The sequence below is a fragment of the Eschscholzia californica genome, unplaced genomic scaffold (assembly GCF_041429995.1).
Source record: "Eschscholzia californica isolate CP2 unplaced genomic scaffold, dmEscCali1.0.p SCAF_1, whole genome shotgun sequence".
NCBI lineage: Eukaryota > Viridiplantae > Streptophyta > Magnoliopsida > Ranunculales > Papaveraceae > Eschscholzia > Eschscholzia californica.
In genome coordinates, this window is record NW_028238198.1 from 57,262,891 (window position 1) to 57,334,979 (window position 72,089).

Here is a 72,089-nt window from a genome sequence, read left to right on the forward strand (position 1 = left end):
ATATAGCATAATTGATGGTTCCGATTGTATACTATTTGCCGTATTTCATCCTAGCAGATTCCGATAGGAGTCTAACTGAAATAGGCATTGGGCATTGCTTAGTGATCACCATTTATGTTTGCATGCTTCTGTACGTGCACTAATTATGTGTAATGTGTCGGAGTGTTTTGGTGTATTTGTGTTATTAGATGAGTTCATAATAATCATCTTTAGGTGTCTTGTGTATTTATTTGATTGTTTGAGTTGTATATAAATTAAATTATTATTTGAGTGTGCTTCCTACTTATATCAATTGGTATTTTTCTTGGGTGGTTGTGTTTTTGGTCTGCATATACTGTCGAGGTAATATTTTGCTCTTTCATTTGTAGTCATGTTTGATTCAATTTTGTTTACTGAACTGAATCATTTGTTTTCTAGCTATTATTTTGAGCAAGACATCCTCAATAGATATAAGTACGAATTAAATCATTTCGTTTAATGAACTGAATCGTTTCGTTTCCTAAACTGAAATATTTGTGTTATTAAATGAGCTTGCAAGATAATCCTTTTCTGTCTTTCGTGTTTATGTGATTGGTTGAGTTGTTTATAAATTGAGTTACTATTTTGGTGTGTTCTATTTTTATATAGGTTGATGAAATCCAAGGTTTTTGGTGTGTTTCGTTTCTATTGTCTAGGTTATGTTTGCCTTTTCGTTTTTGTAGTGCTCTACTGTTTGATTACTGAATTGAATCAATATTTTTTTAGCTATTGTTTTGAACAAGACAAATGGTCTTTTGTATGAATGACATTTGTGTGTTTAGGTGTGTTTCAGTGAATTCAAATCAAAACTTTTGGTGCTTGTACTGGGTAATATGTATCGAGTTAGTATTTCAGACTATATAGATATATTTATAGCGGTGATTGTATTAATAGTAGTATTAGTATTTTATACTGCTTTGTGTGTGATATTAATATTTTATACTGCTTTGTGTGTGATATTAGTATTTTTGGAGTTTTTTATTGTGCCGAGTGTTTAGTCCTTCGATTGTAGACTTGAGTTCTATGTATGAAGTTAGTCTGTTTTGTATTTTAGATATAGTCTTTTGTGGGTGAATTGATTTTAATATTAATTAACAGGGTAACTGTATGAAATAGTATTTTGTTTATATTATACAATTAGACATTCTGTATTTTTGTAATCGGTTGAGTAGTTTATCCAAGATTAGTATTAGGATGTGTTGAAATTGCTACGTTTGTCTGAGTGTTATAAACACGATATTGAGTGAGCTCCATTGTTTGAGTTTGTGTCTTGTCAATATCTTCCTCTCATGAGGCACTTTACATTCGAAAGTTCGGCGAACTTTACTTACGTAACTCTCATGTAGTTTTGAGAGGAATAAAAATTATTTACCATGTAATCTTGTGGTTGTTATCACTTATGAATGGAATTATAGTTTAATAAAAAAAATAAATTGAATTCAAAAGTTTGAGTTTAGAGGTTGAAATCCCTACCTAGAGCAAACTTGATATGTTTGTATTGGTTTGATTGACCGACCATGATGAACGACCGAGATGATGTGGTGTAAGACACCGGTTTAGTTAAAGCCACGCGTTAATGGACGTTTGGATGATAATATTCCAAGATCGTATACAAAATGTGGGCTTTTAGCGTGCATTAGAATTCTAGGTTGTTAAGCTTTGTCCGAACTATGGTTATTTAGTTGATTTCTTCGCCCAAACGTCAGTTTAGCTCATGGTTTAGGTTGGGAAAGCTAGACACACTTCCACGTTCCCATGCCATTCGGCAAGACAACTTTTTAAGGTGTGGACTCGACTTTCGCACCACCTTTACTTTAAGGTCTAAACCTAAGCTTTAACCAGGGGTGGCCCCAGGAGACTCGTATCGACCTCCTAGTTTTAGGATTGGGTGGAAAAATTCTTTTGGATTCGTCTTCATGATGATTTGGATTCAAGTTGAACCATTTGTTTCTTGTAGTTCTACTACTTCTCGACTTGGTTTAGCTAACCATTATTTGGCTTAACAGAAGTCTCCTCTCATTAATCGAAAAAAAAGTAAAAAGGTTGAAGAACTTGTCATCTCGTTCATGTTCAAATGAGTAAGCAATTCTTTAAAGTAATACTCTACAAGTTTTTAAAATGCCTATGAGTTACGGATGTAAGTCGTTCCAGACTATGTCGTTTTTTGTATTTTGATTGTCTTTTCCAGGATGCATTTTTAGCCGATATCGTGAGTTTCAGAAAAATGGAGACAGTTCGAAAACTATTTGATTTTCGCGGCAGTCTTGCTTGTGTCGCCGTCGACAATGTAACTTTCTTTCCTTTCTTCCATTATTATGAAGAAAAAAGATCTGGCTAATCAGTTTAATTTTTCCTCGTAGCCTTTGTCGTGTCCAGGAAAAGTATATAAAGAAGATTTGGCTAATTATTCTAATTAGATCATCTCCAATGCAAGAGCCAATAAAAACTCTAGAAACCCAATGCATTAAAGAGCATCTCCAATGAAAAACTCAAAAAAATCTCTATTCATCCTATGTGTCAAGTTTCAATTGAGATTCTCACTCTTTGGCGGCTAAAATAGAGATCCAATTTGTTTGTGTCTGCAATGGAAAACTCTAAACTTATCTTGTTTACCATGTGACATAGTTATTTTTGTAAATAAATAATTAGTTATTTAGAAAATATAGAAGACTTGATTTCTATTAGTTGAAAATCAAATATTGATGAGTTGGACGATGAGAGATATCTCTTCTCCACCTTCGACACATCATCTTAGAGATCCAAACAGAGTGTTGCATTGGAGAGAGCTTTTAAGAAAAAAAATCTAAAAATCACATGCAGCACTCGAAATTTCTAAGATTGAGTGTTGCATTGGAGATGCTCTAAGTTGAAAAATGGATCTCTAAACGGTCCTTTCCTGTTTGGCTATTTAGAGATACTCTATTAGAAAACTTTCTCCAATGCAAAACACTCAAGAGAAACTCTACAAACCTATATTTTGGTATCAAATTAATTGACTTGCTTATGTGGCACTTAGAGATCCTAAAGATGACACTCCAAATTTAGAGTGTCCTCTTAAAGATCTCTAAAATAAATCTTGACACATCATTTTAGAGATTCATATTGAGTTTTGCATTAGAGATGAATTATAAGGAGAAACTCTACAAAAAATCTTATGTGACACTTTAAGATTTAGAGTTTGAGTGTAGCATTTTAGATTCTCTTAGTTTAATTCTCTTCGTTTCACTTGAGAGTTTCAATACATATTTTGAAAAACTACAAGAACTTTAGTTATAATTTGTTATTCCTCTGGTTATGATTTGAGTTCACTTTATATGTGTCTTGTCTTGATTAAGACAGAGTCTAGGCCGAAGTAGGGCACTTCCTTTCTCTAGGTTATAGAGAGATAAACGATAAGTGAATACCGACTTTATCAGTAATTCCTTCTTTCGGATTAACCGAGATAAACGATAATGAAGTCGAGGCGAGAATAAAGTCTCTTTCCTTAAGACATTTTACACTCCCGTAACAGTACCAATCGTTAGGGTGTATGCCTTCGGAATAAAACGACTATTGATGCACCCGAAAAGGTTGCACACCCAAGCGGAGGTATCAAGTAGTAATCCGGCAAAGCCGGGATCGATACAAGAATAGGAAGGTAGTTTGGATATTGAAGGGTCTTATTCGTCGGTTTAAGTGTTACTAGCTAACTTGGACTAAGACGAAAAGGGAACAAAGGTAAATGAGGAGTTTTATAATCGAATAACTAACAAAAGAAGAAAACAAGTAAAACAAACTAAATCATCAATGTAAACAGGCGAGAGAGATTCGAAAGAGGAGTTGAAGGAACAAAAGTAGGGAGGCAACAAATAAGTAAGAGAAGTGTCGAGGTCCGGGAATCCATTGTGGTGAACCTACAACTATTTACGGTCCAATCGAATGCATTGATACAAAACTAGTCTCGATTCCTGCAGTGGATGTTCATAAGCACTACGTATGTCCGGAGACAATACTTAGTCAAACAAACTTCCTAAACGATTGAAACCGAATCATCGAAAATGTCGTCTAGCCGCCTAACTATGTGAAGTGCATGACAAGACACATGAAATTTGGATCTAGACTACGATCGATATCGATCACTTTGCCCAATCGATTAACTATGCGAAGTACTTGATAAGACACATGAAAAACGATTGAAACAAGTAATTAAAATAAGAAAACAACAATTTATTGTCAAAACATTAATCATCACATAGATAATCACAAATTCATTACATTTCATCTCATTAACGACACACTTGATTTAGCTAACATGGTGAATAAGTAATAAATGAAAAGATGATGATGAGAAATCCCCCTTTTTCGATGTGGTTCGAGGCTAGGTTTGTCGGAAAATTTGAGTAGTTATGGTTCAGTCGATCTCTCCTTAGCAAATTTCTAGATTTCCCCTTAACAGTGCATAATGGGTCTCCCCGAGCAAAAATCAGATCTTCCCTTAGCAACCAGACGAGGAGGCGGAGTTTTACTCATCTTCTTCATTTAAAACCCACCACCATTAAAGCTTCACCAAGCTTTCTCTCTCTAATCACTTTTAATCAAAAACCAAATCAAACAACATGGGTAGCTAGCCAAGAGGATGGGGAGTAAAAGCCCTAAGTTTTCCGGCCAAAATAATGGTCGGAACCCTAGAAAAAGCCGGCCAAAGATGGTGAAAATCCGGCCAAAAATGCTTCAAAACCAACCCCAAAACCACTCGATTTTCTTCACCAAGTTCCGGCCAAGCTTCCCGAGCTTCCGGCTAAGCTTTCCGAGCTGCTAGCATGAAGTTTCATGCACATCCCTTGTCGGAGCTGCAGCTGTCCGGCATTGTTCTTGTTGCTCCCGTCGGTTCTAGCCTTGGCCGGCCAAGCTACCTTGCCGACTAAGCTAGAACCGACACCCCTTCTCTCTCCCTCTCTTTCAAGCTTCTTCTCTCTAACTTTCTTGATGAAGAACAAAGAAAAATTTGAAACCCTAGGCTCTCTCTCCCTCACTAGCTTGTTGGGTGTTGTAGAAGATGATGACCAAGACCCCTTTAGACTACTTCAAACCCTTGACTTTGTCCATCATTAAAGACTCTTGACTTGGACCAAACAGGGTGCCCATAGAATCTCTATTATACTCTTCCTCTTTGGGCTCTTGGGGTTGGGCTTGTTTCTGAAACAAGGGGGTGTCTTCATCTTGTCTCTACATTTAGAACCAAGGGGGGTGCCTTCATAGAATCCTTTTTTCAAGACCGAACCTCGGCTTCTTTCATTCATAACTTCTCTGTTCGAACTCCTAATCGACTTCCGTTTTCACGTCGGACTCTTCATTGACTCCACTTGTTTTTTGACTTATGATTTTGACTAAAATGACCAAAATACCCCTGGTTCTCTTTTCTTCCCTTTTGCCGTATAAAATGAAAATGTGATAATTCGCTCTTTTTATTCCGAATTTAACACGCCAAACCCCAAATAAACTACCTAGCACTTAAAACACATAAATGATTAGAAATAAAACCCGAAAAGAACTAACTCATCAAAGTTAAGTGACCTAAATGTGGCATTTTCACGCCACATCAACATCCCCAAACATAGAATTTGCTAGTCCTCGAGGAAACAAGCAAAACAAGACAATAAAGTAAACCTAGCTCACTTTCGGAGGACTCCCGGTTGCATTTAGCGTATGCAACAAGCCTTTAAACCCTTAGGTTACCCCTAAAGGACGAGTTTTGTCTCGTGAGGGTTTCCAGTGAATACACCCACAAAGTTCTAGATTTCCAAGGGATATAAGAGTTCAACTATCGATGCAAATAAGGTGATGATCAACAAGTGAGAGACTTAAGTATGTCAAACATATGAATCAAACCAATAAACACAAAAGCATGCTAAGAGTCTCCTCACTAATAGTTTATACTCAAATGCAAGTGTCCCATCATCATGAGTATCATCCACGGCTAAAGTAACAAAACTTTGTTTCCTATCATAGCACATTTCGCCTCGACTTTGGCCTCACGGTCATACGCTTTTAAACATGAAATCACTCAAAAACGAATCATAATGGTTTACTCTCATGTGTGAGCATGGAATAAAGTAAACTTAACACATACAAAAATTAAATGAGGATATCAAGTTCTAAAACGAAATGATCTCTTAGAAATGGAAACAACCACTAACGGAATGGGGAAGCTCACTCACCCTTCTCACCCACTCTACCCTCTAATAAAGTCTCTTAAAAGTCAACGGATACAAGTGATGGAATGGAAGATGATGAAATCCCAAGAATGTCGACGCCTTCAACGATAAAAGAACACTTAAACAACCTTTAAACTTGACTTTTTGCCTTGAATACTTTATTTTCCACAAAACTTACACAATTTTCAAAAGTTCACATGAACTTACGCAAATAACACATACATCGACAAACTTTTTTTTTTCTTTTTCTTTTTTCTTTCTTTTTCACTTTTTTTTAATTTTTTTTGATTTTTTTTATGCACACATATATCCAAACACCAAAACAAAAATACAACTAGTATTCTCAACAAAGCACCTTTACTTTCACATTTTGCTTTCACATTCTTTCTTCTTTACTCTTCATGCCTTCATTCTCGGGAGTAGTATGATGAATGGATGGTGGAGTATCCGTTTTCCTAAAGTTGACACCATTATCGGGTTTCATGGACTACAAGAGTAAGGTTTATTCGCTATCCTGATGTCACTCCTAGTGGCTAAGGAAGTTGAGCTCATGAGATCGTCTAAGCTTTATTGAAAGTTGCGAAGTTGAGTAGCTCTTCATTCTACTCGGAGTTAGCGCGGAAGAGTACACTCAAAAGCAATAAAAAGGCTCAAATATCTCACATGGGTTTAAGTTTCCACTAATGACTATTCTAGGTCACTCAGAAGTGTTCCTTCTTCCTTAAGATGATACTCATAAGATAAAACACCAACACCAAAGGACTCAACATTCATGAAAAGACTAAGAGCATGCATAAGATACCCTCAAAGCAAAGGAAATCATTCAGTTAGTCAGGAAGTTTAATGTATGTGTGTGGGATTCTTGAAACTCATGTTGCTGTTGAGAATAAGGATGTTATTAGAAGGAGGTTGATGCCTTCTTGGGAGTGGGTAACTAATCATGAGTGGGATAGGTTTGGGAGAATTTGGTTGATGTGGGATAGTTCCTAGCTTAGTCTTTTTGTTCTTTCCCTGTCTGATCAGATGATTACTGCTATGGTTCAGTTGAGGGATGGTAGAGAGTTTCTTTTGAGCTTTGTTTATGCTCATAATGATGGTGTATCTAGGAGAAGATTGTGGAATGAAATGAGAATGGTGGCTGTGAATCATGATAAGCCTTGGTTGGTCTTGGGGGACTTTAACACTGTCCTTAACTCTGAAGAGAAGATGGGTGGGAATGCTGTTAGGCCTTGTGATGTGGTGGATTTTAGAGATTGTCTGTGGGATGCTCAATTGTTTGATTGCTCATATTCTGGCCACTTTCTTACATGGTCCAATGGGCAACAGGGTGAGAGTTTTATAGGTGAGAAGCTTGATAGAGCTCTGGCTAATATTGAATGGGTTTCTACTTTTCCTAATGCAAGGGCTGAGTTTCTTAACCATGGTGTGTCTGACCATTGTCCTTGTGTGGTTTCTTTCTTTGAGAATGGTGGAGTTGGGCCTAGACCCTTCAAGTTTTTTAATTGCTGGACTGAGGAGGATGGTTTCCTAGAGTTGGTGAAAGAAGCTTGGAGTTTGGAGGTTATGGGGAACCCCATGCATAGGCTGGTGAGTAAGTTAAAGAAGGTGAAAGCCTCTCTTAATGATTGGAAGAGGAATAGATTTCATAATTTCTCTTTGCAAGTCCAAGAAGCCAGGGAGTCTATGGAATTTTATCAGAGTATGCTCTACTCTGATCCTAGAGATTCTTATGTGAGGGAAGCTGAAAGAGAGGCAGTGGTCAAGTATGTGAGCTTAGCCAGGACTGAAGAGGCTATGCTTAAACAAAAGTCTAGAGTTCAGAAGATTCAACTTGGGGATGGTACTACCAAGTTCTTTCATTGTTCTTTGAAGGAGAGGAGGTCTAGGAATAACATACCATTTCTTTATAATGAGGAGGGTGAGAAAGTAGTAAGTTGTCAAGAGGTGGCTAAGGAGTGTGTTGATTTCTATAAGAACATGTTTGGGTATTCTGTTGAGGGTGATTTTGTTTCCAAGCTTGAGGGTGTTTGCTTTGCTCAGGTGTTGTCTGAGGAGCAGGCTGAGGGGTTAATGAGCAAAGTTACCAGGGAAGAGATAGTGTTTGCTTTGTCTACCATTGGCTCTGATAAGGCTCCTGGTCCTGATGGATTCTCTTCTTTCTTCTTTAAGTTCTGTTGGGATATTGTGGGAGACGATTTTTGTGCTGCAGTTTCCAGGTTCTTTTCTTCTGGCAGATTGCTAGGGGAAGTTAACTCTACCTTGGTTACTTTGGTTCCTAAGATTCCTAATGCCTCTAGGGTTACTGATTTTAGGCCCATTTCTTGTTGTAATGTCTTATATAAGTGCATTACTAAGATTTTGACCTTAAGAATGAAGAGAGTTATTTTTGGTTTGATGTGCTGTTAAAATTGACCTACAAAAGGCTTATGATACTATTGAATGGGAGGCTCTTTTCAAGATCATGCAGGTTTTTGGTTTTCCTGACAGATTTGTTCATTGAGTTAAGATTTGTGTGTCCACTCCCAGGTTCTCTATTATGGTGAATGGCAGTTCTTATGGCTATTTCAAGGGGCAGAGGGGGTTGAGGCAAGGGCGTCCTATGTCTCCATATCTCTTTGTGATGGTTATGGAAGTTCTTAATGTCTTCTTGCTCCACATGGTCCAGGAAGGCAGGTTGCACTTGCATCCTAAATGTTTTAACCCTGTTATTACTCATCTTAGTTTTGCAGATGATCTCTTGGTTTTCCTAAAGGGTGATGTGGAGTCTGCTGCTGCTTTGGCAAGCAATTTTCTTCTTGCATTGGTCTGAAGGCCAACAAAATGAAGAGCTCCATCTTTGCTGCTGGGATTAATGATGGGTACTTTGCACCTGATTAAGACTCTACTTGGTTTTGATGTTGCAGCCTTACCTGTTAGATACTTGGGCCTTCCTCTTCTATCTTCTAGATTGACCTATGCTGACTGTCAACCTCTTATTGATAAGGTTGTGAAAAATGTAAAGTCATGGAAATGCAAATTTCTTTCTTATGCTGGCAGGGTTACTCTTATTGGCTCTGTGATAAATGGTATGATTCTTTTTTGGATCAGTTCCTTTGTTCTACCTATGAGGGTGTTTACGGAGCTGGGTTCTATTATTAAAAATTTCTTATGGGCTGGTACTGAGGTGAAGTCAAAGAGAGCTGCTGTTAGAGGTGAGATTGTGTGTCTACCTCATAATGAGGGGGGCTTAATTTGAAGGATTTGGTGGCTTTGAATACTGCAACTAATCTTAGGCATATTTGGGAGTTGTTTATTGGTAAAGATACTCTCTGGGTGTCTTGGGTGAAAGCTAACTTGATTGCAGGTAAGTGTTTTTGGTCTATGGAGATTCCTCAAACAGCCTCTTGGAGTTGGAGATGTATTTTGAAGTGCAGGGAGCAGGGTGCAAAGATGGCTAGAGTTTTAGTGGGTGATGGTGCTACTACTGAGTTCTGGTTTGATATATGGCACCCCATGGGAGTTCTCTATCCTTATTTGAGCAGCTTTTTTAAATTTAATAGTAGGCTTCATAGTGCAGCTAAGGTAGTGTTTGTATTGCTGATGGTAAGTGGGTTGTTCCTCCCATGATTCAAGGTGCTCTCATAGATATAGAGGATAGGCTTCATGAGGTTGATATACATGATGGCTACATGGATGAAAGAGTCTGGACTGCTGGGAAATCAGGGGTGTATACTATGAAGGAAACTTATGCTGCTCTTAGACATGCCAGTGAGGTGGTTAATTGGCATACTATTGTCTGATTTTCACATCATATTCCTAAACACAGTTTTATCACTTGGTTGGCTATGAGGAAGGCTTTGAAGACTAAAGATAAGCTTGTCAAGTGGGGGTTTCTGTCTGATGCTACTTGTGTGCTGTGTGGGAGGGGTAATGAAGATGTTCATCATCTATTTTTTGAGTGCAGTTTTTCTAAAACTGTCTGGATTGCTATCTTGAGGCTCCTTGATGCTCATAAATTTTCTATGATGGGTTGGGATCAGGAGGTGGAGTGGCTTGTGAATTTCTTTAAGGGGCAGGACATTGTGACTGTGATTGGTAAGCTTGCTTTTAATGCATTTGTCTACCATGTCTGGTTAGAAAGGAATAGAAGGATCTTTTCTAATACATCTGAACTTGGGTCAGACATTGTTAGAAGAATTGTCACTGATGTTAGGTTGAAATGCACCAATCTTAAAGTGAAGGCTAAGGATTGTCCTAGGAGAGGAAGGTGGCTCTGAACTTGAATCTGGAATTTGAGTTTGCTGTGGTTAGAATCACTTTGTGTGAATGGTTAAAACCTGACCTAGGGTATATTATGCTCAATTCAGATGGTCCTTCTGTAAAGATTCTGCTGGTTATGGCTGTGTCTTACGCAACCATATGGGAGATGTGATTATAGCAGCTAGAGGTGCAGCTAAGCCTGTTTTTGTATTACATCATGAGCTCCAGGGTATTCAGAAGGGGCTGTCTCTTGCAGTTAGGCATGGGATTAGTAAACTTATTGTTGCCACTGATTCTCAAGTAGCTTGTTCCCTGTTGTCTAGCAGTGGTTTAGTGCCTCCTTGGCAATCCAGGTTCCTTGTTTTGGAGATCAGGAAAGCCTTGCAACAGTTTGCTGCTTGCAGGGTAGTTCATGTGTTCAGAGAGACTAACCAAGTTGCTAACCTCTTGGCTAGTACTATACCTATTCAGGGTGAGGAAGAACTTGGGCCACTTGATCTTGCGCCAGAGTTGCAGAAGCTGATTCAGGAAGAGAAGCTTGGCATTGTTAGACAGAGAGTGAGATAAACTCTGGTTTTTACTGTTTTGGACTATGTGTATGTGGTATCATTGGGTATGCCTGATGACCCACCTGGGTTTGTTTTAGTTTTCTTTTTGCTTCTGTGTTTCTCCTGGGTTCAGGTCCCTTAAAGCCTGCTGATTTATGCAAATAAAAAAAAGGCAGAGTTGTGTTTAAGAGACACTGTGCTGGTTTTGACCTGGGCAGCCCTTGGCCAGGAAAGGGTGCCAACTGCTTAGGCCAGAAGATAGTATGGTGTTCACAACAGGTGGTAGTGGGGATCAGAACAGTGCTGCAGTGAGTATAGCAAGTAAATTAGCTACCCTCAGTGTTGTTGGGCAAACTTTAAGAAGTGTTGGTGGTTCATTTTCAGATGATGCAAGTAATTTACTGTTGGATGGGAGCTCCCTCCCTGATGACTCTAATGAATAAGCTTGCCTGCTGGAATGTGAGGGGGTTGAACAACTCCCTCAGGATAAAGGAGGTCAGGGACCTCATTAGAATTAACAAGTTGGGTTTGTGTGGTTTGGTGGAGACAAGAGTTGCTCCAGGAAATAAGCTCAAGGTGCAGAGGAGGATTAGTCCTTTTTGGACTTTCGTTGATAACAATGATGTTGATGCTGGGGGCAGGATTTGGCTGGGGTGGGATCCTCACCAAGTCAATGTCTCTTTGGTTTTCAGCTCAGCTCAGATGATTGCTGCTTTTGTGGATTTGGCTGATGGTAGGAGGTTTATGCTGGGTGTGGTGTATGCTAAGAATTATGGAAATGAGAGAATGGAGTTATGGAGGGATTTGGAGAGGCTTGCTTTCAATTTTGACATGCCTTGGTTGGTAGTGGGAGATTTTAATGTTGTTTTAGCTGCTGAAGAGAAATGTGGAGGTAACTCTATCAGGTTTGAAAATTTATCAGACTTTGCCAATTGTGTTCAAGCCTCCCAGATGTTTGACTGCCCCTTCACTGGCTGTTTCTTCACCTGGTCTAATAAGCAAGAGGGAGAGCATAGTATATGTGCTAAGCTGGACAGGGTGTTGCAGAATATGCTTCTGTTCCCAGATGTTAGGACTGAATTTCTTCAACCAGGTTCATCTGATCATTCTCCTGCAGTGGTTTCCTTGTTTGGTTCCCAACCTAGGGGTAGAAGGCCCTTCAAATTCTTTAACTGCTGGGTGGAGGAGCCTGGGTTTATGGACATGATTCAGGAGGTTTGGAATGAAAGTGTTCAGGGTAACCCTATGTTTAGGCTTGTTACTAAGTTGAAAGCAGTTAAAGCTAGGCTTATCCAATGGAAGAAAGATAGATTTTTGGATATGCCTACTAAGGTGGAGCAGGCTAAAGTTGAGCTGGAGGGGGTCCAGGAGGCTCTCCAGACTGATCCCCAAAGTGGCAGTTTGAGGATACGAGAGAGAGAAGCTTTGAAGCATTATACTCACTTGGCTTCTGCTGAAGCTTATAGTCCAATGGTATACCAACTCCCAACTATCATTCATAGTCTAATGGACACCAACTCTGACCCATTATCCAATCGATACCGTCAACCATCATTCGTAGTTCAATGGATACCAACTGCCAGTTGTCGTTCTATTCAAATTTTCAGAAAGAACCTCAAACTTTATGTAGTCAAGTAAGTCCCAAATTATATTGATGTACACTACATATATTTTTCACTACCGTTATTGATGTGTACTACATACGGCATTGTTTCCTTTTAAATGGTCTAGCCATTGTTTGGAAACATTCACAGTAATGAGGAATACTCTTGATCATGTACTCGGCAACTGCTTTTCTTTGATCAAATGTTTGTCTCACTTGACTGATCCTTTGCCCTTTTGAATCTCAAGGACTCTTTCTTAGATTCCTTGTAACAAATCTCAAGAACCTCTCTTAGACTGGATATTCCAGTATGTTCTGCTCAGTTTGTTCGTAACAACCTATGTGACTCATCTAAGGTCTTATCTTTGTTCAATCGATATTGAATTGGGTGATAGATGTATTTAGTTGTCTTCCCTTAAAATGACTTTCAGATTGCCTTGGAGGTCTTGTACCTCCCCATTTATGATTTCTGTAGCAATTTCTTCCTCAGTTTGTCTTAATGGTTATGCTAGCATCCATTACTCTTCCAAAGAGAATGTTATACGATTGCTTGCAAATAGCTTTTGACCTTCTTTGGTATGAGTCAACATTGGGATTGGGTATTCTAGTACGCTTTCCTTTTAAATCTGAGAACCATTCTCGATTTATTCTTCCATTCTAGGAAGTAGATCAACACCTCCCTTGGGTGTGATTCAGAGTTGAACTCGTTTATGTCATCTTAAAACTAAATAAAAAATGGCAAAGTTTTAAAACTCGTTATCGTTTTTCCCACATTATTCAATAAAATCGTCCCCGATTGAATAAGTGATTCTAAGATCCCAGTTCTTCGGAGTAAAGCGGATGAAGGCCCCACCCTTTGACTCCGTCGTTCCGGGTGAGTGAACTATTTCACTGATCATACCTTATGACTCTTGGTTTATAGATGACTAATCTATCCTTTTGCCTCGAGTATCCAAGACTCTCTTGCTGATCTCGTTGAATAGAATCATTTAGACGTGTAGGCCTCTTCTCTAGACCTACCCGCATTTTCCCAAGGTAGAGGAGGTACTCTGCGAAGGCCGACCCACCTTCCTCGAACAAGGGCTCAACGAGTGTCTTAATCTGGATAGGCGATTACTCAAGATTACGTTTTGGGGACTTTTACGCTAGTCTGGCGTTTGTTATAGTGAACTATTTATCCTAACTAACATCCTCGACATAAAGCGTAAATAAGTAAGTAAATGCTCGCGAGAAAGTAAACCAAGCAGACATGGATCCTAGTATGACCCCTAAGCTAGAATATCTAATCTCCTTTGATTTTCTTCTTGTTTTGCCTTTCGGTTCGTCTTAGATAGCCATCTTTGAACCTCCATTGAATTGTCCCACTCGCCTTTAGATTTCATCCTTGAGCTTTTCAATGGACTCATAGACCCTAAACTCTAATTACAAGACTCTAACGATTCGCAGATCGTATAAACTTAAAATTAAAATTAATTACAAAGCATGCACCCATCCGTGCTTAAAACAAGAATAAAGAAATAAATCTATGGTCATACTAGTTTCCCGCATTCACATCACATGCAATCATATAATATATCAAGGCTAAAAATTATATATGCATGTTAATCCGGGAGATACTTTTGTTGACATCCCATGTCACATTACGAACCTTAAGTCAAAATTCGAAGAATTCGACTAATGGTGCGTTCTCGTTTTATCTCTTATGATTTCTAAAATCAACTTTAAGAAAAACTCCGTTTTGGGCTCGAGAAAGCTCGGGTCAATATCGGAAAAAACTTGATTCGATTCTTAATGATTTCATAAATCAATTTAAAGAGAAATCCGTTTTGGCCTTCCGGATGGCCCGGATTAACTTTGGAATTATTTGGTTGGAAAAGCCTCGAAAAAGCCCGAGACAAGTCTTAGACAAGTCCCGACCCAAGCCCACACAAGGGCTCGGACAAAGTCAGGACATGGCACGGCCCATAGGGCCGGCATGTCCTGGCCGAGGCCTAGTCTCGTCCTGGCCAGAGCCAGGACGCTAGTCCATGCACCGAACGCGTCCTAGACGCGTCTGGTGCTGGACCGGACCAGCACTAGGTGCGTCCGAACGTCGAGTGCTCAGGACGCGTCTCAGACGCGTGCAGGAAGCTCCCTTGCAGCTGCTGATCACGTCTCCAAGACGCGTCCAGAAGCTTCTGTTGCGGCTCAACCAAATGGGTCAATAGGCGAAACTTTTTTTTGATTGGCTCGCTTGTTATGGCATTTGGTGACACAAGGAACAAATCAGATGCTATTGTACAAATTGTGTAATCCCAATGGTTGTTTAGTAACGTATCTCTTAATCTTCTTATCCTGTCGTAAACTATCGTTCATGTTCGTACGCATCAGCAAACCAAAAAAGCATAAATCAACAACAAAAACTGAAAACTATTATATTATAACTATATTATAATATAGTTGAATTCAACAGGCAAAATCGTGCACGACGTAAATCACCACTATATTTGTTAGCGTATCAATGATCAAACTCAACAAGTTCTATTTCTTAAGGATCACTACCCAAAGATGTACTATCCTTACCTCAGTTATTAAAATTCCATTTTGTAAGCATCACAATCGACAAATTTCCAATCCTTCCCTCAGTTATTTTAGGAACAATATTGCATACCACATCGAAGTTTCATTCTTAAGCATAGGACCCACAGATGTATAATCTTTCCCTCGGTTATTAATACATTATTTCTTAAGCATCACTACCCACAAATTTATAATACTTCTCAAGCTTATTAAAGTTTTGTTTCTTAAGCGTCCCTACCCACAGATGAATAATTTTCCCCTTAATTATTGATTGAAAAATATGGAATCTACATTGAAGTTAAACTTTTTAAGCATCACTATAGGCAGATTTATAATCATTCCCCCGATTATTGAAGAAATAATATGGCATACCACATTAAAACCATTGCTTAAGCATCAATGCCGGCAAATGTAGAATACTTCCCTCGATTATTGATGCAACAATATGGTATGCCACATTCAAGTCCATCTCTCAACCAACACTATGCACATTTGTATAATCCTCTCATCGATTATTGATGAAAGTATATGGCATACCACATTAAAATTTCATATCTTAAGCATCACAACTGACAATGATATAATCCTTCTCTCGATTTTTGATGGAATAATATGGTATACCATGTTAAAGTTTTGTTTCTTCAGCATCACTACACATATATGTATAATCCGTCCCTCGATTACCGATGGGAATATATTGTATTGCTATACCACATTAAAGTTCCATTTCTTAAGCATCAAAACCGACAAATGTATGATTGTTCCTTCGAATGTTGATGGAACAATATGGTATAACACGTTAAAGTTTCAATTCTTAAGCATCACAACAGAATTACGTATAATTCCTCCCTCAAATATTGATGGAACAATAAGGTATATACCACATAAAATTTTCATTTCTTAAGCATCACTATCGACAAAGGTATAATCCTTCCTCTATTATTGATGGTTAAATATGGTATACCATATTATAGTTCCATTTCTTAAGCATCGCTACCGGCAAATGTATAATACTTCCCTCGATTATTGATGGAACAATAAGATATATCACATTAAATTTACATATATTAAGCATCGCTACAGAAATACGTATAATCTTTCCCTCGATTATTCATGGAACACTATGGTATATACCACACTCCCCATATCTTAAGCATCACTACTCTCAAGTGTGTAATCCTTCTCACGATTATTGATTTGAAATATATGGTGTAACACATTAAAGTTCCATTTATTAAGCATTATAGCCAACAAATGTATAATCCTTCCGTAAACATTAATTGGACAATGTGGTATACCACATTAAAGTTTCATTTCATTTATGGAAATCAACCACATTTATGGAAATCAACCACATTAAAGTAGCATTATAGCCAACAAATGTATTAAGCATTATAGCCAACAAATGTATTAAGCATTATAGCCAACAAATGTATTAAGCATTATAGCCAACAAATGTATAATCCTTCCCTCGAATATTGATGGAAATCAACCACATTGATGTTCCATTTTTCAAACATCACAAGCGACAAATGCAAAATCCTTCCCTCGAATATTGATGGAACAATGTGTTATACCACATTGAAGTTCCATTCCTTAGGCATCACAACCGACAAATGTAAAATCTTTCTTGAAAAATTTTGATGCAACAATGTGATATACCACATTAAAGTTCCATTTCTTAGGCAAATGTATAATCCTTCACAAAAATATTGATGGAACAATGTGGTATACCAAATTAAAGTTCCATTTCTTAGGCATCACAACCGACAAATGTATAATCCTTCTCGAAAATATTTTGGAACAATGTGGTATACCACATTAAAGTTTTATTTCTTAGGCATTACAACCGACAAATGTAAAATCCTTCCCAAAAATATTGTGGAACAATGTGGTACACCACATTCAAGTTCCATTTCTTAGGCATCACAACCGACAAATGTATAATCCTTCCCGAAAATATTGATTGGAACAATGTGGTATGCACATTAAAGTCCCATTTCTTAGGCATCACAACCAACAAATGTATAATCCTTCCCGAAAATATTGATGCAACACTGTGGTATACCACCTTAAAGTTCCATTTTTTAGGCATCACAACCAACAAAAGTTTAATCCTTCCCGAAAACATTGATGGAACAAATTGGTATACCACATTGAAGTTCCATTTCTTAGGCATCACAACCAACAAATATGTAGTCCTTCCCTCAAATTATTGCGATTATATCTAATGTTTATGTTGTTTGTATTCTAGAAAAAAATGAGTTTAAATAGATCTTACAAAATTATTTAAGTAAGCAGTCTTGTGCATATATATATATACCTCCTCGGAATCCCGTCGCTGCCTCCACTACCAGGCCTCCACCACTTCCTCCATCGCCAAACCACCACACACACGCCCACCATTTTCACCAAACACACAGTCACACACCACCAAGCAGGGACATAAGTAGGATTTTAGTTTGATGGAGGCCGATAGACTAAGTCATACAAATAAATTTTACTACAGAAAAATATGAAAATAATTTCACCCACGCGCTACTTCTATAATTTATTCATTAATAATGACAGCTTAAAAATACTTCCACGGTTACTAAATCCTGTTGAGACAGTTCAATTTTGTGCATAGGAAAAATGATTGTGTGCCTTACTGTCAGTTCAATTTTGTGCCGACAGTCTGCCAGAATATCATGTACGGTTCCTAAATTTTCCTAAAAGGTGTTTTAGCTTTGGCAGGTCGTTTGCATCTTTCATACTAATGTCTTGGCACATTAATATGTTTATGACGGTCTCAGACAATCCCATGAAATAGAAAGAGAATTACCTGCATATTTTTAAACGAAGCTCGCCTTTTTAACCATCCAATTTATTCCCTCCTTCACCTCAATAATCATGTTATCCTGCAATTCAATATCAGAAAAGCATCATATCTGTCAAATGTTATATGAACTCTTCACATTTTCTTTAGAAATAACTAATCTATTACGCCATAAGAAATCTAAATATAAAATTGAAAAACTAACAAATAAGAGTATAGTTAATAAATTGGATGCTTTGTCAATTCTACGAAGATTCTCTGTCAATTACACTCAATCTATCAAGAGCAAACTGAGATCGAACATTCTTGTTCAAGCGGTAAATTGATGAATAACTGCGAGTAGGCATTAGATGTCTGGTCAACATTTCAAGTTATTAGTGTTGACTACAACTTGGGTGAATTTTTACACCCAAGTCTCACTGATTTTATTTGCCGATCTATGCAGATACAGTCTAGATAAGGCTTCCCGGTGACCCCGACTGCAAAGGATTCAGACAAACAACCTTAAGGCTGAAACCCTACCCCCTCACTAGAAGTCTAGTTGAAACAATAAAGTAGAGTTAATAAATAATGAGAAACACAAAACAGCAAATAATCAAAATGGATTTTGCGATAATTATCACTAAAAGTAGAATTTAAAAAGAAGAAGCCAACTTCATCAACTAATGTGATTGCATACACCTAGATAAGCTTTGCGACCTGTAATCAAAGAGACCTTAGGCAATAAGCTTGTGCTTGTTTGGAAGGATTACCACAAGTGATTGAAGCATGTCGTTTACAGAAAAAATATTTAGTTAGGGTAGTCTCAGTATAAGGGCCAGTTATCGCAATGTAACATATTATTGTAAGGAGCTAGAGGCTTTTAGAGCTAGTATAATTCTTATATTCACCATGTAAATAGATCATTACCCGTCTTGAGCAATTAGTTATTCTATTTAGAAACCAGAAAGGCTTGGTGACGAAATAAATTTCAATTCAAGCTTCCAAACTTATGAGCAAACCTCGTAATGGAGTTTCCTGAGGAGAAACTTGTAGGCCAGACCATTTATTTTATGAGTGATGAATTACCAATATCCCCAGGCATGTATTAACCTCAAGCAATTGAAAAAAAACTGGAACACATGATTTCTTCGATACAACATGCACTATCGATATTATTTAACTAGTAGTGACGTGAGAAACAAGCTGCAGATACTGTACCATTAATATGAACTTATTTAGGTAATGTGATTCAACTAGAAAGAGAACTCACCTTTCTAGCCTTCTTCTCTCCCTCTTTCACCTCAATAATCATCTTCAACATCTTGGCAATCAAATAAGAAAATTAATCTTCGTAGTTCTCGTTGACAGATGCAAGTTGAACTCACTGATTTTCTTGAAAATTCAAGCTATGAAAACTGAAAAACAAACTGATTCCAGTATTTGCATCTCTGCAGCGTGGACAATTCTCTACATATTTTCAAGTGCAAATGCAAACTATAACTGCCAAATAGACTATTGAGGAAAAGTCAATCAAAAACTAAAAGTACTTCTAAATTGTAATGTAAATCAAGCAATCTGGAGGAAATTGACTATCCTTCTTTCTCCTTCACTGTTTTTTTGTTCGAAAATGAAAAAGAAAGTAAACACTAGGCCGGCATGATTTCCTCTCGCCATTGGGAAAAACAGATTTTTGCTTGATTACCTTATGAGAAATCAATTTACATCTTAAGGTCAAAATCTAATTTCGATGTCAAATCTCAATGTTGAAACATGAGACAACAATAAAATTGAAATCAATAAATATGGAGTTTATTCACGAAGCCTTTTATACTACAGTCTAATTTATTCTCTGATCTAAGAGAGATTAATTGCTCCGTGAATACCAAAATCTAATTTCCCAGGCCTGATAGAACTTAATTCAGTGAATCCTTCTTGAAGACTAACACAAAAAAAAACATGTATAAGCTCACTGACTCTCCATTATAGAAGATATATTAGACGCTAAGCTTGTTTTTGTCTGGAATGATCATTGTAAATGATCGAAGCAATTATTGTGTTTACGAATCAGATTGGCTTAGCAACGAACTAATCTCCAGTTCTAATTCCGAACTTAAGATGCAAACCCCTCACAGATGCTCTTGTAAAACTATTGTACAAACTGATTCTCTTCAGATTTCAAAAATGTTTTTAAACTGAAGAAGACAAATGTGTGATCTTTACGGCTATTCAGTGATATATCTCTTACTTATCCGAAACAAACTTGATAGGCATTCCACAATTACTGATGGTAGGGTATTGTCCAAGATCATAATAGTAAGCATCATTCGAACCACCACAGCATTGTTAGTACCCACGAAAAAAATTGTAGATGATCATATAGTAAGCATAATACCCACTGGTAGAACTATTTGAATTACAGGTTAAAATATAGTATTACTCTAGTGTTCTCAGCTGCAAATCTAATTGAGCTATGCAGATATCAGAAAAGCATTTGGGTTCTCATAAAAAGTAACTAATCAATCACGATACAAAACATTCCAACTATGAAACTTGAAAACACAGATTCGAATTTGAAACTTTACAGCAAAGTCCAGAAGAAAATCTATAAAGATGTCATGAAATTTCTCCTAAATCTTTCAAGTGCAAACTAAATTGCCAATTCCGATTGAAGCAGTTAACCAATAAATAACTGCGACAGAGACTACAACTTAGGTGAACTTTTACACCTGAGTCCTCATAAAGCTTTCGGTGTCCGAGACCCACAAATGTACCGGGACAAACGGATCGTGACCCCTTAAATTCAACTCCTAATAGAAGGAATCTAGTTTATATCCGTATAAAGAGGTGCAGGGTTATACGAAGTAAGATTGTTACAAAAACCAAGCAATTCAGACAAAACTAGCGGACCTTATTTCTTTATCACTGCTTTTTTCTTCCACGTCAACAAACAAGACAATTACAAGGCCAAAATGCAAGGTTATTTACGGCAGACCCATTTACATACGAGAGTTCAAAATTTGATTTTATGTGAAACTATAAAATGAATCGTAAACTGGTCGCCTATGGAACGTTTTGTAGTCCATTACTCCATTACATTCTCTACTATAGGAGATAATTGCTCTTAATTAAAAAAACCAATAAGTGACCTCCCAGCTTTGAGCTAGCATATTTAGCAGCTCCTGAATATGAATGCAGATACCTGATAAGCTTGTGACTTAGGGGTCTCTGTAATAAAATCGACATCGTGCGAGAAGCTTCTGCTTGTTTTAGGGGATCATCCATAATGATTGAAGTTGTCATCCACACTAACAATATGTTAGTTAGAATCATCCTTGTATAAGGATCTATGTATTATAATGCAACATAGTGGACATTGTTTAACAGTTAGAGCTACAAAATTGAACATTTCACGATTTTAGTAGATTACCCATCTCGACCAGTTTGTTCTTCTCTTACGAAACAGGGTGGCAAAATGATTTCCGATTCTAACTTTCAACTTTTAATGCAAACCTCTTGATAGAGTCTAGAGTAGATATCTGAAGATATAACATGCCCTTTATTTTTAACTAGGGCACTCAAGATATGACAAACATACCCAAAATTACCTGCACAAGAAGCTCACCAATTTGGCCATGCAAAAGCAGATGAACTCTTCGATTTTATTAAAATTTCCATCTACAAAAGCTGAAAACAACTGATTCTAGTACTGACATCTTTGCAGCCTTGTCAATGCTTTTGAACTTTTCAAGTGCAAACTAAATTGCTTACTCCTGTTTAAGCCATCAACCGATCAATAACTAAAAATACATGTCAGTTTTACAGTCCATATTATTAGTATTAAGGACAAATATTTATTTCTTAGGCAACGCAACTGAGAAATGTATAATTCTTCCAGAAAATATTATAGAACAATAAAGTATACCACATTAAAGTTCCATTTCTTAGGTATCAAAACCAACAAATGTATAATCCATCCCAAGAATATTGAAGGAAAAATATGGTAAACCACAATATACTACCATTTCTTAGGCATCACAACCGACAAATATTTATTTCTTCCCAAAAATACACATGGAACAATGTGGTATACCACATTAAAGTTCCATTTCTTAGGCATCACAACCGACAAATGTATAATCCTTCTCGAAATTATTCATGGAACAATGTGGTATACCACATTAAAGTTCCATTATTTAGGCATCACAACCGACAAATCTGTAATCCTTCTCGAAAATATTGATAGAACAATGTGATATACCACATTTAAGATCCATTTCTTAGGCATCACAACCGACAAATGTATAATCCTTCTCGAAAATATTGATTGACCAATGTGGTATACCACATTAAAGTTCCATTTTCTTAGGCATCACAGCGGACAAATGTATATTCCCTCCTGAAAATATTGATGGAACAATGTGGCGTACCACATTAAAGTTTCATTTCTTAAGCATCACAACCAACAAATGTAAAATCCATCCCGAAAAATTTCGATGGAACAATGTGGTATACCACATTAAAGTTCCATTTCTTAGGCATCACAACCGACAAATATATAATAATCCTTCCCGAAAATATCGATGGAACAATGTGGTATACGACATTAAGGTTCCATTTCTCAAGCATCACAACCAACAAATGTAAAATCTTTCTCGACGAAACAATGTGGTATACCATTTCTCAAGCATTATAAACCGACAAATGTATAATCTTTCTCTCAAATGTAGACGGAACAATGTGGTATACCACATTAAAGTTTTAATTCTTAAGCATCACAACGGACAAATGTATAATCCTCCCTCGAATATTGATGGAACAATATACTACATAGCACATTGAAGTTTCTTACGCATCACTATTATGAAGCAGGTGCAGTAGTGTAAATAAGAAAAAAAATCAATTATTGGGTAAAACAAGACATATACACCATGTCTTAAGCATCAATCCCCAGGATTGTGGAACCCTTCCCTTAATTATTGGTGGACAAATAGAATATATGTACTTGCATAAGGGAATATCGAAACTTCTTTAATAAAATGATATAACAAGTATGTGATAGGACAAGAAAGCAACATGTCTTCTAGTAATGATAGCTACGCTTAATGAGTTGCAAGAAAGGAAGACAACAACAACTTTATATAGAAAAAGTGATAGTCAAGAACCAAGAGTGAAGACTTTGAATTCATCGGTACCATCAAAAAAATCAATTAGAAGATCTTGTTCTTCCAAGTAAAAAAAATGTGATGGTCAATGCTTAGGTTTTTATGCAATTCCGTAAAACAAATCAAAGGAAAAACCTGAGATTTAGCAATTGAACATGTTATTCTAGAATTACCACTGATAGTAAATAAACAACCCATAAACTCATTTAAGTAGGCTATCCCAGCTCCTTCGTTATAATGGAAGTTCCAATAGAATTACCATTGATAGTAAATAAACAACCCATAAACTCATTTAAGTAGGCTATCCATGAAATATGAAACCACTATGTACGTTATGCACCTTTTTGATAATTATCTAGGGCGAAATTCTTTTATTTTAGCTCAGGATTTTCACGACCATCAACTAAGAGGCTACAGACTAAAGCTGAAAAATTTTCTGATTCTAAGTAATAGGAATCCCCGAACTACCATTTTCTCTCACTGTGCTACTTATCCTTTCACAGAAACCAAGTAAATCCATTAATATACTTTTTTACAATCTCTCATCAATTAACGCGATAGAGTTCTCTTAAACCTTTAATGCCACTAATACTGTTAATAGACACTAATAGTCTAATAAAACATCAGTGTTAACATAGTTGTAACCAACTTACATATCTCTGTTACTATTCCCTTATCTATTTCATATATAAAGAATATAATATTATACTTGACAAATGAGCCCTGACACACTCAGCATCGGGTGAAGGTAGATTCATTTTTTTGTATCAAACAAGTACATCCACATAAAACATTTCATGGTAGATATGGTAACTGCCACTGGAAGGAAAAGATAACTAAAAGAAAGGAACACAAATTAAACTGACAGAGATTTCTAACCTTGATATTTGCACAAAGGTCTTCCATTTAGTTATCTGGTATCTGCACACAAAATCCATCTCATTTAAGGCAACACTATGATCCAAAACATCAAATTCATCGTATTTCCTGCTCTGTTTATATTTTGGTGGTAACCAGGGGCTCTCTAAGGTTGTTTACTTGTTTCAAAGATGTTTTGCTCAATCAAATGTCTCAATTTGTTTGAAATTAGGTATGAGTTCCTACCCAAGACACCTCAGAATGATATTTGAACCTTGTCATAAATTCCTTCCACCGCCACTTGTGCATCCATTTCTCATAATGTATGCAAGGAATGAAACTTCGGTTTCGGTGGAATTTCGGTCGACCCAAAAGTGGAAATGTTTCGTGGAAACGTTTCTGTTAGTGTGGAAGTTTTACAAAACCACAAAAATAATAGAAATATATTAGAATTGTATATACTAATATATTTTATCCATCATGAAGCCTAAAGAGAACATTGTTATAATTATAGTACTATTATGGATGAAAATAGTTTATATGAGGAGGGGCAAAAAGGAAAAAAAGTAACGGATTTGTTACAAATCAGAAGGTTTGAGGTGTAAATTGCAATCACATAGTTAGGTCAGGGTCAAATGGCAAATCCATAACATTAAAAGATTTGAAGGCAAAATAACTACAAAGGAAGGTAAAGGCGCCCTCCGTAAATGTCAAAGGCGTCTGCCTTGAGAGAGGTGCCTTTTACAATTATGGGGGCGCCCTTAAAACTTCCCTAATAGATTAGGGTTTGAAGAACAGTTTCTTTTTTCATCGTCTTCTTCCTCTGGCCGCCCACTTTCTCTCTCTAGGGTTTCATATGAAATCTTCGAACCTAGCTGTAATTTCATAAATTACATGTTATTTATTGTTAAAGTTTCATACTTTATTTCATTTTTTTTAATGCATTGTATCAACAATGTTCTTCCAAAAAGACATAATGCAATAAGTTTGTTCATCGTAACTAAAATACCAGCCACCTATGCTCCTGTATGAAGAATCAGGTACCACAATGCAGCATACTTTCTTCATAAAGAAGGGCTGCTATTATTGAACAATTACAAATTCATTTTATTCTTTTTTGAATCAAACTGACTAAGCGACAAAAAAAGAAAATCCATTAGGATGACGAATGACCAACATCCACGGGTTATATATTTCTAAAATGTCTGATGGGCTAAGAACCAACGACCAACCTCCATGGCATGGTCTCCTTGATACAGCATACATAATATGAGCCTTAATGATCTCTTTTGTTCTTACTGAAGTTTTCTATCAATTGTTACCATCCTATGATAACTTCTTTTTCTAATGACTATGTCCATATAGTCTGTATATGATCTGTCCTAATCCTCTCAGGCGTTACTATTGAGTAATTCGTAAGATGACATATTGCAAATGAATATGCAACTGATAACAAACATTACAAGAACCAAGTTATACATGAAAGACTACCTTGCAACCCCTGACTAGCTTCCACCAAGCACAATTAAGGCATTATAATGGAAGATGCAGCATCTCAACCAAATGGGTCGATAGGCGAAATTTTTTTTGATTGGCTCGCTTGTTATGGCATTTGGTAACACAAGGAACAAATCAGATGCTATTGTACAAATTGTGTAATCCCAATGGTTGTTCAGTAACGTATCTCTTAATCTCCTTATCCTGTCGTAAACTATCGTTCATGTTCGTACGCATCAGCAAACCAAAAAAGCATAAATCAAGCAACAAAAACTGAAAACTATTATATTATAACTATATTATAATATAGTTGAATTCAACAGGCAAAATCGTGCACGACTTAAATCACCACTATATTTGTTAGTGTATCAATGATCAAACTCAACAAGTTCTATTTCTTAAGGATCACTACCCAAAGATGTACTACCCCTACCTCGGTTATTAAAATTCCATTTTGTAAGCATCACAATCGACAAATTTCCAATCCTTCCCTCAGTTATTTTAGGAACAATATTGCATACCACATCGAAGTTTCATTCTTAAGCATAGGACCCACAGATGTATAATCTTTCCCTCGGTTATTAATACTTTATTTCTTAAGCATCACTACCCACAAATTTATAATACTTCTCAAGCTTATTAAAGTTTTGTTTTTTTAAGCGTCCCTACCCAAAGCAAGGAATGAAAAGTCGACATATTTTGGTCGAAGTTGCCGAAATATGTCGGTTTTCCTAATTAGGTAGACAGAAACACGCTTACAGAAATTTTTGGTAAGATTTCGGTCGAAACATGAAGAAATGTCGACATTTCTTATCTAAGAAGGAAATCGAACAGAAAAGGTAAGAAACCCTGAAGAGTAAGAACCCCTAAAGAGTAAGAAACCCTAAAATTAAAGGAAATTGAACCATAACTACTTACCAAGTAAAAGAAATCCAGCAGTAAAGGAAGGAAATCGAAAATTGGAAGGAAATTTTAAGAGATTTTCTTCGATTTTGAATTCTATAGAGAGAAAGTAAAAACCCCTAAAAACTATCGAGGAAGACGAGGAAAGAGTATAGAGTTTCAAATAAAAACCCTTTGGGAAGATGTATAGGCGCCTCCCGTAAGTGTTGAAAGCGCCTCCTTCCCTAATTGTTCTGGGATCTGGAGCGCCTTCCACCCTATTAAGGGGCACCTATAAAACTTCCCTATTTGTTTTTTTTTGTGCTACTATCAACAATTAATTCATTGTATCTCCTTGTCTAACTGTGCGATTACATATTAACCCCCAAACTAACCGTTTTGTTATAAATCTGTTTAACTTTTCTCACTTAATCCCCTAATATCAACTATTTGTAACTAGTCATTGTAACAATGTAATTTTTAGGCTTTATTATCGACAATAATTCAACTTACCCCATTAAACTGATTGTGTGATTGGGTATTATATACATTCCTAACATATTTCTATCATTTAAGTAGTTTTGTCAAACTTCCACACAGACCGAAACATTTCCACGAAACGTTTCCACTTTTGGACCGACCGAAATTTCCACCGAAACCGACATTTTATTCCTTGACCCAAAGATGAATAATTTTCCCCTTAATTATTGATTGAAAAATATGGAATCTACATTGAAGTTAAATTTTGAAGCATCACTATAGGCAGATGGGAATATATTGTATTGCTATACCACGTTAAAGTTCCATTTCTTAAGCATCAAAACCGACAAATGTAGAATCCTTCCTTCGAATATTGATGGAACAATGTGGTATAACACATTAAAGTTTCAATTCTTAAGCATCACAACAAAATTACGTATAATTCCTCCCTCGGATATTGATGGAACAATAGGGTATATACCACATAAAATTTTCATTTCTTAAGTATCACTATCGACAAAGGTATAATCCTTCCTCTATTATTGATGGTTAAATATAGTATACTATATTATAGTTCCATTTCTTAAGCATCGCTACCGGCAAATGTATAATACTTCCCTCGATTATTGATGGAACAATAAGATATATCACATTAAATTTACATATATTCAGCATCGCTACAGACATACGTATGATCTTTCCCTTGATTATTCATGGAACACTATGGTATATACCACACTCCCATATCTTAAGCATCACTACCCTCAAGTGTGTAATCCTTCTCACGATTATTGATTTGAAATATATGGTATAACACATTAAAGTTCCATTTATTAAGCATTATAGCCAACAAATGTATAATCCTTCCCGTAAACATTAATTGGACAATGTGGTATACCACATTAAAGTTTCATTTCTTAGGCATCACAACCGACAAACGGATAATTCTTTCCTCCATTGTTGATAGAAATATATGGTATGCTACATTAAAATTCCATTTCTCAAGCATCACAACCGACAAATGTTTAATCCTTCCGTCGAATATTGATGTAAATCAACAACATTGAAGTTCCATTCCTTAGGCATCACAACCGACAAATGTAAAATCTTTCTTGAAAATTTTTGATTAAAACAATGTGGTATACCACATTAAAGTTCCATTTCTTAGGCAAACGTATAATCCTTCACAAAAATATCGATGGAACAATGTGGTATACAAAATTAAAGTTCTATTTCTTAGGCTCTTAGGCATCACAACCGACAAATGTAAAATCTTTCCCAAAAATATCGTGGAACAATATGGTATTCCACATTGAAGTTCCATTTCTTAGGCATCACAAACGGCAAATGTATAATCCTTCCCGAAAATATTGATTGGAACAATGTGGTATGCACATTAAAGTTCCATTTCTTAGGCATCACAACCAACAAATGTATAATCCGTCCCGAAAATATTGATGCAACACTGTGGTATACCACCTTAAAGTTCCATTTTTTAGGCATTACAACCAACAAAAGTTTAATCCTTCCCGAAAACATTGATGGAACAAATTGGTATACCACATTGAAGTTCCATTTCTTAGGCATCACAACCAACAAATATGTAGTTCTACCCTCAAATTATTGCGATTATATCTAATGTTTATGTTGTTGTTTGAATCCCGTCGCTGCCTCCACTACCAGGCCTCCACCACTTCCTCCATCGCCAAACCACCACACACACGCCCACCATTTTCATCAAACACACAGTCACACACCACCAAGCATGGACATAAGTAGGATTTTTGTTTGATGGAGGCCGATAGACTAAGTCATACAAATAAATTTTACTACCTAAAAATATGAAAATAATTTCACCCACGTGGTACTTCTATAATTATTCATTAATAATGACAGTTTAAAAATACTTCCACGGTTACTAAATCCTATTGAGACAGCAAGTCTGAATTGCGTCCATTGTGCATAGGAAAAATGATTGTGTGCCTTAGTGTCAGTTCAATTTTGTGCCGACAGTCTGCCAGATTATCATGTACAGTTCCTAATTTTTCCTAAAAGGTGTTTTAGCTTTGACAGGTCGTTTGCATCTTTCATACTAATGTCTTGGCATATTAATATGTTTATGACGGTCTCAGACAATCCCATGAAATAGAAAACAAAATAACCGCCAAGGTTACAATATACTCGGCCAGAGTTTTTTATGCGTGATTGACGACTATAGACATTATGTAACTAATAGTGATAAGTGATGAGAGAGCAACTGCAGTTACTATACGACTGATATGTTTAACTAGAAAAGAATTACCTGCATATTTTTAAACGAAGCTCGCCTTTTTAACCATCCAATTTATTCCCTCCTTCACCTCAATAATCATGTTATCCTGCAATTCAATATCAGAAAAGCATCATATTTTGTCAAATGTTATATGAACTCTTCACTTTTTCATTAGAAATAACTAATCTATTATTGTAGAATTATATTTCTTAGGCATCACAACCGACAAATGTATAATCCTTCCTGAAAATATTGATTGGAACAATGTGGTATGCACATCAAAGTCCCCTTTCTTAGGCATCACAACCAACAAATGTATAATCCTTCCCGAAAATATTGATGCAACACTGTGGTATACCACCTTAAAGTTCCATTTTTTAGGCATTACAACCAACAAAAGTTTAATCCTTCCCGAAAACATGGATGGAACAAATTGGTATACCACATTGAAGTTCCATTTCTTAGGCATCACAACCAACAAATATGTAGTTCTACCCTCAAATTATTGCGATTATATCTAATGTTTATGTTGTTGTTTGTATTCTAGAAAAAAATTATTGCAGCCTTGTCAATGCTTTTGAACTTTTCAAGTGCAAACTAAATTGCTTACTCCTGTTTAACCCATCAAGCGATTAATAACTAAAAATACATGTCAGGTTTACGGTCTATATTATCAGTATGAAGGACAAGTCAATCAAAAACCATAAAATTATGCTCAAGTTGTAACCTAAATCAAACAAATTTTTCTCCTAAGCAGTTTTTCGTCAACATCAAGAGAGGAGATCTATAACTATTTTCGAAGCGATGCTTCTCGAGTCACCAAAACAAATATTTATCTGTTTACCTATTAGAGGAATCAATTTACATTCCTATATACTGAAGGAGAAAACTGTCTCGGGTTTACACCAATAAGCTGAATTTCCAGCCTTTAAGAATGTTGATTCAGCGCCTCCCAGAAGACATAATCAGTTTTTTCATCGTAAATAAAATATCAGCTAGCGACTCATGTATAAATGATCAAGTACTACAATGCAGTATACTTTGTTCAAAAGGAAGAGCTGTGAACAATTTGTACAAATTCAGTTTATACTTTTTCTGAATTATATTGACTTAGTGACAAAAAAGAAAGTCCATTAGGATGATGAATGACCAACATCCCCAAGATTATACATTTCTATAATATCTGATGGACTAAGAACCATTGACCAACCTCCATGACATGGTCGCCTTCAATCGGTTATTGATGAAAATATATGGTATACCACATTAAAATTTCATTTCTTAAGCATCACAACCACAATTATATAATCCTTCCCCCAACTCTAATGGAATAATATGGTATACCATGTTCGAGTTCTGTTTCTTCGGCATCACTACACAGGTATGTAAAATCTTTCCCTCGATTATTGATGGAAATATATGGTAAACCACATTAAAGTTCAATTTCTTAAGCATCAAAACCGACAAATGTATAATTTTCCCCTCGATTATTGACGGAAATTTATTGTATTGGTATACCACATTAAAGTTCAATTTCTTAAGCATCACAACCGACAAATGTATAATCTTTCCCTCGATTATTGAAGAAAATATATTCTAATGGTATACCACATTGAAGTTCCATTTCTTAAGCACTGAAACCGACAAATGTATAATCCTTCCCTCGAATATTGATGGAACAATGTGGTATACCATGTAAAAGATTCAATTCTTAAGCATCACAACCGCAAAATGTATAATTCTTCCCTTGAAAATTGATGGAACGATATGGTATGTAGCACATTAAAAATTCATTTCTAAGGCATCGCTATCGACTAATCACAAATGTATATTCCTTTTTCGATTATTGATAAATAAATGTATAATCCTTCTCGAAAATATTCATTTCTAAGGCATCACAACCGACAAATGTATAATCCTTCTCGAAAATGTATAATTCTTAAGCATCACAACGGAATTACGTATAATTCCTCCCTCGAATATTGATGGAACAATAGGGTATATACCACATAAAATTTTCATTTCTTAAGCATCACTATCGACAAAGGTATAATCCTTCCTCTATTATTGATGGTTAAATATGGTATACCATATTATAGTTTCATTTCTTAAGCATCGCTACCGACAAATGTATAATACTTCCCTGGATTATTGATGGAACAATAAGATATATCACATTAAATTTACATATATTAAGCATCGCTACATACATACATATAATTTTTCCCTCGATTATTCATGGAACACTATGGTATATACCACACTCTCATATCTCAAGCATCACTACCCTCAAGTTTGTAATCCTTCTCACGATTATTGATTTGAAATATATGGTACAACACATTAAAGTTCCATTTATTAAGCATTATAGCCAACAAACGTATAATCCTTCCCGTAAACATTGATTGGACAATGTGGTATACCACATTAAAGTTTCATTTCTTAGGCATCACAACCGCCAAACGGATAATTCTTTCCTCCGTTGTTGATAGAAATATATGGTATACTACATTAAAATTCCATTTCTCAAGCATCACAACCGACAAAAGTTTAATCCTTCCCTCAAAAATTGATGGAAATCAACAACATTAATGTTCCATTTTTCAAACATCACAAGAGACAAATGTATAATCCTTCCCTCGAATATTGATGGAACAATGTGTTATACCACATTGAAGTTCCATTCCTTAGGCATCACAACCGACAAATGTAAAATCTTTCTTGAAAAATTTTGATAGAACAATGTGGTATACCAAATTAAAGTTCCTTTTCTTAGGCATCACAACCGACAAATGTATAATCCTTCTCGAAAATATTTTGGAACAATGTGGTATACCACATTAAAGTTTTATTGCTTAGGCATTACAACCGACAAATGTAAAATCCTGACCAAAAATATTGTGGAACAATGTGGTACACCACATTGAAGTTCCATTTCTTAGGCATCACAACCGACAAATGTATAATCCTTCCCGAAAATATTGATTGGAACAATGTGGTATGCACATTAAAGTCCCATTTCTTAGGCATCACAACCAACAAATGTATAATCCTTCCCGAAAATATTGATGCAACGCTGTGGTATACCAGCTTAAAGTTCCATTTTTTAGGCATCACAATTCACAACCAACAAAAGTTTAATCCTTCCCGAAAATATTGATGGAACAAATTGGTATACCACATTAAAGTTCCATTTCTTAGGCATCACAACCAACAAATATGTAGTCCTTCCCTCAAATTTTGTGCCTTACTGTCAGTTCAATTTTGTGCCGACAATCTGCCAGACTATCATGTACGGTTCCTAAATTTTCCTAAAAGGTGTTTTAGCTTTGACAGGTCGTTTGCATCTTTCATACTAATGTCTTGACACATTAATATGTTTATGACGGTCTCAGACAATCCCATGAAATAGAAAACAAAATAACCGCCAAGGTTACAATATACTCGGCCAGAGTTTTTTATGCGTGATTGACGACTATAGACACTATGTAACTAATAGTGATAAGTGATGAGAGAGCAACTGCAGATACTATATGACTGATATGTTTAACTAGAAAGAGAATTACCTGCATATTTTTAAACGAAGCTCGCCTTTTTAACCATCCAATTTATTCCCTCCTTCACCTCAATAATCATGTTATCCTGCAATTCAATATCAGAAAAGCATCATATCTGTCAAATGTTATATGAACTCTTCACATTTTCTTTAGAAATAACTAATCTATTACGCCATAAGAAATCTAAATATAAAATTGAAAAACTAACAAATAAGAGTATAGTTAATAAATTGGATGCTTTGTCAATTCTACGAAGATTCTCTGTCAATTACACTCAATCTATCAAGAGCAAACTGAGATCGAACATTCTTGTTCAAGCGGTAAATTGATGAATAACTGCGAGTAGGCATTAGATGTCTGGTCAGCATTTCAAGTTATTAGTGTTGACTACAACTTGGGTGAATTTTTACACCCAAGTCTCACTGATTTTATTTGCCGATCTATGCAGATGCAATCTAGATAAGGCTTCCCGGTGACCACGACTGCGAAGGATTCGGACAAACAACCTTAAGGCTGAAACCCTGCCCTCTTACTAGAAATCTAGTTGAAACAATAAAGTAGAGTTAATAAATTTTGAGAAACACAAAACAGCAAATAATCAAAATGGATTTTGCGATAATTATCTCTAAAAGTAGAATTTAAAAAGAAGAAGCCAACTTCATCAACTAATGTGATTGCATACACCTAGATAAGCTTTGCGACCTGTAATCAAAGAGACCTTAGGCAATAAGCTTGTGCTTGTTTGGAAGGATTACCACAAGTGATTGAAGCATGTCGTTTACAGAAAAAATATTTAGTTAGGGTAGTCTCAGTATAAGGGCCAGCTATCGCAATGTAACATATTATTGTTAAGCAGCTAGAGGCTTAGAGCTAGTATAATTCTTATATTCACGATCTAAATAGATCATTACCCGTTTCGAGCAATTAGTTCTGCTATTTACAAATCAGAATGGCTTGGTGACGAAATAAATTTCGATTCAAACTTCCAAACTTATGAGCAAACCTCGTAGTGGAGTTTCCTGAGGAGAAACTTATAGGCCAGACCATTTATTTTATGAGTGATGAATTACCAATATCCCCAGGCATGTATTAACTTCAAGCAATTGAAAAAAAACTGGAACACATTATTTCTTCGATACAACATGCACTATCGATATTATTTAACTAGTAGTGACGTGAGAAACAAGCTGCAGATACTGTACCATTAATATGAACTTATTTAGGTAATACGATTCAACTAGAAGGAGAACTCACCTTTCTAGCCTTCCTCTCTCCCTCTTTCACCTCAATAATCATCTTCAACATCTTGGCAGTCAAATAAGAAAATTAATCTTCGTAGTTCTCGTTGACAATGCAAGTTGAAATCACTGATTTTCTTGAAAATTCAAGCTATGAAAACTGAAAAACAAACTGATTCCAGTATTTGCATCTCTGCAGCCTGGACAATTCTCTGCATATTTTCAAGTGCAAATGCAAACTATAACTGCCAAATAGACTATTGAGGAAAAGTCAATCAAAAACTAAAAGTACTTCTAAATTGTAATGTAAATCAAGCAATCTGCGGGAAATTGACTAGCCTTCTTTCTCCTTCACTGTTTTTTTTGTTCGAAAACGAAAAAGAAAGTAAACACTAGGCTGGCATGATTTCCTCTCGCCATTGGGAAAAACAGATTTTTGCTTGATTACCTTAAGAGAAATCAATTTACATCTCAAGGTCAAAATCTGATTTCGATGTCAAATCTCAATGTTGAAACATGAGACAACAATAAAATTGAAATCAATAAATATGGAGTTTAATCATGAAGCCTTTTATCGTACAGTCTAATTTATTCTCTAATCTAAGAGAGATTAATTGCGCCGTGAATACCAAAATCTAATTTCCCAGGCCTGAGAGAACTTAATTCAGTGAATCCTTCTTGAAGACTAACACAAAAAAAATCCATTATAGAAGAGATATTAGACGCTAAGCTTGTTCTTGTCTGGAATGATCATTGTAAATGATTGAAGCAATTATTGTGTTTACGAATCAGATTGGCTTAACAACGAACTAAACTCCAGTTCTAATTCCGAACTTAAGATGCAAACCCCTCACAGATGCTCTTGTAGAACTATTATACGAACTGATTCTCTTCAGATTTCAAAAATGTTTTTTAACTGAAGAAGACAAATGTGTGATCTTTACGGCTATTCTGTAATATATCTTTTACTTATCCGAAACAAACTTGTTAGGCATTCCACAATTACTGATGGTAGGGTATTGTCCATGATCATAATATAAGCATCAATAACCACTGGTAGAACTATTTGAATTACAGGTTAAAATATAGTATTACTCTAGTGTTCTCAGCTGCAAATCTAATTTAGCTATGCAGATATCAGAAAAGCATTTGGGTTCTCATAAAAAGTAACTAATCAATCACGATACAAAACATTCCAACTATGAAACTTGAAAACACAGATCCAAATTTGAAACTTTGCAGCAAAAGTCCAGAAGAAAATCTACAAAGATGTCATGAAATTTCTCCTAAATCTTTCAAGTGCAAACTAAATTGCCGATTCCGATTGAAGCAGTTAACCAATGAATAACTGCTACAGAGACTACAACTTAGGTGAACTTTTACACCTGAGTCCTCATAAAGCTTTCGGTGTCCGAGGCCCACAAATGTACCGGGACAAACAAATCGTGACCCCTTAAATTCAACTCCTAATAGAAGGAACCTAGTTTATATCCGTATAAAGAGGTGCAGGGTTATACGAAGTTAGATTGTTACAAAAATCAAGCAATTCGGACAAAACTAGCGGACCTTATTTCTTTATCACTGCTTTTTTCTTCCACGTCAACAAACAAGACAATTACAAGGCCAAAATGCAAGGTTATTTCTTGCCATCGAAATAATTTTTATCTAATTACTTGTACGGCAGACCCATTTACATACGAGAGTTCAAAATTTGATTTTATGTGAAACTATAAAATGAATCGTAAACTGGTCGCCCATGGAACGTTTTGTAGTCCATTACATTCTCTACTATAGGAGAGAATTGCTCTTAATTTAAAAACCAATAAGTGACCTCCCAGCTTTGAGCTAGCATATTTAGCAGCTCCTGAATATGAATGCAGATACCTGATAAGCTTGTGACTTAGGGGTCTCTGTAATAAAATTGACATCGTGCGAGAAGCTTGTGCTTGTTTAAGGGGATCATCCATAATGATTGAAGTTGTCATCCACACTAACAATATGTTAGTTAGAATCATCCTTGTATAAGGATCTAGGTATTATAATGCAACATAGTGGACATTGTTTAACAGTTAAGAGCTACAAAATTGAACATTTCACGATTTTAGTAGATTATTACCCATCTCGACCAGTTTGTTCTTCTCTTACGAAACAGGGTGGCAAAATGATTTCCGATTCTAACTTTCAACTTTTAATGCAAACCTCCTGATAGAGAGTCTAGAGTAGATATCTGAAGATATAACATGCCCTTTATTTTTAACTAGGACAGGCACTCAAGATATGACAAACATACCCAAAATTACCTGCACAAGAAGCTCACCTTTTTTGCCATGCAAAAGCAGATGAACTCTTCGATTTTATTAAAATTTCCATCTACAAAAGCTGAAAACAAACTGATTCTAGTACTGGCATCTTTGCAGCCTTGTCAATGCTTTTGAACTTTTCAAGTGCAAACTAAATTGCTTACTCCTGTTTAAGCCATCAACCGATTAATAACTAAAAATACATGTCAGGTTTACAGTCTATATTATTAGTATTAAGGACAAGTCAATCAAATTTATGCTCAAGTTGTAATGTATATCAAACAATCTGGCCAAAATTAACTAACCTTTTTTTCTCCTAAGCAGTTTTTCGTCAACATCAAGAGAGGAGATCTAAAACTATTTTCGAAGCGTTGCTTCTCGAGTCACCAAAACAAATATTTATTTGGTTACCTATTAGAGGAATCAATTTACATTCCTAGATCTAAAACTATTTTCGAAGTCATGATCTTACTCTAGAAACAGACAATTATTTGCTTATCCATTAAACCTTTTATAGTCTAATACATTCTATATACTGAAGGAGAAAACTGTTTCGTTTTTACACCAATAAGCTGAATTTCCAACCTTTAAGAATGCTGATTCTTTTTCTGAATCATATTGACTTAGTGACAAAAAAGAAAGTCCATTAGGATGATGAATGACCAACATCCCCAAGATTATACATTTCTAGAATATCTGATGGGCTAAGAACCAGTGACCAACCTCCATGACATGGTCTCCTTCAATCGGTTATTTTGATGAAAATATATGGTATACCACATTAAAATTTCATTTCTTAAGCATCACAACCACAATTATATAATCCTTCCCCCAACTTCAATGGAATAATATGGTATACCACGTTAGAGTTTTGTTTCTTCGACATCACTACACAGGTACGTAAAATCTTTCCCTCGATTATTGATGGAAATATATGGTAAACCACATTAAAGTTCAATTTCATAAGCATCAAAACCGACAAATGTATAATTTTCCCCTCGATTATTGACGAAAATTTATTGCATTGGTATACCACATTAAAGTTCAATTTCTTAAGCATCACAACCGACAAATGTATAATCTTTCCCTCGATTATTGCAGAAAATATATTGTAATGGTACACCACATTAAAGTTCCATTTCTTAAGCACTAAAACCGACAAATGTATAATCCTTCCCTCGAATATTGATGGAACAATGTGGTACACCATGTAAAAGATTCAATTCTTAAGCATCACAACCGCAAAATGTATAATTCTTCCCTTGAAAATTGATGGAACGATATGGTATGTAGCACATTAAAAAATCATTTCTAAAGCATCACTATCGACAAATCACAAATGTATATTCCTTCTTCGATTATTGATAAATAAATATGATATACCATATTATAGTTCCATTTCTTAAGCATCCTAACGACAAGTGTATAATACTTTCTTTAATTATTGATGAAACAATATTCACATTCAAGTTCAATTTCTTAAGCATCACTACCGACAAATATATAATCTTTCCCTCAATTATTGATGGAACAATATGGTATCCCACATTTCTATTTCTTAAGCATCACTACCCACAAGTGTATAATCCTTCCCTCGATTATTGATTGAAATGTATGGTATAACACATTAAAGTTCCATTTCTTAAGCATTATATTCGACAGATGTTAGGCATTTCACTTTAAAGTTCCATTTCTTAGGCATCACAACCGATAAATGTATAATCCATTCCAAAAAAATTGATGAAACAATGTGGTATACCACATTAAAGTCTCATTTCTTAGGCATCTCAACAGACAAATGTATAAGCTTTCCGAAAATACTGATGGAACAATGTGGTATACCACATTAAAGTTCCATTTCTTAGGCAACGCAACTGACAAATGTATAATTCTTTCAGAAAATATTATAGAACAATAAAGTATACCACATTAAAGTTCCATTTCATAGGTATCAAAACAAACAAATGTATAATCCATCCCAAGAATATTGATGGAAAAATATGGTAAACCACATTATACTGCCATTTCTTAGGCATCACAACCGACAAATATTTGTTTCTTCCCAAAAATACAAATGGAACAATGTGGTATACCACATTAAAGTTCCATTTCTTAGGCATCACAACCGACAAATGTATAATCCTTCTCGAAATTATTCATGGAACAATGTGGTATCCCACATTAAAGTTCCATTATTTAGGCATCACAACCGACAAATCTGTAATCCTTAAAATATCGATAGAACAATGTGATATACCACATTTAAGATCCATTTCTTAGGCATCACAACCGACAAATGTATAATCCTTCTCGAAAATATTGATTGACCAATGTGGTATACCACATTAAAGTTCAATTTTCTTAGGCATCACAGCGGACAAATGTATATTCCTTCCCGAAAATATTGATGGAACAATGTGGCGTACCACATTAAAGTTCCATTTCTTAAGCATCACAGCCAACAAATGTAAAATCCATCCCGAAAATATCGATGGAACAATGTGGTATACCACATTAAAGTTCCATTTCTTAGGCATCACAACCGACAAATGTATAATCCTTCTCGAAAATATTGATTGACCAATGTGGCATACCAGATCAAAGTTCAATTTTATTAGGCATCACAGCGGACAAATGTATATTCCTTCCCGAAAATATTGATGGAACAATGTGGTGTACCACATTAAAGTTCCATTTCTTAAGCATCACAGCCAACAAATGTAAAGTCCATCCCGAAAATATCGATGGAACAATGTGGTATACCACATTAAAGTTCCATTTCTTAGGCATCACAACCGACAAATGTATAATCCTTCTCGAAAATATTGATTGACCAATGTGGTATACCACATTAAAGTTCAATTTTATTAGGCATCACAGCGGCCAAATTTATATTCCTTCCCGAAAATATCGATGGAACAATGTGGTATACCACATTAAAGTTCCATTTCTTAGGCATCACAACCGACAAATATATAATCCTTCCCAAAAATATTGATGGAACAATGTGGTATACCACATTAAGGTTCCATTTCTCAAGCATCACAACTAACAAATGTAAAATCTTTCTCGACGAAACAATGTGGTATACCACATTGAGGTTCTATTTCTCAAGCATCAGAATCGACAAATGTATAATCTTTCTCTCGAATGTCGATGGAACAATGTGGTATACCACATTAAAGTTTTAATTCTTAAGCATCACAAAGGACAAATGTATAATCCTCCCTCGAATATTGATGGAACAATATACTACATAGCACATTGAAGTTTCTTACGCATCACTATTATGAAGCAGGTGCAGTAGTGTAAATAAGAAAAAAAATCAATTATTGGGTAAAACAAGACATATACACCATGTCTTAAGCATCAATCCCCAGGATTGTGGAACCCTTCCCTTAATTATTGGTGGACAAATAGAATATATGTACTTGCATAAGGTAATATTGAAACTTCTTTAATAAAATGATATAACAAGTATGTGATAGGACAAGAAAGCAACATGTCTTCTAGTAATGATAGCTACGCTTAATGAGTTGCAAAAAAGGAAGACAACAACAGCTTTATATAGAAAAAGTGATAGTCAAGAGCCAAGAGTCAAGACTTTGAATTCATCGGTACCATCAAGAAAATCAATTAGAAGATCTTGTTCTTCCAAGTAAAAAAAATGTGATGGTCAATGTTTAGGTTTTTATCCAATTGAGTAAAACAAATCAAAGGAAAAACCTGAGATTTATGAATTGAACATGTTATTCTAGAATTACCACTGATAGTAAATAAACAACCCATAAACTCATTTAAGTAGGCTATCCCAGCTCCTTCGTTATAATGGAAGTTCCAATAGAATTACCATTGATAGTAAATAAACAACCCATAAACTCATTTAAGTAGGCTATCCATGAAATATGAAACCACTATGTACGTTATGCACCTTTTTGATAATTATCTAGGGCGAAATTCTTTTATTTTAGCACAGGATTTTCACGACCATCAACTAAGAGGCTGCAGACTAAAGCTGAAAATTTTTCTGATTCTAAGTAATATGAATCCCCGAACTACCATTTTCTCTCACTGTGCTACTTATCCTTTCACTGAAACCAAGTAAATCCATTAATATACTTTTTTACAATCTCTCATCAATTAACGCGATAGAGTTCTCCTCAACCTTTAATGCGCCACTAATACTGTTAATAGACACTAATAGTCTAATAAAACATCAGTGTTAACATAGTTGTAACCAACTTACATATCTCTGTTACTATTCCCTTATCTATTTCATATATAAAGAATATAATATTATACTTGACAAATGAGCCCTGACACACTCAGCATCGGGTGAAGGTAGATTCATTTTTTTGTATCAAACAAGTACATCCACATAAAACATTTCATGGTAGATATGGTAATTGCCACTGGAAGGAAAAGATAACTAAAAGAAAGGAACACAAATTAAACTGACAGAGATGTCTAACCTTGATATTTGCACAAAGGTCTTCCATGTAGTTATCTGGTATCTGCACACAAAATCCATATCAATTAAGGCAACACTATGATCCAAAACATCAAATTCATCGTATTTCCTGCTCTGTTTATATTTTGGTGGTAACCCGGGGCTCTCTAAGGTTGTTTACTTGTTTCAAAGATGTTTTGCTCAATCAAATGTCTTAATTTGTTTGAAATTAGGTATGAGTTCCTATCCAAGACACCTCAGAATGATATTTGAACCTTGTCATAAATTCCTTCCACCGGCACTTGTGCATCCATTTCTCATAATGTATGTCATCTTCGACTTATAACTTCAGTGAAGAGATAGCATAATATATAGAGGCTACTACATGGTATACATCGAATGGACAGAGTGTTGGACTGATTTTAAAGCAGTAATAAAAAAAATTGGTTTCCATGGTAAGATAAGATGATCTTAAGTATGTTAACAATAAAACTTAGGTGCTTACTTTACTCTGTACAATTGATGGGTTTTGAGAAGCCATTTTTTCCTTGAATTTTCTAAAAGTACCTGAAACATTCATGAGTTGTTGATGTTAAGAATCCAATAACGAGAAATACAACGTAAAGAAAAGTTAGAAAACAAAACATTTTCTTTACGTAAAGTAAGAAACAGCAAGGAAAATGAGAAGTTAAAAAGAAACAAAAAAAACACTTCCCCAGTACAAGGAATACTGACCAAGACCCAAGCTCAACAACCTAACAATCTCTCAAGATTGACACTAATCAAATAAAACTCACCACCTAGTTTGTCATAGGCTTCTTCAGAAATTGAGTATTTCTCCACCAATGAAGTATCTTCCAGCCAGCCACCAGAGGTTACTGAAGACGGATCCAGATCTACTATATGTAATCGGAACCTTCCATAAATTAGAACAAGTTGATCAGATAAGATCATGTAACACATATAAGAAGCCACACTAAGAAAAACTTTAAACATGAATCGGGGTGTAAGTTGGCACTAGTCCAAATACTTCCCATTTGTACAGTATATGATATAGCCAGTAGCCACTTTGGTTTGTCAATTGTAATTGTAACCCTTCCATGAAAAACAAATAGGAACTTGGGTTTTCAAAACATTAAACAAAACATTCATTATATCAAGTAATTAAGATACCAACATTTTTGTTAATAAAATTAGTCTGCAGATTTGAGAGAGAGAGAAAGGAAGAGAGTAGTACCTGGAGAGAGAAACAAACATCTGATGAGAAGGTCTTGAGATTAGAATGCGTTACTCGGAGAAGGACAGAATCGTCTCCCTCAATCTGTAACTTATTAGCCATCACTTCCTCCTTCCTTCCTTCCAAGCAATAGTAATACAAAGACGATTTGAAAGAGTGGAATTTCTGTTTCAATACCCTTGAAAATTCCACTCTTTCTAACTTGAGATTTATAAATCGCAACCCTTCAGTGTTGTTACAAAAATCTGTAACCCTAATTCAACCGAGCTTTAGGTCAAGAATGAAACAAGACGAAGAAAAAACGATTAAAACCCTAACTTGAGCTTTGTTTGATTCTTGATTGATTATTCAACTAGGGTTCTTCAACTAGGGGGTGATTCTTGAATTGATTCTTCAATTAGTGTTTAATTCTTTGTTTCTTCAATTAGGGGTAGATTCTTCACCCTAATTTCTCCCTTTGAACGAAGATTGTTGTGAGGCGAGAGATTTCAAGAAAAGGTGGGGGAGATGGAAGGAGAGAGAAGAATGATAGCATCTCACCGTCGCTCTCATCTGCAAGACTACAACAGAAAGAGAGAAAAGAGAAAAACAAGCTGAATTTACATAAATAACCCCCAAGAGAGGAAAGAGAGCGTGTTTCCTAAGGTTTTGTTTGATAGCAATTAGGGAAAAGGAAAAAAAATAGAGAAACTTTTACCTCGAGAAACTTTTTCTTCGAGAATAATTATCTCTATAAATAATTTCATATTTTCTATCGTTTGGTTCGCTGGGAGAAAAAAATAATTATTTCTTCATTTTCTATTTTCTGTTGTTTGACTGGCGTAAGCGCATAAGTGGTTGTAGTTTCATTTGTAGTTGTTTATGCCAATATGGGTCAAATGCTAACTATATAGGAATGTGATAGATTTAACTCTTATTCATACTTTAACAGAAAAATTTATGAAATTACTTCCAGCCTCTAGCTTGAGTATATGTTTCTACTAGTAAAATTAAGCTCGCCCAATAAAATTTTCACCTTCTCTCTCAAGATCATTTTTCATCAGTATCATCAAAAGCAACATATCTTCCCTTTCGTCTTTATCTTTTTCTCTTTCTAATTTACAGTCAATGATCAATTACCAATGCCCATCTTATGATCTTTAAACAGTACAAAATAACTTAATAAAAATATATGAAGATCAATAAACAAACGCAGAAAGCCAACATAAACTTGTATAAATTTGCGAATAATTAATTAGGCCTTTAATATGGTAGATTTGATTGTCCAATAACATCTTTTTCATGGATTCAAGTCTTGGTTGTAGCATAGATATGAAGGTAGTCCTGGAAGCCATGGTTAATAAGATACGACAATTCAGGAGCAGGAGAAATGACTGCATCACTAGATGGATGATCCCGTTCTTGTCTGCCATGAGTCGTTGAATAACGCTCTTATCCTTTCCACCTCTACGTGATGATCGTATTAATGAAAATTGTGTTATTCTTTGAAGGTGGTATATACACCCATTTTCCATCTTTTTAGAATTCAAGACCAGGAGGTCAATCATCTTGGAGCAAGAAAATGATAACAACGGCACCAGTGTCTGCTCGAAGGCCAGTAACTAACTGTGGTCGATCACATCGTGGGTACTTGGCCACTTTCCTTCCAACAGAAGGTCCTGCTGGTCCTGCCAAGGCTTTTTTTCAGGTAATCTCTCTTTAACCTTAAGTTCTCACACATGTGTTCTGATAATTTCTCTGCCAATATTATCTGGTTAATGTATAATGTAAACATCCACTACTATCCTGAATATGGGTAGAAATTTCATAGTTCATTTTTTTATCTTCCATGTTTAAGAACTGAAGCATGTCTTAAAGTGAAAAAAGGTCGTTCGGTAGATTAATGGATTCGTCCAACTTAGCCTTAGGGCGATGCCAAATCTTTCCCAATCTGGTAGAAACTAAAGCTAACAACTACAACAAAAATGATGGAGAATCCAATCTGGTTCAAGTTGTTGATGATGGGTACTCTTTCTCCTCTATTCTATCTAGACAGTCAATGAGAATAATGTGAAGAGAGAAGGATTTTATTGGTTGAAATCTTATCATTAATGGGTTATATAGCCCGACAAGAAAAAAAATTCTCGGCTAATAGGTGGGTAAGAGATTCTCTATTTTAGGAGAAAAAATTGGACCAAAAAGTCACGTGAGTCCGTTTCCTTCTTTCCCCTATTGCCCGTCAAACACATTGAAAATTAATATTTAGGAGAAAATATTTCCCTTTTCCCTACAGAAAGTGTCTATCAAACACAACCTAAGAAAACCACTTTAACACCTATTTTCTGAGAAAAATTATCAACTCATTTGCCCACTTTTTTAGTTCTTAAGAAATTGATTTTTCTTAGTGGCCAACCAAACAGCGGAAATTGATTATTTTGCGAAAACGACTTTCTTATTCACTTTTTCACACGTATCAAATGGACCCTTGATTCCACATTTCAACGACTCCATTTTCTTTCCGGTAAGAAAAACTTGGTTTTCCCGTTCAAATACTTTCGCGCGCATCACACAGACCCTAAAACCCCAAAATATAAACGAATTTTGAGAGAGAGAGTAAGGGTGCCCCTAAAAGCATCCCTAGTTTTCACTCAGTCTCGCCTTCACTCTTGGCACTTTTCATGGGTCTCGGACCGAATAATCCGAGGCAATAATAGAGTAGTGGTGGTGGATGTGTGTTGGTGGTGTTGGAGTTGTGGCGGTTATGGCGGTCGCTACTGGCGCGTAGAATTATGGTATTGGTGGTGGTGGTGGTGGAATGAATTATGAAGGTAGTGTTGGTTCGGCGAGTGGGTTTGTTAGTATAGTTGTGGTAATGGCCGTAGCAGTATAATGGTGTTAGTGTTACTGTTGGTGGTGGAGTGACAATGGTGGTGGTGTGTGGTGTCATGGTGAGAGCAATGAGACTAGCCACTAATTATAAAAATTAGACCAATATCTGGTTTTGAAACGATAGGCTCGGATTTGAGCTTGTCTAACTTGTGGACTTAATTATTTGGTTACTGGACAACTTCCCCATAAATACATTTCAAGTTGCTTTCTTGTGCACTCTCCTCTCTTTTATACATTAAATTAAACATCCAAACATAAGAAAGATACAATGAAATAGGAATTTCAATCAAAATTTGATATTTTATCTAGAATTCATAATATTAACTCTCCTAAGTGCTATTATAAAGCATGACGAAGAAATACACTAATGAGATACAAAGAAACCAAAAATACTCAATTTAGACAACTGCTAATTCTTGTCTTCTCTGGTGAAAGAAGAACTTCATCAATGGCTTTCCTCTTTTTGTTCAAATGTTGTAATTGTTGATTTAATTCTTCTCTTGATTTTCCCTTTAACAAATGGGATTTTAGCCTTTTTACATCTGATAATTTAACTGGTTTAAGAAAGAATTCTTCAACTCCTTCCTCTAAACACATGTTAATTTTTGATGGTACATTTTCTGATGACATTATCACAACCGGCATATCTTTTAAACATGATGATTCCTGAAACAATAAAAAAGAAAAGTGAGGAAAATCTATCAAACTTTTTGTAAAGAAAAAAAAAAGAAAAGAGATTTTGAAAATAAAGATCTATAAAATATTTAAATACCTTTACTCAGAAGATCATATCCTGTCATTCCTGGCATACAGTAATCTGTTATTATCAGATTAGCTTGAATCTCCTGTAAAAAATAAAATAAAAATAAGAATTGAAAATGGATCACAAAACCCACAAAACTAAACTATAATTAAAGAGAACTTATTCACAGTTTGAATTGACTCGAGTCAGATTTCAGATAATTTATTTTTATATGACTTGACTGATATCTGATATAGGTTGATATTAGGTCAACTTAGTTCAGTTGATTTAAATTTAGACGAGTCAAATTTATATCATGAAAAAAAAACAATCACATAATAAAATGATTTTATCTGGTGATGTGATGAAATAGGAGGTGGGTTTTCGTTTATTTGGGAGTCCTTTTCCAAACCAAGGATTCAAAAGCTTTACTTCCAGAATCAACTGTGGTAACTAGCAAAATACATAAGAAAATAACAATCAAAATATAGGGACTTCAAATATTAGGACATCTTCATGAAAAGAAACTTGATTCATCTTAAATCTGGAATACCTTGATATGATGAAGTCTTGAGTAGTCTTTCAATAAGTTTTCTGTCAATCAGACTATCATCTATTGCTAAAACATGAAATTTTGTATCATTTGCCATGTTTGTAGTGGAGAGAGAGAGAGAGAGAGAGAGAAAGTTGTTGCTATTGTGGTGGAGAATGGTGGTGTTGGTTTAGAGAGAGAGAGAGAAACCCACTACTAAATTACATAGCACCAAAATTTAGAGTAAAGAGAAGATCTCACCAAATCTTCAAAGTTTGTATTTTTGGAATGAGGGACCTAGTCTTACCACTTTTTCTACTTCAAGTTCTTTTTTTTCACAGAGAAGTTCTCTTAAATGGACTATCAAAAAGAGGTTAAACTGTCTCTTCTAAATGTAAGAACCAAACAAAGGACAGGGTCGCCGTGGGGGCCGGCTGATGAGACATGAAAATGTCCCATCTGAATCTCTTAACTAAGGCTAGTTAGTCCATTTCGAGCGGTTACTCTGATGATTTGTATGTTTCTCTTGTTCAGGTGTCTTCTACGAAATTGAGCGCGAAAAAGGCTAAAAACGGGAAAAAGACAGACTAGGGGTATTTTGGTCAATGGTTGAATCCTGAATATTGATGCACGGATGAGAAGTAGAGTCCAAGACGAATCCAATGGCGAAGACGGAAGTCGAATCGGAGTCTGGATGAATAAAATAAAGCTAGTCAAAGCTGGGATAAAAAAAAGAATCATTGACCACGTCAGCTAGTAGACACGTGACCGACGATCCAACGGAGATGGAAGAATTTTCGGTATACTGGTTGTAACATGCGGGTAATCTTTGGCATTTATTTCTGGCGGAAATTCCATGTAATGCAGCTAAGATACTACAAAACTTCCGGTACACGTACTACTTGATCTAACGGCATCAAATACCTTTGCGCACGAGGCTTCATCCGGGACACGCGACACAACTTATTAACCTTTCCCGCGAAGTTCCTAATCATTGTTATTAAATCCAGCAAACTACCCACGTGATTCCCAAATTTATGGGAATTCCTATATCCTTTCCATCTCGGTTTCTCTCTTTCCCTCTATTGTTTTAAAAAGAGATAAATCTAAAGACAAAAATAAAAATAGAAGAAAACAGAGAGCTTCATGGAAAGAAGGATTCTACAGGTAACATTCTCTCTCTAGAAACAGAAATTTAAAGAGAAGATTGAAGAGGGATAGCTGGATATTTTCTATAGAGAGGAAACTCTGAGATCTAGAGAGATGGAAATCAATTTGAGATTTCTAAACAAAGGAAATCATATATGAAGATGACAGAGGAGATTTTGATTCGATTTCTATTTAGAGAGAGAGGGTTGGATTGATGATATTTGGTTGGAGTATTGGATTCAAATATTTTACAGTAAAGAGAGAAAAGGATTTATCTCTATTGTTCTATTTAGAGAGAGAAATCAGAGGAAGATTCTTTTGAAGATGGAAGGAGAAGATTTGGAATTTTGGTATCCTGAACTTTATAAAAACAGAGCTTCATGAAGGGAGTGGACACCTTTTCTTAGAAAAAAAAAACAGGGAGCTCTTCTTCTCCTCTCCGGGCTTCAAGTATACATTTTAGAGAGAGAGAGAGAGAGAGAGAGAGAGAGAGAGAGAGAGAGAGAGAGAAAAGCAGATTATTGTAGAGAGAGTGAGGAGAAAATAGAGAGGAGTTTAGAAAGAATTTTATATATGTTCTCTGATTTTGTTTTTCTTCTTCATCTTCCATTGAATTTCAAAGATTGATTTTTGGATTTTGAGAGAAATTATTGTTTAAGGAGGAAGAGAGCTTTGCTTTTGTTATTCAAATTTCATGTTCTTATTATTATATAAAGAGATAAAAAGATTGTTGAGAGAAAAAAGAAGAATAGATTTACTAGAAAACTTTTAGTGAGAGAAAGTTTTACAGAGAGTGTTTTTTTTTCTTCTTCCTTTTCTTATTATTTTGTAAGAATAACAGAGAGACTTATATAGGTTGGTGTCTTCTTCTTCTTCTTCTTCTTCTTCTTATATACTTCAAGTATTCAACCAAACAGAATTTCAAAAGAGAAACAGGGAGAGTACTTGTAGAGAGTGAGAAAAAGAGAGAGAGAGATATCAAAGCAAAACAGAATTTTAGTTTCATTTTCTTCTTCCTTCTATTTTTCTAGTCAAAAGAAATTATTGTAGAGAAAAAGAGAGAAGGACATGATCTATTAATCTTTTTGTGAGAGAGAGATTAAAGATAATGCTCATGTGTTGAATTTTCTTTGTCTTTGTGAGAGGGACCTTGATAAAAATTTATCACATTCCTCGATGGTCATCTGTCATCACCATCAACAAGGAATCTAATATTTGGTGACCTCTTATCTCTTGATCTTAATTTTTGTAATGAAATCCTCTTTAAAATCCTTAATGATCATGTTACTAGGTCTTTGATGAAGTTCATTTACTTTCTAGCAGTGATTCAATGCGAGTCAATTAGTCCTTTGGCCGTTCATGTCTAACTTGCGTTATTCTTGTTATTAATTAGTTCTTTCATTATTCATCTTTCTTAAGTTGATATTCCATGCTTAGAATAGAATGCTTTGATGGGTTATACTTCTTAGTTGATATATAATAATGGAGCACTTAGTATTTAGGGAATGATACATGTATCTTTAATTTTTATCGTTTTAATGAGGATATCTTCCAGACTTTAGAAAATTCATGTTTTGAGGTCCGAGTAATAAAAGGATTTGATTGACTATTGAGTTAGATCATCTTTAGAGTTGTTCCATGGATGGATTCTAAAATCCTTGTCTTTCCCCCATTGGTTTTCTTGTAACGTTAATACTTATTTATTTTTGTTTATTTTAATCATTTCGAAAAATCATACTCCCTCCGTCCCATTTTGTTTGTAGTTTTGGGGAGTCCAACTTATTAAGGAGACCTTATTTATTGTTGACAAAAAAGAAACACTTTCCTAAATTACCCTCATTTAATTTGAGATATTTCATTAAATATAACATTGGTGGAAGTGTGGAACCAATTAGAACATTTTATTGGTATTGAAATTGAAGGGTAGTTTTGGAAGGGCCATCATTTTAATATTTGAATGAATGTTATAAAAGGAAAGTGAACAAACATTTTGGGACATCCATAAAAGGAATAACAACCAAACAAAATGGGACGGAGGGAGTATCTCAAACCATTTGGAAAAATCGTACTAGTTCTGAGTTTTAGAATAGGTTTCACTTAGTCCCGTGGATTGACCTCGGTCTTACCAAGATACTACTTGACACCCGTATACTTGCGGCTAGAGACCTTTAAGGGTAACCTTTAGGCCCATCATCGACAAAGTCTCGCTCCGAGCCCCCCAAGATCAAAGGGCCTCACATGAAGTCTATAAAGATAGAATTAAGGGTTTTCATTTATTTTATCTCTATAAAGCAATTACCAAACAACGAGTAGGTTACTTTAGCTCAATTGGTAGTAACCATGTTAAAGAATTTGAGCAACCTGAGCTCAATTGGTAGTAACCATGTTAAACTGTCTCTTCCAAATGTAAGGACTAAAACAAAGGACAGGATCTGCCCTGGGGTGCAAGTGGGCAAAGCCTCGCTTCGGCCCCCCAGGGCCTCACACGAAGCCTACAAAGATAGAATTAAGGGGTTCCCATTTATTTATCCCTATAAAACAATTACCAAACAAAAAATAGGTTACTTTAGCTCGATTGGTAGTAAGCATGTTAGAATTTGAACAACGTGAGTTCAATCTCAAACACAATCATTTTTTTGTTTTTAAATTGTATTTTTTTCATTACTTTAGTTGACACTTCTAACATCACCACAATTACTAAACCTCCTCTACCACTTTACCTCCACTACCATCACCAACATCATTACTAAACTTCAACGCTATAACCACCATCATTAAATTGTTTTTTTAATTTTCTTACTTGACACTTCTACCACCACCACAGTTACTAAACCTCCACGTTGTACCTCTACTACCACCCCGATTACCAAACATCTACCACTATACTTCCATCACCACCATCATTACTAAACTTCAACACCACAACCACCATCAATACTAAACCTCCGTCACCACAACAACCATCAAACCACAACCAACACTATCACCCTAAGCACAAAAAAAAAAGCTAAAATTTCTATGGGCTATTTTTTCAGAGAATCATTTTCCGATACCTTCTTATTTTTATTAAAAAAAAACAGAACAAGTTACTGACTCGTTGAGTTCCTCGCTGAACCACTTGATCAGGAGATCGACTAAGGATTGTCGAGGGCTCTCCCCGAACCCAAACCGATTGCCAAATAACTCAATAAGATCGTTCGATTCGGATTACAAGTTATGAATGCAAGTTTCATTTTTAAACCTCACATTATGTGCAAAAAATAATTTAGAAAATTTCGATATATATATAATTTTTTTCTTCTAAAATGCGTGTAGGCGACATTCTTGAAACTCGCTTCGGGCCTTCAAAATCTGAGGACCCGGCGGCCCGAGAAAGGAGTTGCTCACATGTACAAGGCCATATGAGAATTAACCCTTTTTTAAATTACTTACCATCATGATGCTTCTCATAATAATGTGGGTGGAAATATGAATAAGAGGACTGTTTAAAGCAGGATGAGGATTGTTATAATTGTTTCCATTAATTAAATAATTTTTGGGTTCCTAGTCCAAAAATCTACACCTAAACACACATTTAGTCCACCCTAATATTAATATAGGATTTTAAGCTAAAATAATACTTATAATGGATATTTAGTCCAAATTAGTTAAAGTATGTCTAAATGTCAAAGTTACAATGTTTTCCTGTTTATCGATTCTTGTTTTGTTTCATAAATTACCTGTTATTTATTGTTAAAGTTTCATACTTTATTTCATTTTTTTTATGTCATACATAATGCATTATGTATCAACAAATTCAATTTATTCTTTTTTGAATCAAACTGACTAAGCGACAAAAAAGGAAAATCCATTAAGATGACGAATGACCAACATCCCGGATTATATATTTCTAAAATGTCTGATGGGCTAAGGACCATAAACCAACCTCCATGGCATGGTCTCCTTTTTTTTGTTGAAATAGATTGCATTAAATTAAATCAAAACGTTACAACAATATTTATCAACTAAAATACACGGTACATTTGACCACACTTCCCCTCTTGAGTTGACCTGAGGAGAAGAGGGGAAGTGGTATGTTCCTGATTATCTGAGGGTTGAAAGGCCTGAGGTCTTTGCTGCTCTTGACTGTGTGCCTATTGTTGTTGGGGAAGCTGATAGGATAGTTTGGTCAGTTAATGCTAAAGGAGTGTATAACCTTAAAGACACTTAGGAAGCCATTCGTCCTAGAGGGTCTCAGGTCACTTGGAAGGGCATTGTCTGGTTCCCTGATTGCATCCCAAAGCATTGCTTTATAACTTGGCTGATTCTTCATAATGGGCTTAAGACCAGGGACAAGCTGAGGCTCTTGGGCTTAGATGTCCCTAGTGTGTGTGGTATTTGCTCTCAAGGTATTGAATCTACCTCCCACTTGTTTTTTGAATGCAGCTTCTCTCAGCATATTTGGTGTGAATTGCTCCAGTTATTGGGGTTTTATAGACATTGCTTCCAATCTTTTGAGGAAGAGCTTACTTGGTGTTGTACACATTTTAAGGGTGCTTCTGTCTTGGCTAAAGTGGGATGCCTAGTCTTTAAGGCCTTTCTTAACCATATTTGGATTGAAAGGAATGCTAGAATCTTCCAACAGAAAGCTAATACTTCCTCAGGAATTATCAAGATGATAGTTGAGGAAGTAAAAATGAAGGTTGCTACTTGGAAAGGCAAGATTGAAGGGTCAATCCAGAATTTAGAATTTGCTAAGAAGTGGAATCTTAATATTCAGATGGTTAGACCTGCTGTGAAGGTTATAAGTAGTGTCCTCCTCCTCCTGGTTATGTCCTTATTAGTTCATATGGCTCTCTAGATGCTGAGGATGCTGGCCATGGGGCTGTTCTTAGAAATTCTGATGGGGATCCTATTGCTTTAGGTGCTGGTTCTTCTTTCAGGGAGTCCATTCTTGCTCATGAGATGCAAGGTGTTCATCTGGGGCTGCAGCTAGCCCTCAAATACCAGTGCTCCAAAGTAACTATAGCAACTGATTCTATGGTGGTGTTCTCTCTTCTTGCAGACAGGAGTAAGCTCCCACCTTGGGAGGTTTGGGTCATTTGGTTGAGTATTCAGAAGCTTTGGGACTCCTTTGAACAATGCAGCATCCTTCATGTAGTGCGTGAGCTTAACTGATGAGACATGAAAATGTCTCATTTGAATCTCTTAACTCGGGTTACTTAGTCCAGTTCGAGCGGTTACTCTGATTATTTGTTTGATTTTCTTCCTCAGGTCTCATTTACGGAGTTCGATGCGAAAACATCGTGATGAAGACATACTTGAGGGGCATTTTGGTCATTTTCATGACAAGGGTATTCTGGTCAATATTAGTGCTCATGTGAAAGAAGAGTCCAATACGAATCTATCGGCGAAAACGAAAGTCAAATCGGAGTTCGGGTGAGCAAACTAGAGCAAGTCAAAGTTGGGAATAGAACCGATTTGACCAAGTCAGCTTGTAGACACGTGGCGGCCAACCTAACAGGTAATCTGGATTTTCGGGCTAACGTTCGGTCATCAGTGGTGGTACGTAGGGGTTTCCCGTGTACCACTCCCCAGTATAACAGAGCGCATGACCCCGTGTACCCGTGTGCAAGTTTATACCTTGCGTCCCAACTCGTCCACCATCCAGATCTGTTCTCTTGGAATCCGACGGCCACCTAATCTTTCCAGCCAACACAGCAGCTCGCGAGTCTTAAAACCGAGCAGCTCTTAACAGCAGAGATATAAACCGAGAGATGGGAAGTTTTGGATATGTTAGCTGGAGATTTTGTTTAATATGGGAAGTGAAGAAAGAAAGCAAACCGAAAAGGAAAGAATAAAGGGAGAAGGAAAGAAATTTAAACCGGAATTTTGGAAAGGAAAGAAGGAGGAGAAGGATTTGTCGGATTGTTTTTTTTTATCTTTATAACAGAAGGTTTAGAGGAGGAAAGGGATATATCTCCACGGCTCAAACTACAACAGAGAGGAACTAACTCTCGGTTTAGAGAGAGAAAGAAAACCGAGAGCTAGAGGGTAGAGAGAAAAGGTGAGTAAAAGAGTTTCTTTATTCTTTTCTTTTTCATCTTCTAATCCTTCTCTTTGTGAGAGAGAGAAGGTTAGAAAGAACGAGTTAAGAGAGAGAGAGAGAGAGAGGTACTGTAAAGAGAGAGAGATTTCATATTAATAAAAATTGATTTTGATTACATCTCTTTATCTTCTCCCTTTACTAGTTCGGTTCTAGAGAGAAAGAGAAAGTTTCTTATTGTTATAGAGAGATAAAGAGAAAGTCTGGAGGAAGAAAGAAAAAAAAAACACTAGAGAGAGAAGAACCAGTCAAGGAAAATTATTTTCTCACCAGGAAACCGTTTCCGGGAAGACGAGAAAATTATTTTCCCTAAGGGTCTGTTTGGCAGAATTCAGTAAAACCAGAAGGAAAATACCCTTCCCTAAGGGTCTGTTTGGCTGCGCAGAGGGAAAATTGCGAGAAAAAAGGTTGTTTCTTTGCCGATTCTTTATCCCTCTCTTATTTTATTAATTTTTATCTCTCCCACCATGATTATGATGAGTAGCTAAACACCTAGTTTAGGGTTTTGATGACATTTTTTTGTGTTATGCATGATTATTAGATGATTATTTCGACAACTTAGGTGCTTAGATATATTTCAATTCCTTTTAAGTCTTTCATTATTTATACTTCGTTAGTCTTGATCCATTATATTTAGATTAGGTTCTTTAATATTGGATACTTGATAGTTGATAAATAATAGTTAGAATCCTTAAGAATTGATTATTAGTTTAGTCACCAAAAGGTAATAGATTTAAATCGATGTTTATGCATGATTAAAATAGATTCAAAACCCTAGACTTCTCCTCCATTCATCCGTTAGCCGTTATTACTTATTTACGTTATTTTAATACTTCACTATTTAATCGTGAAAAAAAGTCAAAATCGAATTCAAAAATCCAAGTTAGTTTTAGGTTTAAGGTTGAGTTTGACTTAGTCTCCGCGGATCGACTCCGGTCTTACCGGGTTTACTACTTGACACCCGTATACTTGCGGGCGGTGACCTATTTAGGAAACTTTCTAGGCCCATCATTAACCAAGCTGCTGACTTCCTTGCTAAGCTTAGACCTTCTGGTGTTATTGAACTTGACATTGTTAGTCTTCCTATGGAGCTGAGCAATATCCTCAAAGATGATAGGAATGGTAGAATTCGTTTGAGAAAATGTTGGCATTAGTGCCTAGTCCTTTGTGTTTTTTTTTTTGTTTTTTGCTTGTGCTTTTGTAGCTTGTTGTCCTTGGGTCTGGGCCCTTTCCCAGCTTATTAATGCAAAACAAAACTATGTAATACTAGTTCCTTTACTTAACCAACCCACCATATAAAAATGGCGGCATTTAACACCCAAAACTAAGTTTTCCTTCAAATGGACTCAAAAGCATTCAATAAGGTAAGTTATCAACTGATTCAATTAAGTTTATGTAGTCTACACATGGTTCCTAACATGTCACTGAGAGGCAAGATCTAAGTGGTTTCGACATTAATGTAGCTTCCAAGACAAAAGAAAACCCAAAATACACCAAGATGATGAATCTAAAATACATCAAAACACTCCGAACAAACAATCTTTATCCACAAAAAGAAGAATACAAACAAAAATATGGAGCACAATAACCAACAAAACAAGTGTAGATTTAAGTTAACCAACAAAACTAAGAAGAAGGTAATGGATATAGAGACTGAATCCAATGTTGGTAAGCAAGTTGAGCAAGAGGATCATGCAGAACATGTAGAGTTTAAGAAAGAAGTTGATTACAATCTTGCAAGAGACGGGGAAATAAGCTACTGGAGATCATGATTCAAGACAAATGTCTATTTCCGTGAGATCTTTCCTTAGGTGTTCTATATATGAAACCTTCGTTTCACCTCATCCATCATCATTAGAGACTAAGAGAGCCTTTGTAAGCTATAATACTAATTGATGTAACAAATATTTTAATACTAGTCACAATGATCTTTATTTGAGCACCACAGGGGTCTACTAGTTTCACATGGGACATAATTCCTTAGCATGACCCCGACCTAGATCACCCCAACTTTCTCCATTTAGCCAGTCTAGGAGCCAAAGAAATCTAAATGCTCATTTTGTTTCTAAGACAGGGTGTTATGCTATAGATCAAGTTTGTAAAGTCTAGTTAAATAATATGAGTCTGATATTGTTTATTTGTTTTCTTAATTAAGATTTAACTCGCCTGAACGGCTTAATCGAGTTTATTATAAGTGTATTTGAGTCAGACATAACACAAATCTGAATTAAGAGTCAATTATCTCAACAAATGAGGTCTAAAGCAGCATCATTTGCTGATATCAGCAGTACTCTTTATTTATTTTTAAATGTTATTCTTTTTTTGATGAATATAGTATCAGAAACTGGGCGTCTCTGGGGGCTTAAAGTTTTCACATGCAGAACCAACAGAACGAGAGTTCCCGAGGCAATTTTTTTGAGGTCCTTCAACTACTAGGTATTTCTTTCGCGTGGTTTTTGCATGGTGGTTTATGTACTTTTTCGTTTCCATTTGGTTGAGTTGTTTTCATCAATCAACAGTTCAATACTCGATAGTGAAAAGACTGTTTCCGGTAAATCAAATTGATGTTTGAAACTCTTTTCGGACTCATTTATCTTACTACACAAGTCTGAAGTTAGTCCGACTAGCCAAAATTAGCTCGTGCAAGAGATTCTGACACGACTGTTGTGTCATGGAGTCTCCCAATGTTCTAAGCGGAATTTTAGACGTCTGACACTCATTTCCAGAATCTCATGCATAAAATAATAATGAACTAGTTAAGGATAGGATTATACATAAGTTGCTTTCCTACGAACTTCAATTGTAGCTCCTCTAGTTGAGACACTCGCGCAATCGACTTAATCTCTCGTCTTTTGAGTTAGCTAGAGCTCTAATAAACAGTTAGATGAAGAACTGATTCTTCCTCTAGACTATATAGATAGCATGACATATTTCTCTCCTTTTTTTCTCTCTCTCTATAATGTGGCAGAGATAGAAATCCTCTAGAAAGGAATCCACACATGTTTTTGTTCTAATAAAGTCCTTATTTCCCACGGACTGAATTGACTGCTTTTATTCGGAAGATTTAGAGCTTCAATTGTAGCTCCTCTACTTAAGACACTCGCCCAATCAACTTAATCTCTCGTCTTTTGAGTTAGCTAGATCTCTAATAAACAGTTAGATGAAGAACTGATTCTTCCTTAAACTGTATAGAGAGCATGACATATTTCTCTCCCTTTTTTTCTCTTTGTCTCTGTAATGTGGGGAGATGGAAATCCTCTAGAAAGGAATCCACACATATTTCTGTTCTAATAGAGTCCTTATTTAGAACTCCTGAAGTCTGAATCTCATTCATATTAGGATTCAATATGGACCACTAAATGAGGTTTTTAGATCTAACTCAGAGTTGCTCTCCCGGATGAGATGTTTATCTCATCTAAGACATCAAATAGTATGGTCGGTTGGATCTGCCCTTGATGGGCCTAACCGGCAATCCCATGTCCCGGGCCACCCATTGGTCGGGCCTTATGACCAACCGTTCCTTTTCGTCCAGACACTCGGTCATATATATGAATTTGAACCATACTTTATGTGCCATATCCCTCAATTCACATCTTCCGATCAAATTGACACTCTTCGGTGTAACCCGTTGTAAGATCCGGTTGTAATTAATCGCGAATCACTTGAGTAATCCCCAATCATAGTTGGTTTCTAGCAAAACATTACGATCTCTAAATGATCGGACTTTATTTTCTACGTCGCTATTGGTCCTATCGAACGACGAACTGAGCACATTACTAGCTTGATCGAAGGGCATCGAAGGGCGTCTCCTTCTTATGAAACTTCTCTCTTTTAAATACAAAAGACATTGTAACCCTAAAATACAAAATACACCTTACACATTTCAATTTTTAGGCGCATCTATTATCATACTTAAGATGATAACAACGTGGGAGCACACAAAAAAATACAACAGGAACACATCTGATTTCTAATTTATGTAACATTCCATAACAAAAATGCAATAGGAATATAGAAATACTTACTCTATAGGTGCTGTTTGTACAACATAAAAAAGTAGTATTTCAAATGCATAGTAACATACTACTAAAAAAACTACCAACAACAAAAATATCCACCCAAATAAACATATAATTCACACAAAGATAAAATATAAAATACACAAAAACGCTAACTCAATGCATGTCCAAATAATTTTATGGTTCAATATATTCACTATGGAACACAACTAAACTTAATTAGAGGAATCTCTAAAGTTAAATTCTTAATCTATAAAACGATGACACTAAAGCCAACACAAAAATGCCGAACCACTTTACGTTCGAAAGTTCTGCGTAGAACTTTACTTATGTAACTCTCATGTAGTTCTCAGAGGAATTAACAATCGAATACCATGTAATGATGTGGATCAATTCACTTATGAATGTAATTCTGATTTTAATAAAAAAAATGAAGCCAAACACAATACGAAACTTAATTGTACAAGGAGACTAAACAAACAATATATAAACTCAACCACATTATTACGAACGTCGCTGAAGACTAATTTTGCATGAGGTACTCATCAATCACTCAAATACAAAATGAACACCAAAACATTAATTTTGTATATGCTCAAGCAAACCGCAAACGTCAATCAAAATACCCATTCAATAATAAAAGATGCAGAATTAAAATACTGAACCCAATACCAAAATGAAGCCAACCACAATAGAAAACTTAATTGTAAAGTAGACTAAACAAACAGTATATACTACTTACCGACCACATTGTTACGAACGTCACCTGAAGACTAATTTTGCATAAAATTTAAAAGAACACCGAAATTCTAATTCAGAAAATGGATCAAAATACCCACCCAATTAAAAGATGCAGAAATTAAAATACTAAGTAGCATATAAGTATAAAGTTGTCAGCACACAATTACAGAATGCAAAATACACCATAATACTCTCTCTAAAATACAAAATACACCGAATTGTAAAAAAAACACATACATACAAATAAAATTGGCAACACTGGCTGCACAGAAGTACTATACTAACATGCACAGTTTTTAACACCCTCAAATACTAATTTGTGTTAACAACACATTTGAACGCACATCATAATACTAATTCAAAATACACCAAAACAGTATTTCCTACCAATCCAATTAGTATCCTCTATTACGAACAACATTGCTCTGTTATGGATTCCAACCTTACACTCGTTGATCCATGGATCCATTACATTTCTCCCCTGAAGATCCATGGACAACATATACAACAAAGATACAATACGCTGAAAACAAAACATCAAGAAGCATACAAAAATATAGAAATGGTAGCACACAATAAATACAAAATAAGTTTTCACCAAGATACTATGCAGCATACAAATGTACAAATATATTATTTCGACATATACTACTCACACAAACACCCAAAATACTATTTCGACATATACTACTCACACAAACACCAAAAATACTATTTCGACACATACTACTCACACAAACACCAAAATACTACATTGGTTGTTTATATTACAAACAGCCAAAAATACACATCCAAAATAAACGAATATAATTCACACGAGACTAAATATTATATGTAAAAATACCGAAATACTAATTTAACGCATAATTCTCAAGTGTACAATTACATATATTGTGGTTTCCCTCTGCAGTAACACAATGAAACCCCCTTCATAATACAAAAAAACAATTTTATATGCAAAACCATCCCAAAAATTCATGTTGTATACTAACCAGTCCAAAATATTAGTTCGACCTACTACTCAATAGTCACCAAAATACTAATTTGTGACTCACTACCATCACTCACAAAAACACTATATATGTATACATGCAATCATATAAAACATTACACACAACTACTAAGTTATACTACAGAAGTTCCGGTGTTCATGTTGTTTTGGCAACATACTCCAGGTTCAGACTTAACTGATGTCTGACTCAAATGAATCAGAAATAAGCCCAACGTCAGTGATTCAGACGAGTTAGGCATTGTGAGTCAATTCCTATGTAGGGTCAGATTTCAAACCTGACTCAGAGAAAAAACAAACATCAGACACTAGTTCTGGTCAATATTCAGGCAATCATACAAAAGATTATTCAAATACGAAAATATTACCACTAATGCTAATACATTCTAGAAGTACAGACCATGGCAGCCATACCAAATATACAAATAAACACACAATCTTTTCTTCAACTGCAATTCACGCAAACATAGAAAATCTTAAAAGCAGACTAATAGCAACTTTGTTTCACTCGTTATGCTTCAAGTCATAGTATAGTGTTAGTTCGTCACTATCATATAAACGTACTCAAACAAACACAATTAGCTATATTCTAAGAAGAATGTATGCATAAACAAATAATAAGAAGTGGCTCATTAATACTAATTTAGTCTAGATTGTTTAAACATGCAAATAATAACCATCCAAATAAACAAATATAATTCAGAGAAAATACTAACTATAAAATACAAATACACAAAAATATTAATTTAATACATAATGTTACGGTTTCCATATATACTCACACGATGAAACACCACTAAATTAATTGAAGGAATCTATCAAGTTAGTTAATCAATAAAATGATTACATAAAAACACTAAATTAATTATAGGAATCTATCGAGTTACTTGATTAGTAAAATGATTACATTGTAGCCAATACAAAAACATAGCAACAAGAATAAGAAACTTAGTTTTATATGTAGACTAAACAAACAGTATATATTAAGGAACAAACAAGTATAAAATGTCAGCACCCAATGTAAGAGTAAAATAGACTCCTTAATCTCTAAAATACAAATTACACCAAATTGTAAAAAGCAAACAAAAATAAATTTCGCAACACTAAAATACTAACATGCACAAATTTAAATTCCCACAAATTTTGTACTAACAATTCATCCAAAGGAACATCGTAATACTAAGTCAAAATACACAAGGAATATTCACTACCAATCTGATAAACGTTTGTCTGTTACAAACTTCGTTGTGTTATCAGTTCTAGCTTACAGTCCTACGATAGTTCATGTGCTGATGCGCGTCCACAAAACAACAGGGGTTTAACAAAAGGGCAATGATCTTTTACCCAACATCTATAAATCCATGGATTCATTGCTGGATTCACACCAATTAAAAGGTACAAAAATGCTCATTCAGAAGAAAGACTAATTCTAAATTCTAAAATACAATATATTGAAAACAGAACACTACGAAGCATACGAATATAAAATTTGGCAGTACACCAAATTCTAAACAAATGGTACACCAAAATACTAACTGTAAATTATAGAATACACCAAAATCTTGAGAAGCATGCAAATATAAAAATAACAGCATCCTAAATTACTAAAAACACAATATTGAACACACTCAGATACTAATTTTCTATTAACCACTCATCTAATAGTGATAACAAAAACACAAAAGGCACAAAAATGCTACCTCAGCACATGGTAATTGTACTATGTACGCAAAAATACTATTGAAACACATACAACGCACACAAACACCATGTGCTACATTGGTAGACATTAGTACAAACAACCAAAATACAAATCCAAATAAACGAATATAATTCACACAAAAAGACTGATTTCATGCGTAATTCTCAAGAGTACTAATTTCATAAATAATGTTTTTTCTATGCACTCGCACAGAGAAAACCCATATAATGGAAAACCATTCGTACAATGAAAAAGTAATTTTATATGCAAAACCATCCAAAACTAATGTTGTATATTAACCAGTCCAAAATACTAATTCAACCTACTACTCAACATTCACCAAAATATTAAATTGTGACTCACTACGGCCACACACATCGTAGGTATAAGCACAAGTGTAAACATACAGGGTCGGGCCCTTTAACCCGCTCACCATTGAAAAAAAAAACAAGTGTAAACATACTCCCTGCTAATATGTTTAATTAAATCGATTCCAACCTTTATCTCGAAATATCACCCACATCTATTGGTGCCATACCACGGTGGATGAAGATGCTTAAGAAGCTTACAAACTAGTATTATTATACTTACTCTAGTATTATTATTTAAAAAAAATAAAACAAGTGTAAACATACTCCCTGCTAGTATGTTTAATTAAATCGATTCCAACCTTTATCTTGAAATATCACCCACATCTATTGGTGTCGTGCCACGGTGAATGAAGATGCTTAAGAAACTTACAAACTAGTATTATTATACTTACTCTAGTATTATTATTAAAAAAAAAAAACAAGTTGTAATAAGAAGAAGAAAAATAGAATAAGCATCTCCACACATCGTAGGTATAAGCACAAGAGTCAACATACTCCCTGCTAGTATGTTTAGTTAAACCGATTCCAACCTTTATCTCGAAATATCACCCACATCTATTGGTGCCATACCACTATGGATGAAGATACTTAAGAAACTTACAAAATAGTCTTATTATTAAAAAATAAAACAAGTAAACAGAATAAGCATCTACACACATCGTAGGTATAAGCACAAGAGTAAACGTGCTTCCTGTCAGTATGTTTAATAAAATCGATTCCGACCTTTATCTGGAAATATCACCCACATCTCTTGGTGCCATACCACGATGGATGAAGATACTTAAGAAACTTACAAACTTAATCTTCTGCATACAACAGTAACCACCAAGATACAAGTGCAATCAAAATAGAGTCCATTGTCATACTTAATCTTGCATTAGCAAATGTTTCTAGGTGTCTCGCAATAACACATGCATCTTATTACCAAGAATAATACCACACCTCATAAATATGCATATGATAGATTCCATTACCAAACTTAATCTTCCTGATGGTACTTTTGAATAACACTTGCGTATCCGGGCGGTGTACTATGGAATACAGAGAGACCTAATTTGAAAACTCGTAAAAAAGGATTTAAGTAAAATAAAAAATAAACAAAATAATAAAATATATATCATATCAAAATCATAACCAGAAAAATGAAACCGATTAGCTGACATGCAACATTACCCACTGTAATCTCGAATAAAGCATATCTTGATGCATGAACGCACTTATTGTTATTTGTAAGAGTTAATTTATTAGAACTTATGGGATTTTTTTATCGTTATAGACTTCATACATCGTTATAAGCATCTTCATGTGCTGTGTGTAAGTGTATAACCACACTAACGAATCCAACTGCCAATCATTGTTTCTGGTTCAATCGATATTAATTGTTAACCCATTTTCGTAGTCTAACCGATACCAACTGCCAGCCATCCTTTATAATCCAATCTCAAATAAAATCACAAATTTTTTGAAGATGCTTACAATGATTACAAACTACTAGACATTTTACAAAAGTATATAATAAGCAGATACTGGAAATAGTCTCTAAATACAACCCAATCGAACATTAACTACCAATATAGAGTATTTGCCATTACAATCTAAAATGCGACTTGAGAGTCCTTTTTTCGAACTAGGCCACGTTTTTGGTAGTGTACAACTGAGCGAGTATGAAGAGACTATAACCAAAAAATTGTTACACCCCACATTTTTTGGTATAGCCTACTTTACTATCCAAAACTCGAATTAAGCTCAAATATTTTTGTATAAGAACAAGAGTAAAAGAGAAAACTAACTTCCGACCAATATTGTAATATAATCATTTCCAGCCTTTATCTCCAAATAGTACCCACATATCTTGCTACCATACCACGATTTGTAAAGATACTTAAAAACTAGTAACTATTATTAAAACAAAATGAGCAAAGAAAAAACTAAAAAAACCTCTAACGTAACCACCAAGACCAACGGTTACCTAGTCCCTAGAGCAATCTGAATAGAGTCTATTGCCAACATTAATCTTGCATTAATATAAAGTTCTAGTGGCCTCGTAGTGTATATTCGAAAATTGGATCATGTGATATTCCCAACGTATCTGGGAACGCTATGAAGAGGTTCGATTTCAAAAATAAACTGGTAAATATTAATATTAAAAAATAAAGCAAGTAAAAACAAAAAGACTCCCCATACAATAGTAATCACCAAGATAAAAGTATTGCCAACGCAGCCAAACTTAATCATGCACTACCACACATATGTACGTACATTGCACTCTTGCAGTAATCACCAATATACTGCAAATGTATATTGTCGGATAATTCCCACTTATCTTGACTTGTGAAGAGACAATAAAAACTTCTAAAAATAGAACTAAAATATTATATAAAATAAAACTGAAAACAAGATGAACAAAATAATGCCAGAAAAGTGAAACCAAGCTACAACGTGAACTGTACTAGAGATAGTGCCAACCGTGATCTCGAATGATGCATGCACGTAACTACATAACTTGTAAGAGTTATTGTACTAAAATTTGTAAGAAATTTTTGGTAGCTATTGACTTTGGACATCAAGGGAACAACTTAACCAGCAATAGAAAGTATTCTCAAGTGTTTCGAATATAGTCCACTAACAATCTTAATCCCGCATAAATCTCCCAGTTCCCATAGTACTAATCTCAAATGCAAATATAATTATATGTTGCTCATAGGTTATACGAATCTAGTATATGGGAGAAAACCTTAAAACAGTTTCATTTTGCTATCTGATAGACTAAATAACCACTATATGAAAACATTGATTAAGGATCTTAAGTTTAAAACAGTAGAGATGTTCAAGATTTAAAGATCACCGACGGACGTCTTTCCGAGCAAGATTGGGAGAACAAGCATAAAAATTCATTATTACCTCGATCACCGGCGTTGTTCTGGACAAGATCTCTGTTTTTTAGCGGGACAAAAGAGAAGATAAGCATAAACATTCATTATCAGTGACGTCTTTATGATCAAGATAGTCGTCTTGATATCTCTCTTTCAAAATATCCTTTTATCCCTCTTTCGGCGCAATTGGGGTTTTATTTTATGATCACAGTAAACACAGAAGATGATCCAACAACAATATTTGACGCAATTAGTTAATACTAAGTCATAATACGCCTATAAAGGCACTGAATCTCTTTACGTTTCTATTAAAAATTTAAGGATCGAGACTTAAAGATTAGGCTACAGCGGAATTAGGGAGGCCAGAAAATGTACTTACAGAGATCTCACTGCGAAGACGAACACAAATTAAGGATCTTACGTTTGAGCCGTAGAGAAATTAGAGTTTCCTGATATCAAGATTTAGAGGTCACTGACCGACATCTTTCAGAGCAATATTGGGAGAATTAGCGTAAACATTCATGGCCACCGGCGTCTTCGACATTCTTGATATCTCTCTTTCATGATATTCGTCTAATCATCCAATCACGCAATTAGGGTTTTATTTTAGGGTAAATAACCCATGAAGGCAAGAAACAGAGATAACAAAACATTGAAAACCCTACGGATCTGACCATCTCTCTCCGGTTAGCATCTGTGAAAGAGAGAGAATGGTGTTCTCACATGATCTCCACGGTAGATATATAACAGTTAGGGTTTTATTTTAGAGAGTCGATTAATAAACTGTGAAAGAAATCAGATGCATTTGATTCAGACAGGAGAAAAGAAGAAGATGATGAAATTAAGGCTAACCTTTAAGGCCTTAAGTCGCGATGCAGTAGGTCTGTACATTTCTGATCCTTATGAAACCCTAGAAAAATTTACTGAAAAGAAAATGGGAAGAGAGGAGTTGAGACTTGAGAGAGAAACTAGTATTTCGCAATGCTGTGGTGCCCTTACTTTCGATGTCGTCTACGTTCCAAAGTCAAATCAAATCAGTTCTTGATTTGGGAATTTAAGTTATTTGGTGGCTCCTTCATATTAGGAAATTGGTGTATTTTGGCCCCTATCTATTACTAGCTTCCATTATGACCTACTACTTTTCATACATTCACAATTGACCCTTTTTCGTTGTATTTTTCATCCAAATTCTGTTACACCTACAAATTGTTTTCCAGAACTACCCATTTCCTTACTTACTTTTTATTATGTTCAACTTTTCTCCTTCATCTTTACCTTCACTTTCATCTCTAATAACTCCGTTAAAGGAAATTATTTTCGTACATTTTTTTCAAAAATTTAAAACATACATAAGAATTGAAAGATGAGAGAGGGAGAAAAAAAAAAGAGAAGAGAGAGATTTATTTGAATTCAACTTTATTTAGATTAAAACTTGCTTATTGGGTTTGTCACAAAAGATCTAAATGAGAACGACAAGAGAGAGAGAGAGAGAGAGAGAGAGAGAGAGAGAGAGAGAGAGAGACTTTAGATTGATAGTTATGATTAGGAAACTAAAGTGGTCTTATTGGATATACCCGCCCGATTTCCACCCCTATTCTAAAACTCTGATTGTCCGCTATTTCATATGTGACTATTGGTCAAACCAAAACAAGTCTTGATAGGTGTGATCACATTTTTTTAACAATACCGGGTTGGGCTCTTCTATTGCTCTTATCGAATACAAGATGTAAAGCAAAATCCTCTTCAACCACAGATTTTCTAAAAAAAAATAATTTTCTCTCAATAATTTCCTCAAAAGATCCAAATGAGAACGAAAAATAGAGAAACTTTATTTCAACTTAAAAACTGCACCAAATTGTGAAAACTGTTTTTTCTGTGAGGAGAGAGAAAGTGACGTGAGGAGAGAGAAAGTGGTGTTTTCTAGAGTTTTTCTGTCCGGAAAGCTTGTTGTCCGGTTTGGTTTAATCTCCGGCTATGAGTGAACCTAATCTGCGTGATGGAAGGGAGATAGGGGAAGATCGATTCTTGTTGGCTGCTAACCGATTACCAAGTGAAGATGATGAAGATGGGATGATAGAGGGTAACTCTGTTGGGGTTAATGAAGAAGTCGTGATGGAAGAAATATTTGCTGCGTTGCAACACCAACAACCGATCACACGAAATGGTACTCCTGGTTCAGTTGGGTTAAGATTCAATGCAACAGGAAAATCGATTGGTCTAAAGCAAGGGTCTGTCTCTCGAGTCCTTGAAGAACAAAACAATGGTTCTTTCGTTTTGGTGCTGCTAGCACTGCTCGTGAGAAAGGCAACAATCAGGGTTCAAAGTTATTAGTCGATTCTATTAGAAACAATATTTTTTCGCGTCTTCTTCGCAATCCAAATACAAGTATTGGCATGACTATAGCAGGTGGAGAAGAACAACAACCACCGGAATTACAGAGAACTCAGGCTGAAGAGATTAGGGTTCCGACAACAGCTAGGGTTTCGAGGTGCGATGGGCAAATGGGCCATGGGCCTGCAAACCAGGGCAGTGCTTCGGTAAGTTCAGGGGGTGTGCATAAAGTTTCTAACTGGTCTAACTTATTTCCGCGTCAAACAACAGCTAACCGAGCTACACTAAGATACATTCCTCCAATCAAAGTGAATAATCGTTTCGTGTCAAACCTAAAAATATCAAACTTTGCTAATGAAATGAAGTTATGCGAGAACATCCTGGTTGGAAGCTTTGTTGGTGAAAGACTAGCCTACGGGTTAGTGTATAGTGTTTTATTGAAAAAATGGAGTCCGAAGGGAGAAATGAAGCTTCCGATACATGGTGATTCGGCTTATGTTATACATTTATCTTCCACTGAAGACAGATTACGAGCCTTGGAATTCGAACCTATATTTATTGCTGGGAGACTTTTTGTGGTACGTCCATGGCGACTTAATGTTGAGAAGGAACTTCAAGAAATGAAAACCATTCCATTATGGGTTAATTTCCGAAATATTCCCTTTCTTTTTTGGAACCCGGAAGGTATTTCAAACATTGCTAGTGTATTGGGTGTTCCTTTAATGCAGGATAGTCGAACGGAATCAAGAGAGCGGATGATGTTTGCTCGTGTTTGTGTGGAAGTGGAAGTAAACACTGACTTACCCGACGACATAACTATTCGGATTGAGGAGGGTGATTCTGAATATTTTGTCCAGGTTCAAGTAGAGTATTCATGGAAACCAACTAAATGTGAAGTCTGCTCTGTTTTTTGGCATGATGAAGGGACATGCAAGAAACAACCAAAACCAGATGTTGTTACAAATGTTGATGAAGGTGGTAAATCAAGACCTAAAGAGGTCAGATTGGTAGATAACAATTCTACCACTCGTTTGGGGCCGTAAAGACAAGACTTGCAACACCAAACTCAGAATGCTAGTGGGAGGCAATATGGTAACAAATCTGGTTAGACAAATAGTAATGGTGGAAGAGGAGGGTGTAAGAAGAGACCAACAATGGTTAATCGGGAGTCAGGTCCGAACAGCATGGATGAAGACCGAGAGAGAGAAGGAGGTTGGTCGGTGTTAATTTCGAAATCTAATACTTTCGCCATTGGAGCAGGCCACTCGGAGAAACATGATAATCAACGTCGGAAAATAGCAAAAAGAAATGAACCGGTTCGTGGTAAATCAACGCAGCATAGTCTCCTTCCAGGTAATTCTTTTTCGGCTCTATCTAATTCTGATGAATTCCATCCTGGTTCTTTTGAACACGAGCCTGGAGAGGAGGGTTTGGAAAAGGACCAAAATATTCATGAGGGAAGGGAAGGGGACAGGTCACGAACTGATCATGACCCTATTTTGCTAAATCCGAGATTAGAAAGTAATACTGAGCCCTCTGAGGAGCTCGAAACAGCCCCCTCCATTGTCTAATGATTAATCTCGCAAGTTGGAATGTGAGAGGTCTTAATGACTATCTCCGTACGAAGAATGTCCAGGACGGAGGATCCCACGTTTCTTCAATGCCTGGACGGAGGATCCCACGTTTCGAGCTCTTGTTGCTGATGTGTATGGAAGGTGTCAGTACGGGGTAATCTGATGTTTCGAATGGTGACAAAACTCAAAGCTTTGAAGGCTCGTTTGAATGAATGGAAGAAAGATCGGTTCAACATGGTGACGAACCAGGTAACCATTAACTGGAATTTTTTACATTCAGTGCAGGTCCGGTTGCAGGGAGATCCAGCAAACCTGGTCTTACGAAAGCAAGAGAGAGTAGCTACTGAAAACTATAGTACCGTTGTACGGGCGGAAACAACAATGCTCCGACAACGTGTTAAAGTTGAATGGCTCACTTTCGATGACACCAACACAGCTTATTTCCACAACTCTATTAAGCAGCGGAAGTCTCAGAATGCTATCACTCGACTCACTAGAGAGGATGGTTCAGTGGCTGAGGATCCAGTGGAAATAGCCAATATGTGTGTGGATTTCTATCGGGACTTATTCGGTTGAGAGGATGAGGATAATGAAGCATTAGATCATATATCTAATGTGGAGTTCCCACGGCCGCTGACGGAAGCTGAAGGAGATCTTCTTACTATGAGGGTGACTAGAGATGAATATATGCTGCTCTGCAAACTATTGGTTCTGATCGATCGCCAGGGCCGGATGGGTTCTCTTCCCATTTTTTTAAGGCGTGTTGGGATATCGTGGGAGATGACTTTGTGGAAGCTATCCAGAGGTTCTTCAGCTCAGGAAAACTTCTCAAGGAGGTAAACTCTACTTTTGTGACTCTTATTCCTAAAATAGATAATGCCTTCTTCGGTGTCAGATTTCAGACCGATATCTTGTTGTAATGTGTTGTATAAATGCATTACCATGATTCTTACTATACGGCTGAAGGGAGTTATTTATTCGATGATCAGTCCGAACCAATCAGCCTTTATTTCTAGCCGTACTATTCAGGACAATATCATGCTAGTCCATGAGATTGTTCGGAATTACCACCGACCAGATACCTCGGCTAGGTGTACGGTTAAGATTGACCTTAAGAAGGCGTATGACACAGTTCGTTGGTCTTCACTATTCTCAGTCCTTGGTAAGTTTTGCTTTCCAAGGATATTCATAGAATGGATACGGGCCTGTGTCACCATGTCTAAGTTCTCGATTATGGTTAATGGTGAAGCCCATGGTTATTTTGATGGAAAGCGAGGTCTACGGCAAGGTATTCGCGGTTCTCATTGATCGAGAAGAAAGAGCAGGTCGGTTCCTGCTCCACCTTAAGTGTCGCGTTCCAAAAGTTACTCACCTTTGTTTCGCCGACGATCTTATGGTCTTCTTTCAAGGAGACGCTGGTTCGGCTCAATCTCTAAAAGGTGTGTTGACAGGTTTTCATTGGCGACGGGGCTGCATGCCAATGTGCTTAAGAGTACGGTTTTCTTTGCAGGTCTTTCGACCCAAGGTCAGAGTGATATCACTAGTATTCTGGAATTCGGTATTGGTTCTCTTCCTATCCGATACTTGGGTTTGCCCCTCATATCGTCTCGTCTCACCTATAGTCACTGTATTCCGTTGATTGATAAAATCAAGGGATGAATCCAATCTTGGAAGAGTCGCTTTTTATCGTCCTCGAGGCGAGTTCTCCTCGTAAAGGTGGTTTTGAATAGTATGTTACTATATTGGGCAGCAGTATTCGTTATACCCAAGAGAGTAATAAATGACATCAACTCCATCTTTAGTAAGTTTCTATGGTCTGGCGTGGATATGGGGTGTAAGAGAGCTCCCATTGGCTTGGAAAGCCTTTGTTACCCCACTGATGAAGGACTTGGTTTTCGTAATATCGAGGTGTTGTTCGAGGTGTCAAATCTTCGTCATATATGGGACCTGGTTAGTGGTAAGACGACTTTGTGGGCTGAGTGGGTGAGAAATAATCTCATCAAAGATCAGCATTTCTGGACTTTATCGGCTTCGAGTAGAAGTTCTTGGTGTTGGCGTCGGATTCTAGCCAGCAGGCCAACGGCTCAGCGACTCATTTGAACTTCTCTGGGGGATGGTCATGATACTAATTTTTGGACTGATCGATGGCATCCTCGGAGTCTTCTTTATGATGCTTTCGCGGAGGGGTATAGATATGATTCTCGCCTACATTTAGATGCACGGGTATCTCAGTTTATTGGGCAGTCGGGCTGGGTTTTTCCTACTCATATCACAACTATGTTAGGGACTATTGCGGTTGAGGCTAGAGAGGTGGTGGTAGATAGTACCCTCAGAGACGAGGTGATTTGGATGCCCAGCCAGAATGGAGAGTTTACTCTCAAAGAGACGTATGAAGCAATTCGACCTAGAGGAACTCGATTGAGCTGGACTTCATTAGTATGGTCACCGGGTGTTATTCCCCAAACATTGCTTCATCACGTGGCTTGCTTTTCGAAGACGCCTCAAAACTAGATCGCTTTTGGCTAGTTGGGGTATGATTATAGACACTACATGTGTATTCTGTGGGGGAGATGAAGAAACGGATTTCCACTTATTCTTTGGTTGTTCGGTCACAAAGATTATATCGGAATCGCTATTACTCAAGATGGGATTTCAGAGAGTATGTGCTGCTGATTGGGAAGGGGAGCAACAGTGGTGTATTAATCACTTTGGTGGGCTTTCTATTGCTGCCTGAGTGGGTCGTATGTTTTTTTTTTTGCATAAATCAGCAGGCTTTAGGGTGCCAGAACCCTCACAAAAGGAAAGCTAGAAAAGTAACAAAGAGCTGCCAGCCAGAATGGCATACAAACCCACAAAGGGTACCCAAGAAAAACAACCAAGAAGAAACATATAATCCCACATAAAAATAACAACCATAATGCAAAAGAAGAAACACAGACTCAAACCACACACATTAGCACTTCAGCCTTTGCCTGACAGTACCCACCTTGTCATCAAGGGCCACTGACTGCATATCTTCACTAAGGTCGGCTGCCAACAAAACATCCATACCCACCTTTGTTCTAGCTTTAGATAACAGATCAGCAAGTTGGTTAACCTCCCTAAAAACATGCTTCAGGCTGCACTCATCAAAACTCCCCATCATAGTCTTGATCCTTCTCCATAAAGCAATAGACTGCCAAGGTGGTTTAGCTCCACACTTAACCAGGTGCTGGTCACAAGCATATTGAGAATCAGTAGCAACTAGAACCCGACCATAACCATGAGAAGCAGCCAGACTAAGCCCAGCTTCAATTGCTTGCAATTCATGATGGACAACACTAACAGGATGGGCACCACCCATAGCAGCCACTATAACAGACCCTGAGATATCTCTCAACACACATCCAAAACCAGCATGTGTTTCAGAGTAAGCACCATCAGTATTTATCAACACATAACCTGGGGGAGGACCAACCCAAACACAAGGAGTGACAACAGGAGGGGTCACAACTAACCGCAAGTTCTAGTTTCTCTCAATGCTAGCAAGCCTAGGACTGCTCTTAGTCTTACAAGAAAGCCCAACCATTTTCATCCTGACTTCTTCCTTAATTCTAATAAGAATACTCTCAGGAGATTTACTAATGCCTGAGAAGATTCTCCTGTTTCTCTCACACCACTCATGGTAAATAAAAGCAAGCTTACCAAGGATGCCTATTTTATCAGTCCCCTACAGCAGCCTAAGGCACCATCCAATCATAGCATCCCAAGAGTGACATTGGACCTGTTTCAATACCGGCAACTGCAGCAAAGCCTTCCAAATAGCCAGGGTGAATCTGCACTGAAAAAGAAGGTGAACATCATCCTCCTCCTCCTCATGACAAAGAGAGCAAGTGACCTGCACATTCATACCTCATTTGTAAAGTTTCAACTTGGTCTTAAGTGCTCTATGTAAAGCCACCCAAGTGACAAAGCTATGCCTAGGAATATTGTGACTGAACCAAACCAAGGAACTCTAGTCAACTTTAGGCAGGGACCTCCTCATAGTTTCATAGGTGCTTTTCAAAGTAAAAACTCCTCTATCATAGCAAGCCACACTTTCTTATCTTCAAATTCAACATCACAAAGCACTTGATGTACCCCATCCATCAATGGACCTAAGTAAATAGCTTGAAGAGAAAAGATGACCCACTGACCATGAACCAGACAATTACTCACAA

The 72,089-nt window shown here is 36.1% G+C and overlaps 1 protein-coding gene and 2 pseudogenes across 25 annotated transcripts; all 3 read right to left on the reverse strand.

Moving 5' to 3' along the window:
• Positions 1-17,304: 17,304 nt before the first annotated feature.
• On the reverse strand, positions 17,305-42,466 carry LOC147567781 (tubulin-folding cofactor B-like). Of its 25 annotated transcripts, XR_015230862.1 has the most exons (11): positions 41,895-42,466; positions 41,455-41,573; positions 41,163-41,224; positions 40,680-40,721; positions 33,924-34,119; positions 29,978-32,754; positions 29,143-29,218; positions 24,228-24,380; positions 24,003-24,044; positions 17,986-18,061; positions 17,305-17,641 (listed from the first exon to the last, which is right to left on the reverse strand). XR_015230862.1 is itself a non-coding variant. In XM_086654343.1 (7 exons), exons 1-6 carry the CDS (start codon positions 41,912-41,914, stop codon positions 32,689-32,691), a joined length of 360 nt encoding a protein of 119 aa, XP_086510469.1. In that variant the 5' UTR covers positions 41,915-42,466; the 3' UTR covers positions 17,655-18,061; positions 32,679-32,688. The 25 variants fall into 25 exon arrangements, 4 of the variants coding, with proteins under 4 accessions (XP_086510469.1, XP_086510468.1, XP_086510470.1 ...); XR_015230852.1 differs by lacking the exons at positions 17,305-17,641; positions 29,143-29,218 and adding an exon at positions 19,232-19,282 and having other exon boundaries at positions 17,655-18,061; positions 32,679-32,754; XR_015230861.1 differs by lacking the exons at positions 17,305-17,641; positions 24,228-24,380 and adding an exon at positions 25,473-25,692 and having other exon boundaries at positions 17,655-18,061.
• Positions 42,467-43,181: 715 nt separating this feature from the next.
• LOC147567782 (1-aminocyclopropane-1-carboxylate oxidase 1 pseudogene) lies at positions 43,182-43,668 on the reverse strand (annotated as a pseudogene).
• A 1,426-nt stretch (positions 43,669-45,094) lies between these two features.
• LOC147567783 (two-component response regulator ORR4-like) lies at positions 45,095-46,154 on the reverse strand (annotated as a pseudogene).
• Between the last annotated feature and the right edge of the window lie 25,935 nt (positions 46,155-72,089).

What these genes read in the sequence shown, in the direction of transcription:
- LOC147567781 (XM_086654343.1), bottom strand. Translation starts at nt 41,914, where the DNA reads ATGTTTGTTTCTCTCTCCAG. An exon ending in CATCAATTGTACAGAGTAAA is followed by an intron (nt 40,722 to 41,162) that starts GTAAGCACCTAA and finishes TTTTGTGTGCAG; the next exon opens with ATACCAGATAACTACATGGA. An exon ending in GAGAGAGGAAGGCTAGAAAG is followed by an intron (nt 32,755 to 33,923) that starts GTGAGTTCTCCT and finishes ATTGAATTGCAG; the next exon opens with GATAACATGATTATTGAGGT.